Genomic DNA, 72089 nt, shown 5'->3' with positions numbered 1-72089 from the left:
AACAGTCTGTGCACAAGGAATCTTTCAAGAAGAAGCCTGAATATGCAAAGGTCTTGACAATTCTCCACCGACATGGATGGACCAAATTAGTCACCAGCGAACCAAAATATCAACTCGATGATGCTGTCCGAGAATTCTACAAGAACCTTCGTTTCAACAACTCCGAAGAGCTCATTTCAAAAGTCAGTGTCATCACCTCGACAGATTGTGTTGTAGAGACTCTCAACGTCTCTCAGATTGTCAGAAAATTGTTCGAACTCCCGAACAGTGGAACTTCCTTCTCCAGACTGACTGATGAGAAAGCGAACAAGATTCTCAAGTCTGCTCTAAAGGATGAATCGGAATCGACAGAAAGTCAAGTTACTCTTTCCCATCTTCATCCAAAGTATGCCATGCTGGGCAAGATAATCCAGAAATGCTGGATAGGTGCCACCGGAACTCCGGACAAAGCTTCTCAACCTCAGAAGAATGTTATGGCTGCTCTTCTGAAGAATGAGTCCTACAACTGGGAAGAAGCTTATCTGAAGCTTCTCTACAACGAAGCTCACAACACGAGGCCGGCGACAATGGTTCGACAAGGGAACAGGGTCTCCCAGATTATCATCGAAAGAACAAATGAGCACAGATTTGTGCGATGGTTAAAGATGATTAACTTCACAGACAGTCTTCGTCTCTTCAAACTGGCAAGAAGAGAACCCAAACCTTCTCTGAAGACGAAGGTAATTGATATCTCATCTCCACAATCATCTGACTCTGATGCCCCTGATTCACCTCCATCAAATCCTCCTGCTCGCATGAATGTGCCCCGCCGATTCCGTTCCATCCTCCCTCAAAAACCCTCCAAAAGACCAAATGAGATGCCTTGGAAATCTTCTCCAAAATCCAAAGGCAAAGCTGTCATGGAAACTTTCCCAGAAACAGCTCCCACTGTTTTTGTAAAAGGTACTCGGGAAGTAGTTGAACTTCACTCTGAAGCTCAACGAAATGCTACAAGTCACCTCTGTCGTTTACTTGGTGATTTCGATACGTCATTAGAAGTCTACCGGAACCTTCATAGACTTCTCACGTATACCTTCCTGAAGACGGCACCCTGCCCACAAATCAACAGTCTTCACAGCTCTGAAGCCGAAGTCTCATTCGAGATGGATGAGGCATCCCTGATCAGTCTCTTTCAAATTGAAAAAGTTTGGGATGTAATTCATGGCTTTGACAGTTTCGCCATGAATTACCTATATTCTTCCAAACAGTTCAGACATCTCATCTCACTCAACAACGATGCTGGAACTTCGAAGGCATCTGAAGAGCCCTTCATCTTCGAACAAGTAACTTATGTACTCAGCTCTCCAGTTTGCGACACTGCTCCACCAGCGGAATATGTTGCTGATCCTGCTGCCTCTGAGCAACCGATGACTGATCCAATCAGTCAGTTGAACTTGCCATCAACAATCTCTGCTGAAGTTGACCAGGCTAGTGTCACTGAAATTGATGCACCATTGCCAGAAGCAGAACAGAAATCAGCTGACAATGCTGATCTCCCAGCCTCTGAAGGACGAGTCGAGGACATCACCAAGTCTCCTTAGCCTTCATCATCACCCCTCTTGAATACTGATGAGCCTACTCCTCCTGAAAGCGTCACCATCAGTCAAGAGCAGTCGATTTCTCAGCCTCCTGCTGAAGAAAGAGCGGAATGCTCTGCTCCACCGAGCACAGCAGAGGCATCGACCTCAAAATCTCCATTTGACGATCAACAAACAAAGACCTCCTCTGCCGATCAGGAAATACCAATAGAACAAGTTGAGCTTCCTCGCCCAACGGGACCAGTTCTATTTGATTCAGATGCAGAAATTGACGAGCTTCTTACCATCTGGAAACACAATCGGCCGCACAAGAATCTATTATGGATTTCTGACGATGTAGAAGATCCGACTGCTGTACTGCTTGAGCATATCTCCAATCAACAGCTTGAAATCGACTCACTCCATCATGAACTCGAACGTCAGAATATTTATGGAGAAAAGTTTGTGAAGAAACACAAAGAAGTCCAGGAACAGGCAACGGCAGACATGATTTATCATGCCGAGTTGATCCATAAGCTTCAACAACAGTTGGGGGCAGAAGAAGTTGCTCTTCTCAAATTCAAGACGGAAATGCTTGATCTTGACAAAGGTATTCCCAAAATCAAGAAGGATCACAATAACTTGTGCAATCTTTTTCTTGAATAAGAGATTCAAACGAAGATGCAACTTCTTGAGCTCTCAGAGAAGATCAGGGAAATGCATCTTGAATTCCTGAAGACGTTCATGCCTGAAACTGCAGTCAGACACCTCGTTGCAGAAACAGTGAAACCTATCCTGGAACGACTTGCGAAAGTGGAACTGCAAATCCAACAACCTCAAGAGTCCCCTGACTCTTCCCTCCTTCAGAAGATGTTTAGCGATCTTCAAGAGCTGAAAAGCCGACTTTCTCCCGATGATGCCAAAAAGGGGGAAGAGGATATAATGAAGCGCATCCGAAGGGAAGAGAAAATGATCCCTTCATACTTTAACAGGGCTGAAGAGATTATTTCAAAGGTTGCTCCTACCATTTCCTCAGTCGAACTCAACAGGAAGAGAGGCAGAGAAAGCTCCTCAAATGAGCCAGAGCTGAAGAAGACAAAACTCGATTTCGTATCAACTCTAAAGGAAGGTCAAAAGCTCGAACACTACTTCAGTAAAGGACTGATAGTATCATATTTGGAAAAGTTTGAACGACCAGACAAATGGATACCGTCTGAGTTGAACGACTGGTGGGAAAAAACTAAGGAATGCTACACCAAATGGATGGTTTTTGCAAACATCCAAGGTGACAGGGATTACAGGAATGATGCCTGCAAGTATTTCCTGTTGCAGCTGCAAGAACGAGATTTGGTCTTACAAATGCAAGATGCTCAAAGAAAATTCAGAAAAAGCATTCCTGACCCTCAGAAGAAAATTGTGACTCCACCAAGGATTAAGAATGGAGTCAACAGAGACAGAATCAAGACAGAATTCAGAGACATATGCAAGATTTGGAATTTGCATCCAGACTCCAGTGAAGCCAGAAAGATCTGGGAAGCAGTCTTCAAGCTATACAATCAGAAACCGTGAGTCTCTTGGTTGTCTTCTGTATTGTTCTTTTCCGATTCCAAATTGTAATTTAGACTGATGGCTTATCAGTCTTTTATTAATGAAAAGAACTTCTTTTTTATCTCAACCTGAAGACAATGACTCTTTGTCCAGGCTCTGATTATGTTTTTCTGTCTTCTCCTTGTTCTGTTTTAGAACTTTTTTCGTTCTTAACTCTAAGTACAAGTTTTTAGGTTCTATTGTTAAGGGGGAACTGTTTTCACCCCAGGTTTAGAACTTGTACTATGAGTTCAGTCTTTTTGTTGTCTAGAATTGCTATGTGGTTTTGGCATCATCAAAAAGGGAAAAATTGTTGGGAACCTTGTGGAATATCCTAACCCTTGTTTTGATGATACCAAAATTCATAGGACTTAATTGTAATAGACTAGAATTGCTTTGAACTCAAGTGTTAGAGTTCGGTTCTAGTTTAGCTTGCGGTATCGAAGACTGAAGACTGAAGACTGAAGAACGAAGGACTGAAGACTGCAGATACCAACTGAAGTATCAGTTGAAGAATCAGTTGAAGACTGATTACTTAATGCGCGCAATGGACTGATATTAAAGTCAAGTATCGGTTGAACATTTCTCCTAGGACTGATCTTCCAACGTTCAGAGGAAGCCACGTACTCACAAAGTACAGCCGCATTAAATGCAGAGATCTCAGGATATCCTTATCTCTGCAGAGGTCATTCCTATCTGGTGGTTACTTTTCAGAGACGTCACATCTCCTGTCCATCAAGAGAGTCGTTTCCACCCAGACAAGGAACCTCGAAGATTGAAGCCTCAGCCCAAATTCGAATTGCTCTCCAACGGAAGAAATCTTGATGACGTTCTACGCCAACGGATCTATCCAAGAGTTCTCCTACAAATAGCGCTCAAGGATCACTTCAACCTTCACCGATTCAACGACATAAGCTGAAGCTTTGCCAAAATTGCTACTCAGCCTAAAGCTTAATCTCCCCAAAGCTTGAATCGAAGAAGAGAATTCCAAAGCCTAAAATCAGTCACTGCTGATTACACATATTCTCTTAGACCTTAGGCAAACCTCTGTTAACTCAGAAGCCAAAGGTCAAACTTGCTTCAAAGAACTTATTCTTTGTAGTGAAGTTGGCACTCGTTCAAACCTCCTTCCCAAAAGAGTGTTTGAGTGATTTAGAGTTCAGGAAGGTACTCTGACTCTGAGTGAGAAGTCTTAGCACGGGTTGTGCTGAGCAGAGAAATCTGACGCGAGTGAAGCGTGGGTCCTGAAGAAGGGTTTTCTTCAGTGGTACGGTTGTGTGCACCCGGCAAGCACACGGTTTGGTTTGCAGTGCACCTGTTAAGCACTTGCGGAGTGGATTGTTGGTCTGATCAACCAACCGTGGATGTAAGAAAGGGTTTTTCCGAACCACGTAAAAGTCTCTGTATTGTTTACAGCTTTCAGTTTTACATTCTTACTTGTGTTATTTCAATTGATAAACTGAACACTGATTAACTGCAAAGAGTAACCTAACAACCAACAATGTGCTCCACCAAGGCTATTGCGAAACTAAGTTTAATTTCTGCTGCGTATGATATCAGTCTGATTGATCTATCTTTTGATAGTCAGGAAGAGTGTTATCATCTCTGTCTTAGCAAACACGACTGAAGCCCTTACGTGCATCAGTTAAGTTCCAACAACTTAACTGATAACTCTTTACTGAAGAGCTTTCAGTATCAGTCGTCAATCCTGTTTGGTCAAAACTATTTTCAATAAAACAGGAGTCTGTGTTTGCATGCAAAGTTTCGTTTTGATCTCTGACTGAGATCCCTCTGATTGAGGATTTGAAAAATAGCCCATAGGTGTATTCCCTCCCCCATACACCTATTCGAGACCCTCTGGACCTAACACACCCACTTTCTCAGAATACGTGGAAATGGATTCATCTTCTAACATCCACAAGTTCTCGAACTTGGTGGTGAGATGTCTTAGCTTTGTTCTCTTGATGCTCTCCGAGCCTTCACATTGCTCCTGTAGAATAGTCCAAGCCTTACGAGCTTCAGTACAGTTAGATATCAACCGAAATGACGCCATGTCAACGGTTGTAAAAATAGCATGAATAGCTCTTGAATTAAAGTTGGAAACAGCACGTTCGTCAACTACACGAGGATGAATCCACCCTACAATAACATAAAGCCATGCTCGTTCATCGAGCAACTTCAAATACATTTTCATCTTGGTTTTCCACAATGAATAGTTCTTCCCACTGCTATCCAAGGTTCGAGGACGACCAACAAAATTCACATCCATAGTAGTAAATCTGCATAAGGAACGAAATACTTAGTATATCAAGTACCCACTCTGATACCAATTGAAAGAAATTTAGTGCCTAAATTTACTACAAAAACCATGTTTTGTACAAAACATACGAATTTCGTAAAAAACAAACTTATAAACATAAGTTGAAATTTCATGTGTCATCACGAGTGTTACTAACATGATAAATAATAAACAACGGAAAATGAAACGACACTAGAAATACTTTATGCAGATTTATCAATAATGATAAATCTGCAGTTGTCATAATGATGGTAAATTACTATGGTGAATCAAAACAAATTACAACATAGTAGAACAAACATATTCTATCTTCTAGATTCTACAATCTAGTCTGGAGAATATGAACTAACAACTAATCTAAGCCTAGACTAGTTGAACCAAGAAACAGAACGGAGAACAACCTTTACAAACGTAAATCTGCCTAAGGAAATCTCTAACAAACATATTCTCCCTTCTAGATCCTATAATCTAGTCTCGGAGAATATACAATAAGAACTAATCTAAGCCTAGACTAGTTTAACAACATAAGATCATTCTAGGAACAATCTAAATAAGACTACCTACACTTGTGTTGTTCGAATCACACAGATTATACAATCTGTCCGAACTAACAGCAACTCTGTCAGACGACGAAGCAGCTAACACAGGCAGGCAAAATGATGAACTTTGGAGGAGCTCTTGAATTTGCAGCAAGGGTTCTGGATCTTAAAATGCATAACTTCCTAAATGAGGTCTTCTCAGGTATTTATAGACGTTCCACAGATCGTGGACTTCATGGATGATCAGTTGCAAGAGTTGAGGTAACTTCATTCGGTAGTTATCTCCATGATCTCCATAACCGACGCTGCCCACTCCTTTTAAAACTGCTCATCCCCTTTATTGTATACTTGTAAAACCATATAAAAAAGAAATACAAATAATAAGAAGATAAACTGATTAATAAACCGCAAGGATGAAAAATCCGAGTGGTAAAAAATGAGTAACGGTCTTCATGTTTGTTAGTTAGCCAACTAACAATTTCAAGTTTGTTAGTTAGACAACTAACAAACAACATAATCTTGTTGGTAACACACCAATGAACGCTTGTTCACATCATGTTGGTAACACAACAACCAACACGTTTAAAATGAAACCTGAACACTCACCATCCTTATCCTAATCCAATGCTACATCTAATCCTTGTTGAATAAGAATCGTGTGCATCTTGATTTTCCACAAAGTGAAGTCGTTCTTCTCATTGAACTTTTCCGCCTCAAACTTCGCCATTAGCATCTTTTGGATCAATGCTTTTATCTTCAGAATCATTGGCTCACTTCGCGATCTACAACCATCGTGAATCCATTCCCAAATTGGTTCCCACAAATGGCGGGATCTACAATCATCGTGAATTCGTTCCCAAATTGGTTCCCACAAATGGCGCCAAATGTTAATTCAAGAACATGAATCAATCAAGAAGTTTAGAACGGATTGAGCTGAATCTTTGTTGCGATCGTAAACAAGAAAACCAAATGAAAACAACAAACTAACAGAAAGAGTTTACGTTGTTTAGATCATATGGATCCTACATCCACGGGCAAAATGATTAACTCCTTTATTACTCACAAAGAATGAATGTACAGAGTCAAGAATGAGCAATCTCAACCTTGAAAGATCTATGATCTTGCTGAATCCATTTACCTTATTGCTTTTTTTTTCTCACATTTACAACATCCCCCAAAGTAAAGAAAAGTGAAAATGAGAATAACAGTTGCTTCACCTTATATACTCCATGCATGAAGGTGTAAACGCATGCATAACTAAAGCATAAGTTGCTTTAACTAACTTTAGTATAAGTTCCACAATCTTATTGTTATTTGCAGTTAGATCCCTCACATGATAGATGCATAAGTGAAGTCGCACTCTCCACAGCTCATTTGCTCATTCTTCCATAAACGAGCCAGACCTTTGATAATAGTCCAACGAGCTTGAAGAACACCAAAAGCTCGTTCACCGTGCAGCTTCTTGCATCACTTTGAATATTTTCTTCTTCTTCTTCTTCTTCTTCTTCTCGTCACTTGGAAATGGGAAGCTTTTGATGAAGACTGGCCAATCTGGGTCGATTTCAATTGTTAAATAGTAGCCCGTAGTATGATGGGATCAAAGTCCACTACTGCTTAATGTCCCGAAAGAACTTCGTCAAACAATGTCGATTGATACAACATGTTGATATCGTTGTTTGAGCCTGCAACTCCGAAGAAGGCATGCCATATCCAAAGATATTGGGATGCCACGACCTCAAGAATAATAATCGGCTTGCCGTGATCCCCTCGGGTGTATGTTCCATGCCATGTTACTGGACAATTCTTCTAAGTCCAACGCATGCAGTCTAAGCTTCCTAACATTCCCGGGAACCCATGCTTCGCCTCGTGCATTGCAAGTAGTCTTTCACAGTCGGTGATGGTTGGTCTCCTCAAATATACAGTGCCAAAAATACGGACTACATCTTCACATAATTTCTTCAAGCACTTCAACGTCGTTGTTTCTGCCATACAAAGATATCATCGTAGGAATCTGTAGCACCACCATTTGCGAGTTGTCGAATAGCAGTCGTGCATTTTTGGATCGCCCACAAGCATCTCTGTATTGTTGTAAGTATTGATCGACCTCCAACGCATTCACAATGCGCAAAAATGAAGACCGACTTATACGAAAATAACGCTAGAAAAATGGATCATCGTAAATAGGATCAGGGGCAAAGTAATCTTGATAAAGTTGTTCACGACCAGTTTTAGCATCGCGATAAACGTATTTTCTCTTCTTTCTCGTTGGAAGGGATCAAAATTAATAGTACTTGTCACTTGCATGAAATTGGTGGCAAGATGCATGAAAAATAATCCGGGATTCATATTCAAATTAGGAAATAAAAGATGATCCTAATTCAGAATTTCTTCTTTAGATGAAGAATTCGAAGAAGAATTAGAGGAAGAATTGTTGGAAGGAGACATTTTTGTAGAGTGTGGAATAATGGAGAAGAGAAAAATGAAGAATGGAGTAATTGGTGAAAGAGTCGTGTAGGTATTTATACAAAAAATAATAATAAAAAAAATGTTGAAAGTGCTGTTGTGCAACGTCAACTTCAGAAGGTGGGTTACCATGAGAGCACATCTTAAAATAAGAAATAAGAGCAATTTTTAATGTATGAATTTTATGTAAAATACGTATGAATTCATTGTATAAAGGTATGAATTGTGAAAAATAAATTTTTGCTACCTTTGGGATTCGAACTCAGGACCAACATGATTACGAATCAACCGTAGATCTTGATGATCTAAGAGCTGAAAATTATTCTTATTTTATATCTTAAGAAATGCTCTTATTAGAGCCCTCCCCTATATATATATATATATATATATATATATATATATATATATATATATATATATATATATATATATATATATGTGTGTGTGTGTGTGTGTGTGTGTGTAAGAAGTGTATTTATTTTAGGGGAGGACTAAAATAAAAACACTTCTTAAAATATAAAATATAAACAATTTTCAGTCCTTAGATCATCAAGATCTACGGTTGATTCGTAACCCTGTTGGATGAATTCATACGTGTTCTACAATAAATTCGTAGATTGAAAAACGTTTTTATTTTTATTTTAAGAAGTGTTTTCACGGTAGCATTTCCAAATATATATATATATATATATATATATATATAGGGAGAGGTTCAGGAAAGAACCATAAATAAAAGAAGACCGGAGAACCATTTTCAGCCATTCGATCATCAAGATCTACGGTGGATGCATCATCTTGTTGGATGAATGCAGATCCTGGGTTCGAATCCTGAAGGGAGCATTTTTTTTTATTTTTTTGAGTGCATTAATTTTAATAGCAGATGCATTAATTTTTACAGTGAATGCATTAGATTTGATGGTTCTCCCGTTCTCACAAATAATGTAGTTCTCTCTAGAACCACACCCTATATATATATATATATATATATATATATATATATATATATATATATATATATAGGATTGGGATCTATAAAGAAGTAACTATATTTCGTTCTGAATAAGTCAATAAATTTACCGAATAAATCACGCGACCGCATGAATAGTTATTTTACTGAATAAACACGTACATTTTTCGTTCATGCGCTCGCGTGATTTATTCAGTAAATGTATTGAGTTATTCAGCCTTCGTTGTTTCCTTCTACATTTAGCATTCTTTATTGATCTCTTCCCTATATATATATATATATATAGGGAGAGGTTCAAGAAAGAACCATAAATAAAAAAAGAACGGAGAACCATTTTCAGCTATTCGATTATCAAGATCTACGGTGGATGTATCATCTTGTTGGATGAATGCAGATCCTGAGTTCGAATCCTGAAGGGAGCAATTTTTTTTATTTTTTTGAGTGCATTAATTTTAACAGCGAATGCATTAATTTTTATAGTGAATGCATTAGATTTGATGGTTCTCACGTTCTCACAAATAATGTAGTTCTCTCTAGAACCACACCCTACATGTATATAATAGGGAGTTCTATTGAGAAGTACAAATGTATTGAGAAGTGAGAAGCAATCTAAATAGGTGTGAACAAGTTAGTACATTTTGATGAATATGTCAATTAATTTTTATGAACGCGCGTTTTGTCTGGAGTTCAATCCCTGGCGGTAGCGTGTTTTTTAACAAATTAAATAGATTCATATGTTCATCAGTTATATTGGTATGTTCGATGAATTTAATTATATGTTCATTAATCTCATTTCTAGCTTCTCAATAGAACCTAACCTATATATATATATAGGGGTGGGCTACCATGAGAGCACATCTTAAAATAAGAAATAAGAGCAATTTTTAATGTATGAATTTTATGTAGTACATGTATGAATTCGCTGTACAAATGTATGAATTGCGAAAATAAATCCATCCAACAGGATTACGAATCAACCGTAGATCTTAATTTAGCCCTCCCCTATATATATATATATATATATATATATATATATATATATATATATATATATATATAGGGAATGGTTATCGTGAAAACACTTTTTAAAATAAAAATAAAAATATTTTTCAATGTACGAATTTTATGTAGAACACGTATGAATTCATCCAACAGGGTTACGAATTGTGAAAAATAAATTTTTGTTACCTTTGGGATTCGAACTCAGGACCACGAATTCATCCAACATGGTTACGAATCAACCGCAGATCTTGATGATCTAAGGGCTGGAAATTGTTTATATTTTATATTTTAAGAAATGTTTTTATTTTAGCCCTCCCCTATATATATATATATATATATATATATATATATATATATATATATATATATATATATATATATATATATATAGGGGAAGACTAAAATAAGAACGTTTCTTAAAATATAAATTAGGAACCATTTTCAGCCCTTAGATCATCAAGATCTACGGTTGATTCATCACCTTGTTGGATAAATTCATAGTCCTGAGTTCGAATCCCAAAGGTAGCAAAAAATTATTTTTCGCAACTCGTACCTTTATACAGTTTATTCATGCGTGTTATACATAAAATTCATGCATTTTTACTGGTTCGTAATTCTTAAAATAAGGGTGGTTTATTGAATAACCGCTCCATATATATATATATATATATATATATATATAGGAAGAGGTTCTAATAAAAACCTCTGTTAAAATGAGAACTAGGAACCTAATCTTGACCTTTTAAATATTAGATCTAATGGTTATGATTTAGTCAACAAAAGAAACTGTGCATCTATTATATTTTACTGTGCACTTAAAAAATATGCAATTTATGCAATTGAAACCAACAATGCAAAATACTCAAGCAAATCGAAATTGTGCATCTATGCAATTGAAACTGTGCATCTATGCAATCGAAATTGTGCATCTGTAGTTTAATCTCAGCCCTCTATTTTATTTAAATCAATGGCTTTAAATTGGTTCCTAGTTTTCATCTTAAGAGGGGTTTTTATATTAACCCTACCCTATATATATATATATATATATATATATATGAATGGGATCATATAGATCCCAATGCTTATAATAGATTCCTAGATCCAAATCTTGACCACACATTTATGACATGTGGCGCATCAAGATGGTGACACGTGGCAAGGAGCTTCCAAGCATTCCAAGGCAAAATCTGGAGGTGGGGTTGTGGGGGGGGTAGGGGGTGGGTGGGGTGGGGTTCTGGGGTGGGGTGGGGTTCTGGGGTGTGGGGGTGGGGTGAAATCTTATACATTTTTATATGAAACTTTATGCATTTTTATATGAAAGTTCATGCATTCTCGTATGAAACTTTATGCATCTAAAATATACCTATTTTGAGAAAATCTAACTTTTTTTTTTAATTTCGAAAATTAGATTCCAATTTTACCCCTCTCCAGATTTTGTCTTGAAATGTCTTGCCACGTGTCACCATCTTGATGCGCCACATGTCATAAATATGTGGTCTAGATTTGGATCTACGGATCTATTATAAGCATAGGGATCCACCGGAACTCAACCATATATATATATATATATATATATATATATATATATATATATATATATATATAGGGTCAAGTTAAACAGAGAATTATTATATATTTCATTTTGAACAAGTCTATACATTTTACGAACAGATCAACATAACTAACGAACAGACATATTTAGTAAAAAAAAAAACTCGCCACCAGCAGGATTCGAACCCGGGGCAAATTGCTGTTCATGCGGTACATTGATTTGTTCGTAAAAATTGTAGATCTGTTCGTTTTTATTTCATGAATTCTCTATTCTCTAAATATTTAGCATTCTCTGTTTAACTTTTCTATATATATATATATATATAGGGGCGCGCTCCATTGAGACCCCCTATTTTTCGTGTAACATGAGGACAATGAATAAGACATACTCCCTCCGTCCATGAAAAAGAGTCCCATTTGGGACTCGGCACAGGTTTTAAGAAAGTTGTTAAAGTAGGTGTAAGTGGAGAGAGAAATAAATTTATAGGGGTAGTGTTAATATGACTTTTAAAGCCCCTAATTCTCAATTAACTTTTGATGACAATTCATAATTTAAATTTAATAAAATTATTGAATTAATTATTGAACACCTAATTTTTAAAATTAATTCAATATACACTTCTAACATAATTTTAATTAAGAATTCAATTCAAAATTCCATTTTCATTACTGATTCAGCTTAATGATCGAATTCAATGTAATTTAAGATGGTAAATTAACTTGAATTCAGCAACAAATTCAAACAAATCAAACAAATTCGATTCTAGCAATAAATTCAAACAAATTCGACTCCAGCAGTAAATGGATTTCACCAACAAATTTAAGAAATTTCAAAAACAAATTTCAGCAACAAATTTAGGAAATTCTAGCAACAAATTCAACAAATCGATTCCAACAACAAATTTAAGAAATTCCAGAAACAAATTCAGAAAATTCCAGCAACAATTTCGAACAAATTCAACAAATCAATTCCAGCAATAAATTTAAGAAATTACAGACCAAATCGAGTAGCGCTAGCTTCGCTTTGAAGCTACTCGCGCAGGTAGAGCAGAGGAGGCGGCGCCTTAGGGTTTCGGCGGCGGCTGTTCGGCCGGGAACGGAGAAGTGGCTGGCCTTTGCAGCGGTGGCCTTCCGGTCGTGGCGCTCAGGGAAGCGGTGAGAGAGAGAGAGATGAAGCTAGGGGATTTAGGGTAGATTCTGGATTTTGGGGATTTAGGGCTGAGTGGTGAGAGAGAGAGAGATGAAGCCAGGGGAGCGGCGCTCAGGCGCGGCTTCGCCGGAGAGGGAACCGCGGCGACCGCAGCCCTCTCTGCTGTCACCTTCGCCGACAGTAGATGAAGGCGGCGCGGCGTCTGGGTTCAAGGGTGCGTGAGAGTTTGAGAAGAGAGAGAGGGCGTGAACCCCTTTGCATCCCCTGTCTCTCTTTCCCGATGAAGAAGAAGAAAGGAGGCGACGCGGCGAGATTTGCAGAAAGTAGGGTTTTGCCAATTTAGAGAAGGATTTAATTAGGTGATGATTCATTTGACCGAATTTAATAATGGGAAGGATTTAATTAAAAAAATAGATTAAGATTTAATTGTGGTGGGTCCATAAGGGCAAATAAAATAAATAGAGATGTCAAAAGAGGGTAAAATGGTACAAAAAGTGAAATAGGATTCTTTTTCATGGACAAAAAAAAGAGGGCAAATATGACTCTTTTTCGTGGACGGAGGGAGTATAATACTAATGAACAAACGTATATCTAATGAACAAGATGTATATACTGATGAAAAATAAAATTTAAAAAATTCGTAATGAATAAGATATATATAATAATGAACAAGCCGTATATACCGATGAACAATGCAGTATATACTGATGAATAACAAAATTTAAAATATTCTGCTCCCTCCAGGATTCGAACCCTGTGAAAAAAAAATCACCCTCCAAATACAATATCAGCCATAGGATTGATAAAATAAACGCACCAGATCGTGCCCTAGATCTCACTAAAATTGTATTTGGAGCGACCCTCCAAATACAATTTTAATTTCGACCATATTTTGCAATTTTGCAGAATTTTAATTTTTTTTTTTTTAATTGTGATTGACACGCAGCCTCTCTCCTCACTACGCGCCCGATGCGCGCCACCCGAACTCGACATTGCTGAGGGGCTTGCGCGAGCTGGGTGCGCGCTCGCTCATCGAGCCCCGTTGTGAATGCTTTTAAAGGGAGTATTTTTGTTAATTGATTGTTTCTTATAAGATCATAAAAATAAATTGAGATTCATGAACTTATCTGTTGGGAAGTGTAACTGTTCGAACTTATTTTGACAAATATTTCTCAAGAATTTATAATTTTCTAAACATAATAAGTAATTTTATTAAACTTATAAATTCCTAAACAAATTATAAATTATTTTAGGAGCTTATAAGCTCAGATAAACACACGCTAAGTAGCTGGACGCGTTTCTTGAAAGAGGACATAATGAAGTGTAGAATATAACCATGGGCCCTGAAGGATGAGCTTCAAAAATAATCTGCTTGAATATATAGAACTTTACAACATTTCATCAATAATTTTGACAGAGCAAGAGTTTGAAGATACAAATACTTAGTAATTTCAACAAATACTGTATCTTCTAATGATCTGTTCGAGAATATAGCTTAAGGATAAAGCGAGTATTTACCAATTACAAAGACAATCGAACACGGCATGCTTTATACACTTGACAAAATTTGTTAGTATTCATCCTCCAACATATACACAGCAACTGAATCAGATAGTGCTTGCAGCGCTTTGTACTATCCATGTGCCGGACGTATTTACACCGACTCCACACGTGCCCAGGAACGCCCATTGCTGGTGGCAACTCGGAGAGATATTGTGGGAGGTGGGGGATGAGCGGAGGAAGACATATGACATGAATCTAAATCCATCACTTACCCACCAATTCAAGACGAAGATTTCCATAGCAGGAACCATTTGGGAATATACTAGTAAATATTCATGAATCGCTCCAACTATCTTCATCTTCATCACTACCAGCCAAGGCCTGTAGCATTGGATCGCTTCTATTAATAATATAAACATCATAAAACTAGGACATTAAGGTGTCTAGGGAGAAAAGAAAGAGACCTGGCGAATTGCATTTGCTTTCTCCAGAATTGCTGCAACTTTAAGATTGGTGTTAGGACCCTGAATGCTAGGTCTTGTTGTCGCTGTAGGTTTCAAGTTGAAGGACTGACCAATAAAGGTTGAAGTGAGTGTTCAGTGAATCAGCAGTAAATAGTTGTATATTTTGCACAGCGAAATCAGATCTGTTCAATCGTACCTTGGCCCTTATTTGATCCAGGAGAGCATCTCTTTCGTCTTGCTTTTGTTTTTGAGGTCTGACTTCTTCAGTAACTTTCCGCAGCTGCAAATAAAGTTGCATTGTGAATAATTTGACTGGAGAAAACTAATTGTGATTTCCATTTAAGGAAACTAAGGATACTTACTCTACTCTTATCAAGAGCAGCAACAGAACCAATAACGGGATTGCATGTTCGAGGAAGTTTAATTGTTCGATGCCCATTAGCAACTCCGTCTTCCACAGCTGGTGAAGGAACTACACTCTCCTGAACAGGTAATACAAGATGAAGCTGCTGCTTCTGCTGCGTTGTCTCTACTTCTGGTGGTGGATGAACTGCCTGATCCATGGAATCAGCCTCTAAAGTAGGAGAACAGTGCTCTGTATGCTCTTCTTTTAGTGCGGACTGTGGAACTATTTGAACAGGCAATTTCACCATTTGACTCCCCTCAGCAACTTCAACTTCTTCAGCTGGTGATGGGATCTCTTTCTCCTTTGTAGGATTCAAAAGCTGCTGCTGCGGCTGTGCCTGGTCCTGCTCGTATTCTATTTCTTGTGGGAGGCCAGTCATCTTGTGCATAGCATTAGCCTCTAAGCTAGGACAACCATGCTCAAGATTCTCTTCTTTAATTGTGATCTGCTCACTTTGACTAGGAGATTCTTTCGTCTGCTGAGGCACAGAACCAGCATATCCAGTGGAGGTCTCAAGAGGAAAGTTTGGTTCTGGAAATACTTTCTTGATGTCCATTTTGTCCTCCTCTGTAGTTGACGAGGCATGCTGAAGCTTGCCTATCCTCCACTGAAGTGGAGGGAGAGGTGGCAAAGAAGGTGATTGGTGCAGGTTCATCTGATTAACTTCAGGGGGGAACATGAACCCCGATGGATCCTTGGGATATGCAGAGGCATCAGTGCCATAGTCTCTTAGACCTGGCAGCACCGACATTGAAGGTGGACAGTTAGGAGGTGGAAATGATGAGGCAAAATTGTCAAATCCTTTGTCATTATCATGATCCAACATCTGCAGTTGGCTTGCAGGAAATACAGATAACTCTGAACTTAATATTTCACTAGAATCAGGCAAAGCATTATCTATAGGGGCAGAATGTAATTCAATATTTTCTGGCAAGATTGATTCTTCAGCCATAGAACCGATGTGTAATGAGTCAACATCAGAGACTAGATTCTCTAGGCCACTTTGATGTAAAGATTCCTCTTCTGTATCTAGGCCACTTTGCTCCAGAGGAGTCAGAATTTGTGAAGCATTAACCATATCCACCCTGTGTTTGACTTCAGAATCAAGATATGAACGAAAATCATTATGCGATAATTCCGGTTTGGGATGATCATCATGCTTCGTTCCGCAGACTGCAGCAAAATCCAGTGCGGCAGCTTCTCTTTCATCCACTTCCTCCACTAAACCTGATTCGCTATGACTTCCTGAAAGATCACTCCTTTCTTCCTCCTGCACCTGTGATTCCCTATTAAATCCAGAGAGAGAGGTTGCGTCATCTTCAATTACACCGAGACCCAGATCCTGAGAGCAAGGAACATGCTCTTCAACCAATATATCAAGGCCTGCAGGTGAACTGACATTCTCCAAGATAGTATTATCAGAAATTGCAGGTATAGAACAAGCCATCCTAGCATTCTCTGATTGATCTGTACTTGGGTATAACTCATCTAATGACTCAGGAATCTCACTTGGTAATTTCAAACTTGCGGAGCTAGAAACTTCAGTAAGTTGTACCCCAGCAATGCCACTGTCGGGGTTGACACCATCCCTTTCTGTAGTGTAAGATATCCCTGAAGAATCTTCAAGATTCTCTGGCATACAAAATGAGCTTTCCGGAGTAGTAAGATCACTGGGGTTAACATCATCTGTTATCCCTATCTGCAACCCCATAACTTCGGAGGTTTTTAGGTTTCCAAGTTCAGAAGTTCCATTTATTGTTGTCGGTCCTTCTGGAGTAAAATATTTGTCACAAGTAACAAGACCTCCCTTCAGCAAAACTGGAGGATGTCCTATACCCGACAAAATCAAAGTCCCTGTGCTGATCTGATTAGAGCAATGGTCTTCAGAGTCGAAAGATTCAGAAACAACATTTGGATCTTCATTATAAAAATTGCTACTTTGATCTCTTTCATCTCCTTCAGAAACTTCTGACGCAACATTGTCTCCATCATGAGCTATATCAATATAACCGTTTGCAAAGTTATCAGTCGACTTTGTGACCTGTGCGACCTTATTGTCCAATTTACCTGGAATTGGGTTCTCCTTTGATATGATCTCTTCAGTATCCATTCTGTTCTGATAAATAATATTATCCATGTTCACGGTGGAAGGTTTGTTCGCAAACTGATCCTTCTGATCATAGTCATCTTCATGCACCACATAAGCAGATATAGCATCCAAACTACCAGAGGTATGATGGCTAATATCAGCACGGGGTGACACACAGGTTATCTCACCACCAAATAGATGTTCTCCAGAAGAGGATCTCTGAGAATCATCTTCCAGTGACTTTGAATGAGAAGCACTGGGAGAACATTGAGAATCTAAAATCAGGTCTCTCTTATTTACATCGTCATCCGAGTTTGAGACTATTTCATCTGACTTAGCTCCTCTTAAACTTCCATCTACGGCAACTGCTCTTGAATCATAATGGGGTAGAGGAGGACCTGAATTAGTACTGCAAAAACTAGAAGTAGGCTGCTCAACGTCAGGCCTGTTCTCAAGGTCTACGTCGTTGCCATGTAATGTATTATTAGAAACCACAGGTTTTGAAACATCATCTGCAGAAAAATGTTGAGGATTTCTCTCAATGGATGATGCATTAACTATGACAAATTCAGGGATATCAGCAGATAATTTTTCTGATCGTGGGTTTTCAGCTGAGGTTCTTGGAGAGTCTGAAGATAAGGAGCTTGATATTTCTTTTTTGTATGAACTGTTCCCCTCATCGGATATTGAGAAGTCTCCAGTGGATTGAGAATCTAATGACAGAGAGTGGCAATGTTCTTCATTTTTAACTGACGCCAGTGGTTGATTTTTATTATATAAGGTAAATTTATTCTTCACCCTCAACTCGGAGTCTGTATCCATCTCAGATTCCATGGTTGAAGGTGCATCCACGTAATTGTCTATCTCACTGGCAACCCCATCCGATTGGTAACCTATTAAGCTGCCTTCCAATTTGCTTTCTCCATCTACAGCTATATCCTTTCTACTGTTCTCCTCATCAGAAGTGGACGGGATGTCATCTGTTAGAATATTCAGAAGTGACGATACCCCATAAGTTTTAATATCTGTCGAAGCATCATTTCTTTGATTCGAGGATGGATTCGGCATGATTTCCTCTCTATCTGCAAATGGAGGATTACTTTTGCTTCCTTCACTTTCTATAGCAGAACCCACTGATCTGAGTTTGAGTACAGATTCATTTTGATCATCTATAGACATCTGCAAGGGTGAACTCACAGTGATCTCATGAAGCAAATTATGCTCAGGGGAAGGATTCTTCAATAATTCTTCCATGTAGCTCTTCCCAGACTTTGAGTTAAACGGAAATGCATTTGGCCTCCTTTTCAATCTGGCACGGTATGCAGGTTTGGTAACACCATTTTCAACACATTCCTCCAGTAAAAGCTGATGGAGTCTGTAAAAATTTAGGAAACACATCAGGCACTTATCATTCATATAAATAATCATTGAAAACAAAAAGTATATGATAGAAGAAAGATCCGCTCACTTCGCATGGGATGATGCTTGCAAAGTTTCAGGTGTTCCTCCATATCTCGCACGTGGTCCTTTCTTCTGTTAAATATGCAGAAAATCATTAATCAATGTCTCAATCAGTATGGGCAGCAGAGGCCCTATTATAAAGTGTGCGATGATGTTGGAGTCCTCACACTCAAGATACAGAAAAGACCAAGGAGATATATCATATTTAATTTTACTATTTGAGGCAACAAAATCATTAATATGTGTTCATTCCCATAGAAAAAAGAAAAGAAAAAAAAAAAGAAAAGTCTGAATTAAAAGCTCATAATATACTGGTAAAATATCAACTGAAAATACTTTATAAGGTCATATCTTCGGAGTTGAAATGAAACACATAAAAACATCACATGCAACGTCATATGTATTAGGAGAAAATAGAATTTCATGTTATTCAGCACTATCTCTTAGTAGGACACTACAAATAGTAAAAATGAGGCACCTTTGCTTTCCTGATCTTCTTTTCCCTTTGGACATTTGCATTAGCTGGTGCAGAGGTCTCTACTTTAAAGAATGAAGGATCAGTGTAGCGTTTTAGAGATGCTCCAGCACCAGCAACATCAAACCTAAATCAATAACATTATTGAAGATATTATTTCAAAGGAGATGTTATTCAGTAGACTTAAAATTTAACAATTCGTACTTGTCTAAAAGAAATAGTCGAGGAGGACCCCTGCATTCTTCATAGGAGTCCATAACAAAACGAGGCAAATCTCCTTGTGTGACCAGATTCTGGTCCAATTGTAGGTTAGCATGCCAGTCAACACCTGGAACATAATATATATGTCAAAATAAAAACAATTTATCATAGAAAACAGAAGATGCTAGAGAGAGAGGGAGAGAGGGAGATTGACAGATTTCACAGAGAAAGAAACGGCTGAAAACAATGAAGAAGTCCAGTCCATAGTGTTTAACTCTATAAGAAATTACTTTGAGAAACAATATTAGTATAGCTTAAGAAGCACCCGTAACAAAATAAAGGATCTTGAGTAATTATTCAAATAAACAACAGAAGTGAGGATGATGCTAAGATACAATATAAAGAAAAGCAAGTTCTAACCAGCATTATAAAAGACCGAGGAAAGATCAGTTTGGGAGAGAAGTGCCTTTTCAACGGAAGGAACTTCAGCCTCCAGCTGTTGGACTCGTATCTTTAAACTGTGTCCTCTCACAGCGGTAGCCATCACTTCTTCATGTAAATCATGAAAAATCTCTGCTGCAAACCTTCAACAACCACAACAATTATGAGAGGTTTTTCCTGCTAACTTACAGATGTTTCTAGATAATGATTCAGTAGTACATAGCTGACAAGCTCGCTGTGCTTGCACCCCTCCCAACATGGTGCGACATCAACTCAAGCAAGAAAACGAAAAGAAGTAGAACATTCAGAAGATCGATTGTTCAACGGATGAAAACTAACATTTTTATTAAAAGAACAGAAAGGAAAGAAGGCCCTCTAGTTGAAATTCTCCAATGTTTAATGGCCTAAGACTTTCCTTAACTTGAATAATAAACTTGTAGGCACATAAGCCCTTCATCACATGAAAAATAAGAAGCTTTCTTACTTCACCTTATGGTGCTCAGAACAAAACCTAATTCTACGAAAATCATAAGATATTTGATCATTTCCGATCCACATGCCCCTCACTTCTGGGATTGATGTGTGCTGTCATGCAAGCACAATATACGATATTACCTTCTACAGCTGTAAGAAGGCTCCAATTTGGGTTCTCAAATACTAAATACTAACAGAAACCAAATCCAAACTTGAAACATGTACCGCAGACCAAGACTGTAGCTTTTACATGGATGTCAGATGCAGAGACTTTTAATCAACATAAATCAAATATCAATTGATTCCACAGTGTTATTCAAACCAACGATAAACAATGCCATGAGCCACAAAATTCGCATCATTCAACTTAATAAAGATGTCGGGTTGCTGAGCTGCTAACAGAGCTGCTAAGAGTTCAAAAAACCCACAGAACCCCTAAATCCCAAACTTTAACAGAAAACCGAAATCCAAGTGAAAGATTGAACAGTATATTAACAACCAATCCCAACAGTAAAAACCGCAGAAGCTAAACAGTAATCACATTCTGCATAAAGAAACACCGAAATTCAAACAGAAGAAACAAATCAAGAAACGTAAAGCAACAGCTCCGAGCTCACCATTACCTCCACACAACACCTAATTCCATTCATTTCCACCCAAAACACTAAAAAACAGCAAACAAAACCGAAAACGATAAAAACACGATCTCGAATCGAAGATTGAAGACTCACTCGGCGAGGTCTCCGAGCTGGCGAAGGACGCCGACCATGCCAGCCATGGCGACGCCTTCAAGCAAGGCCTCGGGATCATCCTTGTCGGCGGCTCGATACAGCTCCGGATCGGCCAAGCTGTACTCGTCCCGTATCTCGTAGCGATTCATCGGCATTTCTGCAGTTTCGACGCCGAAAAATCAAATCCAACGGAATTTCGATTCATCAATTTGGCAACTGTGAAAGAGAGTGGTGGGCGGAGCGGACTTGTGTTTTGACTAATAGCAGACAAGAAACTATTCTTTTTTATTTTGGAATTTTCCACTTTTCCTTTATACTTTTTTTTTTCTTTTACTATTTTTTGTTTTGTAATTAAGTGTTTATTTTATTCGATTCAGGTAATAATGCGTGCAGTAAATGGTGGGCACGAGCATGAGTAGCCTCATTCCCGAGTCCTTTTTGCTTGTGTTTATCAAAAAGTTTTGAGAAAGTTGGCTAAAAAGTTGTCACATAATTTAAATGAAAAATATTCAAATTTATATTTTTGTTTTAACTAAATAAATAGATTTTACTCCGATTTGGGCATTGAAACTTAATTGAATCGGAATAGTAATTTTTTATTTAGTTTTTTGGATTATTGCATGTAATAATACAAATTTTACACATTATTTTAATTAACTACGTCGACTTATTTTAGATTAAATTAAAATTAATGTGATTGTCAGAAAATACATCTGAACTAGTTGTATATTTGAAAAAGTTGTAATGATATTATTAAAGATAACCAGATGGCTAGTCCGCGATATGTTTAGTTTTGCATAATTTCAATTAATATTATTAAGCCGCATAAATTGTTAAGGTCATCTATTTTTAATGTCAATATTTAAAACTTATATTGTTAACTAGAAATAAATAAATGTGGTGTTATTATATTAAATTCGCCCTTTTATTTTCCAACTAAATTTGATCAATTCAATTTATTGGTCTCTTCATATTTCTCCACCTCCCAACACCTCTCTAAATTCTCCCTATTTTTCCTGTTCATTTTGTCTTAATTAATGTAGGAAGCAAATGAACTAACCTAACACATTTATGAAGTTAATCTTAAACAAGAAACATATAATTACTAACCTTCATTAAAATACCAAACATCACCGTTAGTACTCCTAATCATATTAGGCAGAGTTGACTAGTTGGATCGATCTACTATAATTAAGTTCATTTTGTGTTGTTATTAGAAGCTTTTGGCATCATGTGCAGCTCATTTATTCTTTTGTTGCTTAGTTAAAATAGTGATTAAGCACATGTAGGTTATTTCTCCTAGGTCCTTAGTTTGAGTTGTTCAAGATTAATGACAGTTATGATATTAATGATGGAATTTTAAGCATCCAACTATATATAGTTGATATATAGTGCAGAATGAGACTTGTCGATCACATGCACCGTAGTGCCATAATTAATCACTTTATAAACACTTTTTCCTTTATTTGTTATTATGAATAGAAATCCATGATCCGATTTACGTGCAGTCCACTTGACGTGAGTCTACTTTTGATATAGTAATATTGAAGAATGAAATTTAATATTTAGCTTTCCATCTAAAAAATATAAAATTTAACTATCTTTTTACGTTTTATTATTGTTATGCCCTTAATTAGGATGGATCTGATTCGGATTTACGCACGAGTTGGGCTTCAAATTTGAGTTGAGGCGCGCGGGTTATGATGGTACAGTTGGTATAAATGTGTAAATTTGTGCTAATTGTGTTATTCATGAAGTACACTTCTCACAATTATGCTAATTTGTGCCAAATGTGAGTGAAAGATTGAATGATGGTACAGTTGGTACAAATGAATAAATTCGTGTCAATTGTATCATTCATTGGGTACACTTGATACAATTATGCTCATTTGTGCCAAGAAAAAAGGGGAGAGAGATAGAGGGAATCACGTGTACGGGTTGGACTGGGTGTAGAGTAGAATCTGCGTGGTCAAAGGTATTTTGGACCGAAATTGTAAAAAATGGTCATAATTTGTGTTTTTCAGATGAGTGGCCGAAAATTGAGTTTCATTGCTCAATATGGCTAAATGAGTGCATATTCTCATTTTGAAACTACGTTTTTATGTACTAACTAACATTTGCACCCCGTGCAATGCACGAGAGCATTTTTATATTTCTATATTTATATAAAATTGAAACAAATTCAATTATCATATTTTTAAATATAATAAAAAAATAATAATTTTAACTAAATATATTTGAGTTGAATATGAAAAAAATAAAAAAATATAAAAGAATTCACAATAATAAAAATTGATATTATGAAAAGAATAATAAAGATATTCCCTATATCCAACTTTTAGTATATATCTTTCCTTTTTTGACCGTCCCACATTTTGGCATCCATTTTTATTTTTAGTAAAATTAGGTGGAACCCTTGCTTCACTTTACCCTTATTCCACTCACAACACACTCAATCATTTTATTAAAACTCGTGCCACTATCAAATGGATACTAAAAGTTGAGACGGAGGGAGTATACGTTAAAAAAGGAAAATAAAATAAAAATAAAAAAAAATTGAAAAATATATTTATTTAAAAAAGATGAGAGAGGAGAGAGATTTTTTTAAAATTTTAATCTTTAAATAAATATAACTTTTACATTTTAAATTAAATGTTTACATAAAATATAGTACTATCAAATTAAAGCTCTTATCATAATCTTTAATTTGATATACATATTAAATATTTTATAATTAGTCGAATTTTATAATTTAAAACAAAAAACAAAAAAAGAGAGAGAGAGAGAGAGAGAGAGAGAGAGAGAGAGAGAATACAAAGAACAAAGAAAAAGAAAATATAATTTACAAATAAATTTTCAATTATATTATAACTACAAATTGCCATTCCATTTTAAAATTGATTTGAAATTGATTTCTTATTGAAACTTACCTTTTTAATATACTAGTATACCCACCCGTGCGATGCACGGATCATTATAATTTATAATTAAATGACATGTTTTAAGTAAATAAATACAAATACTGGAGGGTAGAGTGGTTCATGTTTAAGATCAAAGGTTCAAGTCAACCGTGACCCGATCATTAAAAAATGAATTCATAGTCCTGAGTTTGAATTCCAAATAGAGCGAAAATTTTATTTTTCGCAATACAGACATTTACATAAATAATTCGTATGTGTTCTATATTGAATTCATACATTTTAGCTGGTTTATATGTTAAGAAGTGTTTATATATATATTAGGGGTTATGTTATAGTGAAAATGATTATATTCGTGAACAACAATATTTTAATATGTATTCTGGCTATCGGTTTTGTGCACAAATGAACGTATGGGCATAGATAGACAATTTACTTTTCATTTCCAAGTGTTTCGTGCCCAAAAACACAGTGATAGTGAGATACTGGTCACCAATAACGTCATAATAAAATTTTCCTCCGCACTGTTGCTCCATCATCTACATTTTCCAAGAAAAAGATAGGTGGTTTCACTGAATGAGTAAAATGTATCGACGCAATCACTGAAGCATTTTTCATTAGGAAGTGGTTGACTTATGTCTAACAATGTTAATCCTTCTTCCAATTTTCTCTTACCCATCTGTCTTTATTCGTGGCCTAAAACCCTCAGCAGTTCACCTCCCAAACGTCTCATAAATATTACATTTCCTGCACCATTTTTACAATCTTCCGAATGAATTATTTGTCACTTGATTCGTGAGTCCACACTACATCGTTCAGATTCTGCAAAAATAATGAATCGACTTTATCAATTGAAAATATTACTCTTTTCAATTGCTAATTCTCTAAAAGAAAACTTAGAATGAAACGAACAAAACACATTCACACAAAAAAAAAATCAAAAAACACAATCAAACGCATAAAATGGGGGAAAATGAGAAGGGCCCTTTTGAAATCACCTTGTATCATTGTCTATATGAGCATCCAAATCAGCGGAGGCATGTCGAGAGAAGTCTCCCAAATTGTTCAAAGCCCATGCTTTTCACTTTTAGACAAAATCATATCTAAAAGAACAAATAAAAAAGCAACATCTTAATCTGAAAACTCACATACATATATGTTGTCTGTTATCTTATGATCACACAGACATATATGTTGTCTGTTATCTGAAAACTCAAATAAAAAAGCAACATCTTAATCTCCGTCAGAGGACGACTCGCTCAAAGTTCTAAGATCTCTGTTTTTTGCAATTAGGTTGCTCCAGCATGTAGAAAGCGTGAATTTCAATGGGAGAGAGAGAATAGAATAAAGTGTAGTGGGATGATAAAATTGAGAACATGGTGTATGTGGCATAAAAGTAGGGAACCGCTGGATTTGCCCGGAAAGATAAACTGTAGAAAACTGTGTTTTTATACATTAATGGGTGAATGTGGGTTAGTGAGTGATGATATAGTCACTGCCGTTAAGTATAAGGAATATTATGTTAGAAAAATAATGCTAAATTGGATGCCGTTAAACTGGTCTTTTATATAATATATAGATTATAGATTTGTAGATTGTGCTGATCGAGTCCATCAACTATACTTTTTTCCCATTTTTGCTTCTTCTATTTTCTGACTCTTTATTTATTCAAGCACTTGCATAATTCTTATGTCTTCCAATCTAGTTGAACAAGAAAATGGACTTTAAATAGGCAGAATACAATTAGTTTATAACTAATTTATGTTTGTAATTTTTTTTGTTCATCTTCGTTTTTGTAGAAAATGGAATAACAGTCCATTAACTTAAATTCACTCTCAAGCACCAAAGGATGGTGCAAGCTGTTCTTGAATGATTGTTGAAATTTTAGATAATTGTTATGATTTTTATTTTAATGTTTAATTAGTTTAGAATTTATTTTAGAAAAGAAAATAATATGGATTTGGGTCTGGACCCGAGACTCTGTGGATCTTATAGATCTGGGTCTAGATCCTATTTTTTTGGATCCAATAAATTTGGATCGGATCTGAATCTAAGTAAAAAAACATGGATCTGGATCTGGACCAAGCAAGATCCGGCCCATTGCCATTCCTAATTGTGAGAGAGAGAAAGTGAGAGGTGCTTTTGTATTCTCTTGTGTTAGTTTGACGTTTTCTCAAATTGGGCCAGTTGTGTTTGTGCCTTAATTTATCTAATGGGCCGATTTTTTCAAACTGTTGGGCTCTATTTTTCCAGAATGGGCTGACTTTAATGAATTAATGCGCTCATTTTATATATTTATGTTTGGGCCTTATTAAATCATAGCAGGCTCTTTTTTCTTGGGCTCTAATTATATCTTTAATTGGCCTGCAAGTATTTTCACTAGTTTTATTAATTTCCTATAAGATTAAATTCTTAATAAAATTATTGAATTTTTTTAAGTTTTAAATTTATTAGTATTAATTATTATTATTTTTATAATCCGGGCAATGTGTATCAATAGTTCGCAATTCCCATTTTACTTAGAAACTAGTATGTCCTCTCATGCGATACACGGGCCATGATATGTTTATTTATTTTTAAAATTTTAAATTATGTCAAAATACCAAAATGTCATTATTTATGAGTTAAATTAATTGGTAAAAAAAATTATGTTAATTTAAATATTAGTATTTAATTTAAAATAGTGGGTGATAACAATGTCATCAATTTAATGAGTTTAATTAATATTAACTCAATGAGTATTGTATACTTATTGAATACGTATAATAATAATTCAATTTATAGATTGTAAAGCAGTAATTTAAGTCAATCTCATTGATTAAATAAATATTAAGCAAATAACACTAAGCTATCAATATAAAAAAAATTAATAACCGTCATTTAATATAAAAAATTTGGGCTCTTAAAAATCCAAATTATATTAAATTAAAAGTTCATATTTGAATAGTCCAAACTTAATTACGAAATCAGGAAAATACGAATAATATAAAAAAGAAAATGTAACAATAAATATGTGTATATAAATAAATAAATAATTTGTACACATAATTAAATAAATTTATATAATATTTTAAATTCTAATTTTAAGACATATAACTAACTTTTTATTTCCAAATTCATATATTAAAACTAATACAAATTTTATTCTTCTTAATTGCATTAAAAACTATTGTAATCTAAAAATATTTAAACTTAAAATAATTATAATTAAAACAATAGTGTAAACTTTTTAGAAAGGAAAAAAAAATACATCTACTTCTTTTTCACCAATAAATGGAAACAAAATGAAAAAAAAGTACGATGTTCAACATTAGAGATGATGAGAGCAAACCAAAAATTAATTTTGACATTTTAAAGATCATAACTTATCATTTCAAATTTATTTTTAACAATTTTTACATTAAATTAAAAATATTTTCATAATCTTTCATTTGTCATTCATATTGAGTATTTTTTTTTCATGAATATAAATTAATGATTTTCGAAAAGAATAAAGATAGAAAAAAAAAGGAATATAGAAAATTTGGAGGGAAAAATTATGAGGAGAGAGAAAAATTGGAGGTAAAAACACTCTCTTTTACATTATATATAGATTAGAATAGCACCTAGAGACCTATTAAAGAATAGATTTCTTGTAAAGCAAAGCAAGCACTAAACCTCCACTTTCGAGGTGTACTTTATTTTACAATATGTATATAAACTCTGATATTTCATGAAAGTATTTATTTATCCAATATAAAATGTTTTTATGTGCGTTCTGTATTGTTTAATGGTCGCATAAGCATCGAACGAGATTCTCATTTGGCCTAACACGTTACATAAGGATTATGTACATCTATATGCAGCAACCCGAAGGATTTGTGAAGAAAGGAGAAGAGCATCTCGTGTGGAAGCTTAAGAAGTCCATTGATGGACTTAAGCAAGCTTCCAGGTCATGGAACTTACGTTTTGACGAAGTGATTAAATCCTATGGATTCAGTCGTTGTGAGAACGAAAGTTGCGTGTACCCGTTTAGATATCAATGGTGAAGTGGTTTTCCTTGCACTTTATGTAGATGATATCCTCTTAATTGGCAACAATAAGGAGCTATTGTCAGACATAAAGAAATGGTTATCCGAACAGTTTAAAATGAAAGACTTAGGAGATGCAGCATACATCCTGGGGATCAAGGTTGTTCGTGATCGCCAGAAAAGGATATTAAGCTTGTCTCAAGCGTCTTACATTGATATTGTGATTGCTCGTTTCAGTATGCGAACCACCAAGAAATGATTGCTATCTTTCAAACATGGTGTTTCTCTGTCTAAGGACATGTGTCCTAAGATGCCTAGTGAGGTTGAGGAAATGAAGGCAGTACCCCTATGCTTCCGCTGTAGGTAGCCTCATGTATGCAATGCTTTGTCCGAGACCTGATATTTGTTATGCAGTTGGCATGGACACTGGACTACAGTAAAGCTATACTTAAGTACCTGAAAAGGACTCGAGATTATAGGCTAGTTTACCAGTCAGACTGTCTAACTCCTTTGGGTTATTTAGATTCAGATTTCCAGGCTTACCGGGATGAGAAGAGATCTACCTCGGGATATGTGTTTACCTTGGGAGGTGGAGCTGTATCATGGCGGAGTACAAAGCAGCGATACATTGCGAACTCTACCATGAAAGCTGAATATGTAGCTATTTCGGAAGCTGCTAAAGAGGCTGTGTGGTTCCGGAATTACCTCTTGGATCTAAGCGTGGTACCTAATTTGCCTATGAGTATCATAATTTATTGTGATAACTCAGGTGCAATTGCAAATTCTACAAGGCCACAAAACATATAGAAAGAAAGTACCAAATAATACGAGAAATCGTACAATAAGGAGATGTGTTGGTAGAGAAGATTAGTACTTTGGAGAATCTTGCTGATCCTTTCACCAAGAGCTTACCGCAAAAGACCTACGAGAAACATACTCGAGGGAAGGTGATAGTTTTGTAATAGCTAGCAAATAGTTTCATTGTATACTAAAAGTTTACTTTAGTATAAGTGGGAGATTGTTGAATTTGTATACTGAAAGCAAGAACTTTTTATACTTGTATACAATGTTCCTAAGTTCACTTTTTATCTTCTATCTGAATTGTTCATGATTGCATATGAATGTCTCATTATTTCTGTATAAGTAAATTATATGGTGTGTTGTAGATCACATAAGATGAAATTGAGATTTGATATAAAAAGAAAAAGAAAAAGTAGCATCCCTTGAAAGCACAAAGAGCAGACTAAGGGTCCGAAACTCAAAAGAGGATCGAAAAACGAAAAAAAAGAAACTAAAGCATCAAATCAGTACCTAAAATCTGGATAATCATCCATTTCCGACCAACTACCATGAGCAATATTATCCATTACACGCATACAAGGCCTATTGCTAAGATCAACTACAAAATCCCTCGGCTTGTAGCCCAGTTCACTTGCATTCCTTAGTCGACTTTTAATGCAACCTTCCGGAACTTCCTGCACCGGCTTCTTTTTTGAACCTTTTGGGCGGCCAGGCCCTCACTTCTCTGAGAGCATTTCCATCCCCTGACTAACCTGTTCTTCTAACCGTGTAAGGCGACTAGCAATATCCTCCGACTGCATATTTGGAGAAGTAACAACCTCTTCCCCATGTTGACTGCTCCCTGAGTCATCCTTTCCTATGAAAGCTGTAGCTCCCTTACTAGCCGACGCCAAAAAATCCTGTCGCTTAGTGGTGCAATGAGCCTCCTGAAAATTATCAGCCCTACAAGTCTCCGCATTCAGACGCTCCGCACCAACCTCCGCAGTTACATTTAGAGACATATCGGGAGACTCAACAACAAAGTTTTCGTCCACCCCATCATTATCTGTTTCGGCCACCTTCTCATCATCTTCATTATGAAGTACGCCATAACGGTTTTCCAATCCAAACGGCGGAAGATCACTATCCTTGACATTGGTGTCATTAACCTTTTCCTTAGGCTACCACGTAGGCTTGGGATCCTCCTTAGCAGCTCCTTTTTGATTCACTTGATCAGTCGCTTCCTCGTTCTTCTGCTTTCCTTTTGCTTTCGCAGTTCTCCGGCATTTGTCCGTGGAATGACCAGTGATTTTACAACGAGAACAGAACAACGGCATAGATTCGAAACCAAATTCAATGTAGAAAGAATTATTACCATCATCAATATACATTGAATTGAGAAGGGGCAGCGCCATATTGATTTCCACAAGGACCCTGGCGAAGTGCCCCACTTGGCCATTAGCAGAAACGTTGTCAATACGCAACGGATGTCCTAGGGCTCGACCAATATTAGCAATGATAACTGGAGTTCATAATTCCACCGGGAGATAATACACCCTTACCCACACTTGCACAAGAGATGATGTTTCCTTATAAGGGTCAAAGTATCTGCACCAATCGCGAAGACGTACGTGACCCGTTGAAAGCTGGAGAACCGCGTTTCTTTTTGCCTTCTTTTTTGCTTCCAGCGTCTTGAATTTGATAGTAAAGAAACCCTTAGCCATAGGAATGAATTGGCAATCCGAGCACTGCCAGAGACGCTGCAACTCTAACGTAATATCCTCGAACGTACGCGGCTTGTCGCCTTTGCGATGGATCATCCTTCCAATCAAAGCAAACTGGAATTCATCAAGACGATGTTGATACTCGGATTTCGGGATCGATAAAGTAACGACCTCCCCCTCACGTTTTGAATGAAGAGTACGAAGGCCATAAGCAGGAAAATCCGGCTTATTGACCACGGTAGGCCGAACTTTCGCGGCATAAGAGTCGCCGGACGACGGGACTACCTGTTCCGAGTCGTTTAAGCCTCCAGAAGGTTTTTCTGTGTCGGCATGAGGCATCAACTGCAGATTCTTAGAAGCGTCGACTTGTGACAGCAAACCAGCGGCGACGGCGCTAGTAACAGCAGTAGTGGCGGTGCTGGTATTTGCAGCAGCAGCAAGGGGCAGCGGCTGAAGAGAGTGCCTCTTAGAGGCGTCTAGAGGGCGGGTTCGTGGAGGATCGAAGTTTGTGGAGATAGGAGGGAGGTTGAGAGCCCCCTTGTCGTGAAGTCCGACCGACGAACGGAGATCCATCGTCCAGCAGGGAAGAGGCGGCGGAGGGTTACATGAGGTTAGGGTTTACGTGCTGCATCTTTTTTGATCCTGACCTAACTTAGTTGTAGATCACATAAGACCATATAATTGGAATAACATTATGAGATATAAAATTGATCACAGTCGAGACGACTCTAGGACGAGTCATTGGTTTAGGCTGCAGTATAGATAGAAGTAGTTTGTTTTGGCTACTTGTTTATACTGGTGCATGTAAACATATTGATAGGATCACAGTGAAATGTATTCTTCTGTCTAACCTAAGTGAATAATCAAGATCTCGTTGACTTAATAGGACCTAAATCCTAATAAGATTTCAGGTATACATATTAAATTGTATATCACTTTGATTTACAGTGAATGAAAGTTATATATTAACTTGAGTACTATGTATCTTGGGTGATAGCAATTTATATATGATATATGGTAATTTGTATTAGATAACCGTATCCGGTATAGAATGATAACATCCCCTTAAGGAGCTTAAAAAGTTTTATTACGCTAAACCCTGCAGATTGATTAAGTTCAGGCACAATAATAAAGGTCTAGACATGAACCCCTCAACCAGACTATAACCTAGTAGTTTAATTTCAATCAATGTCAACTTAACCTTTTGACAAATGAAATTAATAGTTGGACTTTAATTATACCATATTATATTTAAGAAAGAACTCCGTCGGGGAGTTGTACTTAATATGATATCTAAGCAATAACCACAATCTAACCTTGAAAATTTAATTCTTAAAATTTACATGCTCACTCAGACCATGTCGCTTTCAATTTAATTTCTTAGTTACCCTATTTAATCTCATTCTCTAAAGTACTTGTGAAAAATTATACGTGTAAGCCATGTTAGGGTGGTCATTAACTGCATAACTTTCTCTACTTAAATGGATTAAATATTTTATTTAGAAGTCTTAACTTGACAAACTTGTGAAAAAGAGTGTGAAGTATGCTACGTTAGGGTGGTCGTCTACTCACATTGTCAAACACTTTGTCTTGAGACTACTTGTGGAGGTCTAAATAATTTTAAGAATCATAAAAATTATTATCTAAGCATAGCCACAATCTAACCTTGAATATTAAATTGTCAAAATTTACGTACTCACTAGGACCATGCCGCTTTCAAGTTAATTTATTAGTTATCTTATTTAATTTCATCCTCTAAACACTACAAGAAAATTGGTCGGACACCGACGGAATTACCGACGGAATGTATTCCGTCGCTATTTACCGACGGAAATAGCGACGGAACACCGATGGAAACTACTCTTCCGGTCTAACATCGATTTTAACGACGGAATCAACGACGAACCTTGGCGGGTTTATTTCGCGGTAATTTACCGACGGAAATAACGACGGATTACCGACTGAAAAATGCAAAATTAATTTTTTGAGGTTTTTACCGACGGAAACAGTTCCGTCGTTAACACCGACGGGCGTAATACCGTCGTTGATTCTATCCCAAATTTTAATAAAATAAAAAAAATTGACTTTTTAACGACGGAATTTAATTCCGTCGTTGAACCCTAATTATGTAAAACAGCGTGTTATTCCCTCCCTTCCCAAAATCAGATTCTACTGAACTCCCGCTCCTTAAACTCTCTAAAATCAACTCCAGCGCCTCTTCCGAAAATCCGACGTGCTGCACCACCGTTGGAGTTCGCCGGAATGCTGCCGCCTTCGATTGGTTCCCGCTGAAGCTCCGAACGGTTTTCTCCCTCCGATTTTCGTCGACAGGAGTCCCACCAGAATTTCACAAAAGCAGCGCCTCCCTTCGATTTTGCTCCAACCGCTCCCTTCGATTCCCAATCTCCGAAAATTGGGTCGTCTCTTGGTCCTCAGCCTCCCTTCGATTTTGCTCCAACCGGCGCCTCCCTGTTGTCGATCTATCAATTTCCTCAGCCTTCGCTGCCGCCGCCGTGAGAGGTGAACCACCGCCAAGCCTTGCAGCCGTGAAGAGCCGCCGAATCCCGCCAGAGACCTGACGCCGTCGCCGAATTCCGCCAGAGACTCGCCGCAAAGGAGTGGTTCGGTCCAGTCCAGGAGGTACTTTAACTTGATTAATCCCTTGCCTTAAAAATTGATTGGTTTTATAGATTAGTTACGATTTATGCATTATTCATTAATTTGATTAGTTTTTTATATTAGTTAGGATTTATGCATCATTCGTGCTTTGGTTGGATGTATAGATTGAATTATATGTTGCTTACTTTGATCAATTTCCAGCTGCTGTACATGCATTTTCTTTCCTTTCCTTTTCTTATTTTTGTTTTTTCTTTCTTCATTTCATTTCGTAGATTTTGGCCTTTGATTATGGATGGTCATGATTCATTTTTATACTATAAGATAATGTTTTTTTTATTCATGGTAATGCTTTTTTGAGTGACAGTCATATGTATGATCCTTTCCCTTTATTCATGTCATTCTGCTGCTATGTGTTTGATGGTTTTGACTTTAGTGTTTATGGGGACAATCTTATCATCTCGTAGCAAGAATTGAGTGTTAAATAAATTGGTAGCACAAAAAGTGGATGACTTATGTGGTGGATAAAAAAACTTTACTTTTGAAATTATTCACTCATTTGGTCAATTTTTTAAAGTTGGGGGGGTTTGGCATCCATCGAAGTTTTACTGTTGAAGATGGAAAATGAAAAATGGAACATATATATAGGTCACATTACTTTAAAATCATAATTGATATATAAGTTTTTCAATTTTAATTCCATGAGATGACTAACTATAATGTATGTCATCATTGTTAGTGTACTCTTGATTTGTGAGGAAAAGAGGAAGAAGTCGTGCCGCGGTCAATAAGAAAAAGGATTGAGAAAAATCAAGTAAGTTTTCGTTTCATTATCTTTTGTTTTGTTACCATGGCTCAAATGGTAGCCATGGCCAAAATTATAAAAGTTTAGATGAGCATGTATCTAGGTATTATTATTATTATTATTATTATCATTATTATTATTATTAGATGAGCATGTATCTAGGTAGTAAATGGAGATTAGGTTGGGGGATGGCTGTGTTCCATCCCATTTTGTTGCTGAGGTGATGGCTTGGAGCCGAGTTTGTGTTGATGTGTTTATGTTAAGTATGTGTTTCACTTTGTTTTTATTGGTTGAAACATGTTGTGCTTAGTGAGAAAGGAAAATATCTAATATAAAACCTTAACATTGAGAGATAGATTTAAAAAATACTGACACACATTAATCTTTAGGCATTTTCTCGATATGAGTGAAAATCGTGAGTGGATGTATCGACGTTTTCTACCTGATGGAGCTTTGAATCCCGATTTTCAAAGAGGCCTTCAAGGTTTCATTGATTACGCTAGCAGTAGACGAGATTTAATGGATGGTGAAAAAGTTAGGTGTCCGTGTAGGAGATGCGATAATATACGTTTCCATACTAAAAGCAATGTTCAATATCACATTGCGAAGAATGGATTTGTGCAGGATTACCATATTTGGAGGTGTGTAAGATAAAAGCGAGATCTAAAGTTGAAGTACCAACTGAAGCATCTACTGTAGAGGTCGACCAACCCTTTCAAGATGAATTTATGAGCTCAATACACACAATTATAGATGATGCACCCAACGTAGTTCATCCTAGTGGCGAGTTGATAGATATGGATGATGAAGAGGAAGAAGAGGAAGATTCACCGATTAGTGAAGAAGAAGAAGAAGAAGATAATGATGATGGTTATAGAGATGATGATGACTATTAGAGTTAGTTTTTTTGCCTTTTTATAAGATAATTTATTTGTGTGATCAAATTATTTTTGTTTACAATTGTTAATAGTAATTTTTCTTTGGTTTTTTAAGATGGTGGGAGGAGTATCTAGTGCGAGAGTAGGAGGTTCACGTGGGAGAGGAGGAGGTTCGAGTGGTAGAGGTGCTCCATCATCCTCAACGCACCCTACATCATCCACAGGATCAGATGGTGGGATTGCTGCATCTGTACGGGATATACAGCTGACTCATTCACCTTCATCTTCGGCATCGGTTCCTACTGCGGCATCAGAGACTACGTCCAATGGACGTACTACACTTGTCATTGAACATGGGTATAATTTTTATAGTTATACAATCTTATGAATTATTAAATTAGTTCTATTACTAATGAATTTGAATGTTAATTGTAGGCAATTACATCCCTTGGGGATGGTTCCAGGTGCAGTCACTAAGATTTTCAAGCAAGTTCAAAATCCAGAAGGCTTCAATTGGAAACTCACTTGGAAACTCACTCCACCTGCTATTAAGACGGCGTACTTTGAGGAATTCAAGGTACGAATATAATTTAATTCATGTTGTTTAATATAATACATATACATATTAGTTAGTGTTTATAAACTTATTTGTTTTGTTGTTTGAATAGAAACATTTCACATGGGATGCGGCAATAGAGGCGGATGTTTACAAGCTTTGGATTGAGATTGCTGCGCGGAGGTATAAGGATTTCGTCTTCGACATCAAGAAAAAGAAGAACAAGAGGCCTTCTTTTATTCACGAGGATCACTGGCCTAATTGGCTTAAGTACTGGGACTCTGATGAATTCAAAGCCAAATCAGAGATAGCAAAAAAGTGTAGGATGTCTGAGCCTTTAGGTCCTGGAACTGGTCAAGTGAAGCACAAGGGAGGTTCGAGGTCTATTCTTCAGTATGCTGAAGAAGTGGTACGTTGAAAATGTATTCATATTATTTTTTTCATTGAAATTCATATTAATAATATTTATATTTGTTATATTTTTTAATAGGCTAAAAGGAAAGGAGTGGAGCCGACTGAATGTTTCTACGATGCTTATCAGATCCTTCATAAGAACAAGGATGGTACTTATACAGACGAGAAGTCTAGACAGATTGGAGTACGTAGTAAAATATTAAGTACTTGTTTACGTATTATTTTTATTGCTCTAATTCTTAAGTATAACTCTTTTTTTTATATATATTATATTGTAGGAAAGAATGGATGAATTAGTTGCTTCCCAGAGTCAGCCTGTGGATGATGATTCTGATCCGCCAGAGATCGATATGAACAAGGTGTACGTGCAGGCTGTTGGTGGACTCGACAAAAAGAAGAGAATGTTTGGAGTTGGTGGACTTGCAGCCAGCTATAGGAGTAGTGAGCAGTCGAGTGGTACATCTCAGTTTCAGGGCCCTACTGTCGATCCACAACGACTTGTGGATGTAGAGTTGTAGTTGCAGGATGCCTTAGCGGCGATAGAACGTCAGAAAGAGGAGATGAGGCTGAAAGATGAGCAGACCGAGGCTCGATTTGAGGCTCAGCAGCGTATGTTCGAGCAGATATTGGCTAGGCTTCCACCTGGACCGACTCCACCCTCTGGACCATCATCTTGACTAGTGTTTTTGTATTTGAATACTTGAATGTTTCTATTCTGTTTTTGAACAGTTGGATATTTTATGTTATGTTATGAAGATTTGAATGCTAGTTTTAATTTTAATATTTTACATATTTGGTGATTTGAAGATTGATATATTGATAATAACAGGACGTCGATAACTAGGAATGGTAAATTATAATTTTTTTTAATTATTAGCGACGGAATCGTGGTCCGTAGCTAAAAATAGTGTGGCCGAATAGCGACGGAATTTTAATCCGTCGTTAACGTTGGGGAGCTATTTATCGACGGAAATTTCGTCCGTCGCTATTTAGCGACGGAAAATTCCGTCGCTGATTTCTGACGACGCCTTCGTCGCCTTTTTACCGCCGACGGCCGCGCCGTCGTTGTTTCCGTCGGTAAATTAGCGACGTACACAATTTCCATCGGTAAAAAACTTAGCGACCACAAATACGGCGACCCGCGGTCGCCGTCGATGATCCGTCGTTGATCACTTTTAACGACGGAAATTTTGGATTTAGCGACGGAAAATTCCGTCGCTGATCGTCCAGTTTCTTGTAGTGAAAGTACTTGTGAAAAATTATACGAGTAACTTACCGTATAACTCTCACTACTTAAATGGATTAAATATTTTATATAGAAGTCTCAACTTGACAAACTTGTGAAACAAATGTGAAGTAAGCCACATTAGGGTGATAGTTTACTCACATTGTCAAATATTTTGTCTTAGACAATTTGTAGAAATCTAAATAATTCAAAAAAAATTATATATAAACATTTTTTAGTTTTTTTTTTCAAAAGGTTTGATCATGCAAAAATCACATAATCCTAAACATGTTTTTCTAGAACTCAGCGTGTAAACACATGCTTGCAGGAATTCTAAAACATGCTTAATAAATGAGATTTAAAGCCTAGTTAGTTTGTCTATGCCCAATTAATAAACAAATATCAATAAAATAGATAATGCTATAAGTGTGATATCCAACGATTAAACATACATAACATGCAATTGCAAAATAACATTCACGACATGTTAAGAATAATAAAAAAATACAATAAAATTGCTCTTGCCCATTCGTGAAATTTCATTCTAATATATAACATAAAAAAATAGATAAGAAAAAAAAAACTACCCAAAAAGGCATTGGGTTGCCAAAACACTATTTAAATGGCCCAAAAAATGCCCAAAAGGTATCAATTCACGGCCCTGGCCCAAAAGCGCCAGGCTCAAGAACTTTCTGACCCATATCTGCCCCAACCAGCACGTTTGACCCGGTCTACCGACCAAAACTTGCGTCGTTTGCCGTGCCGCCGCCTTCCACTTGATTTCTTTCGCGTTCCGCTCAGACCATTGGGCTGGCAAGGTTTGCCGGTGCAAACCCAACCCCCAGCTACTGAAACCCACGACAGAGAACGTCCGCAGTCGCGCCTCCACACCGGACGACCTTGTGCACAACTGTGCTTCCCGAACAGAGACCTTGCTAGCCGGAATCCAGTGTCAGGTTCTTTGTGGTTGCCCGAAAAAATTGAACCTACCTACATTCATTTTTCGTGCTCGCCTCATTTCTCGTCTCGTTTCACCAAAAATAGATTATATCCGAACAACAAATACAGAGTTTGAAATTCTAATCTAACCACAAATTTTCTCATGGCAGAAAAACGATTACAATGTCAAAAACGACGTATCCCACGAATCAACAAGCTACGAAAACTAATTTAGGCTCTTAAACCAATTGTAGGAATATTAAACTTAATTAACATTCGATTTGCCCGATGATCGTCTCTTGGATTAGTAACTGAATAGAGTGTGACAACAACTCGCTAATAAAATGAACTGGTTTTTCATGCTTAGAAGTTCTTTTTTTTAAAAAAAAAACCTATGTCATAAATGATTGGATAAACTACCCACTAATTAGTACATTAGTACTTATATCCCAAATATTTTCAAATGTTTGCAGATTGATTGTTTGGTGCTAACGGGGCACAGCTGAGGTTTAGGGTTCAACTTCGCTCCAAATTTTGACTTCCGTTGTAGCACTAGCTCTTATCTTATGTTTCATATATAAAACCTAAGACTTCTATGTTATATTTCTGAATGACACTTTTTTGTCGAACTTAGACTCTTACCTTTCAATTATTATATTGATGAATATTAAATATCAGAAGCATCAAATCAAATTTGTGATTCTAAGGTTGAACTATGCATCATTTGATGTCTTTTTTTCTTTATTTAGAGGGGCGTTGCTCGACTTGTTATCATATTATTCGGATTCTGAAGGATTTTCTCTCATTTATTTTTGTGAATTGATCCTCCTGGATTATAGTTATTCATTCGAAAATCGGGGCGTGACATATACAAATTAAAATTATAGGAAGAAAAGAAAAAAAAAGTTACAAAATGAAACAACGTATGCGATACATTAAATCTCAAATACTACTATTAATTAATTGGCTACTTTGAAGTTTAGCTACCAAAAAGAAGAGGGCAATGATTGTTCCAATATAATACTTTCATATGTAACCAGTTAACAAGAGTGGAAGGTCAAATATATGTTTGTGTGCTCGAAATATATAGTTAAAAAAAGGTTCGATTTTCCCCATATATGATATATGTACGATATTTGACTACTTTAGTTTATTAGCTGGCGAAGGTTCTCATGGGAATTTTTAAACTATTAATATATTCCTTCACTTACTCTACTCCCACGAAACTAACATAGTTATGCTCATCACAACTGCATATATTTTTCTTCAATAAATCTATGCAGCCATATTGTGGGCACCCACACATTAATATAATAAGGATAATCTTGATTTATTTAATTTATTTTTTAAATAAAAATAAAATTTAGTTAATTTATTATATTCTCTACATTATACTTATTTTTTAAAATCTTTTTTGCATTTTTTATTTTTTAATAAAAATTAAAAATTTATCAAAAAATTGCAAAAAAAATATTATAATGTAGAGAATATGATAAAATAACTAAATCTTATTTTTATTTTAAAAAATAAGTTAAATAAATTAAATTATTTTCTACTTAAGTAAATTATGGGTAGCCACAATGTGGCTATTTAGCATTACTCATTTTTCTTCCACCTAATAATATGCAACTAATTAGGAATTTAGGAGTGTGTTTTGAGTTAAATAATGTTTTTACTCACCAAATTAGTGCGATGAATTTGATTTACAATATCGACAAAATCCTTACATAAACTTCTATTCTCTATAGCCTACAAGGAGTGTTTATATGTTCGAGACTAGTAATTAATGACAAATTTATAATTAATATCTATAACTTTACAGGAATATTAATTGTATTTCGACCCAATCCGAGCTGAGCTGAGACGAATATTTATCATGGTACTCGAGCTTTATTTATCAATTTACAAACTTATTCAAGTTAATTAATCGATTAGATTTATGTTTACAATATTAATAATTCTTTTTGAAAAATAAATTATTTTATTTATAATAGCATAGGATATTTATTATTTTCTTATAACAAATAAAGTTAACCGGAAATTAATACTCCATCTGTTCACGATATCGTTTCCACATTATGGACGGCGCGTGTTTTAAGAAAATAATGAACTATACTGCTATAAATGAAAGCGAAAATAATATCATGATAATTAATAGTGAGTATTGGTGCGAGTTTAGTTTAGGTCCTATTCTAAATGTGTGGCGAAAAATAAAATGTTATTTGAACTATACTGCTATAAATGAAAGTGAAAATAATATCGTGGACGAATCAAAATAAGTAATAAAAGTGAAAACAAGATGGACGGAGGGAGTACAATTATTACTTATTATAGTATGGAGTTATTTGGAGGGAAATCACTTTGCAAATGGAAAGTGTTATGGCAAAAATGCTCAGTTTCTTTGTTAATTGATTATTTGAATTTGTGTGTCTATCTGTAAATTTAGGTCGGGAGGATTCGATATCTAAAGTAGATCTTGATGGAATTAAATTTAGTACGAATTAAGATTGAGCAACCACATTAGATATAGCTGTAGGTGATATCTCCCAGAAAATCCAGACTGTCGAGATTTTGTGGAGGATTCTTGGTCTTTATCTAAATACAAACAGATCCATCAAGATCCTTCCATCTTTGCCAGTGATAACTTAAATCGAGGCAGGCATGATGATGACCTCATAGTTTAATTTCTGTGAAAAAGCTAGCTAGCTACTTGATTAATTAATTATCTATAATTAGAGCTGACCACAAGAATCAAGTACATTAGTTGGGCGAAATTAACACGGTATTCATTCTTTAATCTCTGCTTCACTGTTTGCATCTTTATTAGCAACCAGTGTTTAAGCAAAACCGATTCATAATAATCATGCTGTCGATGACTTCACGTGTATTACGTTGGACTATTATACACTTGACGAATGACGAGTTATGAGATTTTAAAATTATTACTCCCTCCTATCATTTTTATTTGTCATCCTAAGCTCAAGCACATTTTTTAATAAAAAAATATTATGCCTAACATAACCTTATTAAACATCACTTATTTTAGTGGAGTATTAATTAACCCAATATTTATTTGGCGGAAAAAGAGGCGATCCATCACAAAAACTAGAAGAAATAGAAAAAAGTCATTTTACTTGTGATTAATGCAGGATATTAAATAAGGTTAAGATTGAGATAAAATTTCAAAACGTCAATTAAAACATAAATAATTGAGAATGCTAGAATGACAAACAAAAAGGATAGGAGGGAGTAATTAATTACCACAAAATCTCATGTACATCCGGGTGTACGGTACACCCGGGTCGTACCCGACCCGAATCCTGACCTGAATCTTATTCAATTGGACTATCTTACCCGAATGTCAAGTGTTAGTGTCATTTACATGTAATGTTAGTGTCATTTCAATATAGTGTTATAGTGTCATTTTACACGCAGTGTTAGTGTCATTTCAATATAATGTTAGTGTAATTTGTAAAGCAAAATAGTGTTAATATTATTTTCGAAATAGTATCATTTGTAAAATAAAATCATGTTAATGTCATTCCAAGATAGTGTTAGTGTTAATATCATTTCATGTTATTGTTAGTGTCATTTCAAAAAAAAAAGTTCAGAATTGTCCAACTGAATTAGGATCCGAGTAAAGTATAATTCGAGTGTACAATACACCCGAATGTACATGAGACCACCTTATTAATTAATAGCTTCTTGATTACATGTTAGAGCCAGGTAAGGGAAATGAGAAACAAGTATTCCACAATGGAACAATGCTTGATTTGGTGAACCATGCAAAACTGATAAAATTCACGAAATGTTTTAATTATTTGGCTATTAGGCCCATAATATAGATATAACGTGGAGTTGAACTCAAATGATCTAATTAATTAATGGGCTTTTAGTAAATAATATCACGAATTATTTTGAATTTGTAATTTTAACGTGACTTTTGAAGTGTGGCAAATTAAATTACCATCTTTTCAATTTTTGTAATTTCGTCCTCCCAATTTTTTTTCAGTTGTCGGATTATTGAGTTGGAGTTTACGTGGATTAGTTCGTCACATAATATTCATGTTACGACGTTGTTTTCTATAAAATTGCTGAATATTGAAAATTATGGAGTAAAACACATGACACAATCTATAATTTGGAGAAATTTGTAATTGAAATTGTACGAAGCGACGTCGTTTTGGCCTCACAAAAATGACATCATCTTTACTAATCCACGTAAGCTCCAATTCAACACTCCAACGATCAAAAAATATCGGGGGGACGAAATTGCAAAAACTGTAAAGGTGGTGATTTAATTTGCCGCACTTCAAAAGCCATGTTAAAATTGCAAATTCAAAATAATTCTTGATTTTATTTGCCAAAATCCCTTAATTAATCGTATTCTTAGATCATATGAGATTGAGTTTCCCATAATTTTATGTGTGTCACTATGTTCCACTCTTATATTTAATATTTTAATAATATTTTTGTAATACTATGAATTATACTTAGTTTTTATTTAAAAAATAAAATTTTAAAAAAATTATATACCATAACTTTTAATTCATCAACTTACTATTAGTTAATAATCACAAAATTAAATTAAAGCATACAAATTTATAATTAGAGAAAAATATATAAATAAATAAATTAAATTAAAAATAAAACACAAACTGAAATATCAAATATAATACATTAAATCTCAATGCATTCTTAGACTCATGTCCAAAGTGACCAAGTACTCAAATCGGCCCTGAAAATGAGAATATATAAATAAATAATAAGCGTCAAGAATGATTAGAAAAAACAAGTACCACGCATTTAAAAAATAAGTGAATACTCAAATTACTAATAAAGAGGCGTATGATTCAAGTGAGAAGAGTTAATTGATGAAATAATTCAACTTAATCAATATTTAGTTTACATAATTTGGCACACATAACAAATAATTTGATCCGTACTTTAATTACATTCAGTTTGGTGATTATTTATCATTTTTCTATCAATTTTATTAATTTCACCCATATACAATCACATCCAATTGAATGATTATTTACCACTGTTTCAGTTTTCACTCCTATCAATATTTTTACCAATTTCACCAATCTCATATTCGTGATTAGGTGATTATTTATCACTCTTTACTCCTATTAATCTTATTTGTTTCACCTATTTCATCCATCAAACAAATGCCTTCTATTATTGCCGAAAAGGCCTACGAGGATGGTGAGAACGTGCACGTTGTATTGGACACTTATAGAGACAATTATCTCAAAGAGCACTCTAGAGACCTACTTCATATGTGCGCATCGTCACAAAGATCTAGGGCGTTTTAGAGGCACATTTTGCACACGTGCATCGACGCGAGGAGCATGCTGATAACAAAATACTTCCTCCGTTCAAGTATTAGCTAGTGTCTTTCTATTCATTTTAGGTTGTCCAATCAAAATCGCCACATTTCATAAATAATAATAATAATTAATTACTTAAAAAGTGTGAGTCCCGTCACTTTTAGTTAATTTACATAGTCTTTATAATTTTTCTACACATAAGTTTCGAGACACTAAGAGCATCCACAGCGGTGGGTGCGATGGCCGGATCGAACCCGGCCTATCGCACCCACTGCCATTGCCGCTCCCGGGTGCGATGGGGGGGAGGCGTGCGTTCGCACTCGAGGAATGTGGGAGCGAAGGAGGGGGCGTGTAAACACGCGCCCCTTTCCGAAATTAAAAAAAAAAATTTTAATTTTAACGGTCATTTGACCGTTGCCTTCAACGGTCTTCGGCCGAATTTTTTTGTTTTTTTTTTGTTTTTTTTTTTTCCTTTTTCACCTATATATATCCCCTTCAATCACAAACACAATTCATCCACCAATTCTCTTCAACTCCTAAAAAATGTCTTCATCCACCAATTCTTCCAACAATAATTCTTCCTCAAATTCTTCATCCGAAGAAGAAGTTCATGTTGATCCCGCACAACTTCCTCCTCTTCCCGATCCTACTCAAGCCCCCGATTTATTTTTTATGAGATGTGCTGTGAATTTTATGCAAGTGGCAAGTTCATATCGGTTCGATCCACCTCCACAACGCCCGACGAAAAAGCGGGCAGTGGTTCGTCGTGACCGTGAAGGTGGAGCCGAGCGCCTCCATCGCGATTATTTCGCCGTCGAGCCTGTTTATGGGCCACAATTCTTTCGCCGTCGATTTCGCATGAGCCGGGAGTTGTTTCTACGCATTGTCAATGCGCTAGAAGTCGATCCTTACTTCCAACAACGTCCGGATGCTGTTGGCCGGGTGGGCTTCTCCCCGATCCAGAAGTGCACTGCCGCTATTCGACAATTGGCATACGGCAATTCTGCTGATTGTTGTGATGAATATCTCCGTATAGGAGAAACGACGGCGTTGGAATGCTTGAAGAAATTCTGCAAGGCCGTCGTTCGTATCTTTGGCGGCACGTATTTGAGGCGGCCAACAACTGCCGATGTGCAACGCATCACTGCAATGCATGAAGCCCGCCATGGGTTCCCGGGAATGTTGGGGAGCCTAGACTGCATGCATTGGGGATGGAAGAGCTTCCAGTTTCCGAACGATGAGAAGAAGCGGAGGTTCAAGGTGATGCAAGAAGCTGCAAGGAAGGATGTGGAACGAGCTTTCGGTGTTCTTCAGGCTCGGTGGGGTATAATTAAGGGACCGTCACGTTTGTGGAAGTCGGAGCAAATGAGTTCGATCATGTTTGCATGCATCATATTGCACAACATGATCATTGAGGAAGAAGGTGGAAATGCAAGTAATTTTGACGGTGACGACGGCGAGGGACCAAGTTCTACTCCTCAAACACAATTCAATTCCGGAGCACCACCGGAGTTCGCCGCCTATTTGGCACGGAATGCAAGCTTGAAGGATGCACGATTGCATGCTCGCCTCCGCGACGATTTGGTTGAGCATATATGGGCACGCTTTGGTCCGGTTGACCCGTAGTTCGACGGCTTTAAATTATTTGAAAATTGGATGTTTTAAATATTTGTTGTTTTTTTTAATTTTATTTGTAATGTTTGGATTTTTAATTGAATGAATTTTATGTTGTTAAAATTGAAGTTGTTTAATTTAAATTGAAAAAAGAATAAAAGTAAAGAGAAAATGAAATTAAAATCTATTGCACCCGGGTGGGTGCAATACCATTGTGGGTGTGAGTGCAATAGAAGTGAGATCCATTCTATTGCACCCACTATGGGTGCAAGCATTGTGGATGCTCTAATAATGACTGAAGAAGAATAAATTAAAAAATAAATTGACTAAATTAATGAAGCGGATATAAATTGGTCAATGTTTGAGTAGATCTTGGAAACTGATCAACGCGAGCAGCGATCCCTGTCAAGCTGGAGAGAGCGTAGGTTTTAGTCACATGAACAGATGTGATTACAGCTGGATTAATTTCTACATCTCGTCCTCAATTTCTTCCTATATTTTATATATGCAATCCAAAAATATAAATAAAATTCAAGATTGATATCTAGTGCAGTTGAATATGTGTTTTTCTAGATTATTATCGTACATAAACATTGTTGAAATAAGACTACGACTTGTCAAATAAATGAAGATGTTGTCATATTATTAATTATTACTCCCTCCGTCCCTGAAATAAGTTCATCTTTTTCCATTTTGGGACGTCCCCAAATAAGTTCCTCTTTCATTCTTTCTATTTTTTGACAACTACCCCACCACTAATAATACTTTATTTATTCTTACTTTTCACTTTTTCACCACTTTCAATACTAATTATAACACTCTTTCACCTTTTCACCACTCCCAATATTAATTACTCCCTCCGTCTCACTAAAGTTGGCCACATTTCCATTTTGGGCGTCCCACTAAAGTTGACCACTTTCCTAAAATGGAAATATTTATCACATTCTCTCTCCTATTTTATCACATTCTCTCTCCTACTTTATCACTTTATTAGCTTCTCTCTCATACTTTTTCACATCCTCTCTCCTACTTTATCACTTTATTACCTTCTCTCACTCTCACTTTATCACCTTCTATTTGTTACTTTATTACTTTTATACTTTATTAACTACACACTTAAAATACTAATCTACAATTCCTTAATTCCCGTGCCGAAACGAATGTAGCCAACTTTAGTGGGACGGAGGGAGTATAACATATTTTTTTCCACTATCAATACACTTTACCATTTTTCTTAAAACCCGTGCCGTCCCCAAAGAGGAACTTATTTTGGGCACGGAGGGAGTATATACTAGCAACGTAGCAACTTGTTCCTCAAAAAAACAAAAAAACAGTAAGCAACTTAATTCCCCCCAAAACGTCTTCCTATAAATTCCGCATTCTTATTTTTCAATAGCACCATCAATCCCATTCCCTCTCAATCTCTCATTATAAACTCTCTCTCTCTCTCTAAGCTCACTATCCCTAAGCATGGCAGTCCAAGCGATTCCCGAACTTCTGTTTTCGGGAACCCAATTTCCCGGAATGGAATGTATTACAATCCCCGCCATTGGAAGGTACGTTATTAGTTAGTTGTTATCAAATTACATTCAAATTTTAGCTCAAACTAATGCAGCTAGCAACACTTACTCAATTTCTCTGTCATAGCTATTTTTCATTTTCATAAACGGTTGTGAATTCCGTGCGCAGATTGGAAGGAAAAGTTGCGGTGATAACCGGCGGCGCCGGGGGCATCGGAGAGGCGACCGTTCGCCTCTTCGCGGCCCACGGCGCCATGGTGATAATCGCGGACGTGGACGACAGCCTCGGGAACTCGGTGGCGGAGTCGCTGCCAGCTCAGGCGACGTACGTCCATTGCGACGTGAGCTCGGAGAAGGAAATCGAAACCCTAATAAACTGGACGGTTTCCAAATACGGAAGGATCGACATCCTCTTCAACAACGCCGGCATCCTCGGCGACCAATCCAGGCACAAGAGCATCCTCGATTTCGACGCCGGCGAGTTCGACCGGATCATGACCGTCAACGTGAGGGGGGCCGCGCTCGGGATGAAGCACGCCGCCCGCGCCATGATCCGTGGCGGGGGCGGGGGCTGCGTGATCTCGACAGCGAGCGTGGCCGGGGTGATGGGCGGGATGGGCCCGCACTCGTACACGGCGTCGAAGCACGCGATCGTGGGGCTGACGAAGAACGCGGCGTGCGAGCTGGGGCGGTACGGGATCCGGGTGAACTGCATCTCGCCGTTCGGGGTGGCGACGAGGATGCTGGTGGAGGCGTGGCGGGAGGGGGGAGTAGGCGTGGGCGCCGTGACGGAGGAGGAAGTGGAGAAGATGGAGGAGTTTGTGCGGTGTTTGGCCAACTTGAAAGGGGAGACGCTGAGGGCCAAGGATGTGGCGGAGGCGGCGCTGTTTCTGGCTAGTGATGAATCCAGGTATATTAGTGGCCACAATCTGGTGGTAGACGGCGGGGTTACCACGTCCAAGAATTGTGTTGCTTTGTGACCGCCGATTAATATACTCCCTCCGTCCCCAAAATAAGTTCCTCTTTGGGGACGACACGAGTTTTAAGGAAAATGGTAAAGTGTATTGATAGTGGAGAAAAATATGTTATAATTAGTATTGGGAGTGGTGAAAAGGTGAAAAAGTGGTATAATTAGTATTGAGAGTGGTGAAAAAGTGAAAAGTAAGAATAAATAAAGTATTATTAGTGGTGGGGTAGTTGTTCAAAAATAGAAAGAAAGAAAGAGGAACTTATTTGGGGGACGTCCCAAAATGGAAAAAGAGGAACTTATTTCAGGGACGGAGGGAGTATTTTCTTTCTTCTTTTCTGTTACTAGCTTCTTTATTTTTTTTTTTTTTTTGTGTGGGTGGTTCAATTAATTTGTATGAAAATGCTAAATGTATTTATGTAGAATGAGTAAGATGGAGTATGAATTTAGCTCGCCATAGAACGTAGTTGATAGTTATATATATATATATAAGGACTTAATCTGTTTATCGTCTTTGGGAAAAGCAACAAACGCATTTGTGTAATATGGTAAGAACATTATGTGTTAGTTTTATGTTTATTACATAGTAAAATTATGTGTTACTATATAACAACTTTATGTGTAATATAAAAAATAAAATATTATAATCGGGCGATGTGGTATGAAAGTTGCGAATCCCTCCACAATGTGGATTGTGACTCTAAGGGCATTCATTATGGGCAAAAATTTTGGGTTAGTAATCTAGTTGGCACGGATAGCACCATAGTGGAGCCCAAGAAATGGGGTAGCAAATTTGGTGCTACCCAGGTAGTAGGCTGAATGGTGGGCTCCATGCCAGGATGAGTGACGCGCGAGTGCAAGAAAAGCATGCTCAGCGCGCACAGCTGGAGCGCGTGCAGTGCACTGTGCGCCTCAGATTGAATGCAGCTTCCAATTGCAGCCATTTCTCTTTCCTTTTTTCACTTTTCGTCCATTTCCTTCTCTTTCCTCCCATCTTTTGTTTTATTTCATTCTTTTTCTTTTTTTATTTGTTTTTCTTCTCACAAATTCCTTCACTAAAATCATTTTTTTGGTTTATTTCTTTTTCTTTTTCTTAACTTTTCCTTCTTCATAATTTGATCTAGTATAGCCTTGCCTTTTGTTTTGGCGATGTTCTAATTTATTAATTGTAAATTGAATACATGCATGGTATTTAAATTAAGATGTGTGTATTTTTATATGTATTTTTAATTTTAGTTGTGTGCGATAAGAATTTACTTTTCAATAATATGCATGTTTTAATTTCAAATTTTTAGAATAATTATATTAATTTTAAATTTATATTTTATCATTTAAATAAATTACTTTATTTATATAATTATATTATTTTTATTAAAATAAAATATTATACAAAAATTAAAATACATAAGTAATATATATATATAATGGTAAAAGTAGTAATAATGATAGTAGGGTCCATGAATAATTAAAAATGAGGTAATGCTATAGTGAAGAAAATATGAGGTAGTTAAAAGAGGAGGTAGTTGCTGATGTGGCACAAAGATGGCACCACTATGGGATAGCACCATAGTGGATAGTCTAATGCCTATTTGCAAATTTCAGTTTTGTTCCGACAACAAATGAACAACAAATCATGATTCGTTTTTACATAACTCTCCCAATTTTTGTATAAATGAGATCCGCAGTCAATTTTTCGTCGACAAAAAGTTGGTAGAAAGAAAAAGGGAATTAGAAAAAGAAAAGGAGGCTACAAAAATGCAACCTCTTGGTGTGTTGCTCCAAAATAGCCATTAGTGACTTGGGTCAAACTACGCAAAATAAAAAAAAAAAATTATAATGTCACCCAACTCGATGTATTGCTTTTATTATAATATATATATATATATATATATATATATATATATATATATGGATGAGTTATACTAAAAATGCTATCTTTCGTGAGAAATGAGAATGATTGAATAAGCCTGTATATATATAGTGTTGAATAAGCTGCTTGTAATGACTGCATAACATTTTTACCTGGGTTCGAATTCTGAAGGGAGCGATAATTCTATCTAATTAATTGAATTTGGTTATGCAGTCATTACAAGCAGCTTATTCAACACTATATACTGGCTTATTAAATCATTCTCATATTTCTCACGAAAGATAGCATTCTTAGTATAACTTCCTCCTATATATATATATGAGCGCGCTCTAGTGAGACCCCGTATTTTTCGTGTAACATGAGGACAATGAATAAAACATATAATACTAATGAACAAAACGTATATCTAACGAATAAAATGTATATATTGATGAAAAATAAAATTAAAAAAATTGGTAATGAATAAGACATATATACTGATGAACAATGCAGTATATACTGATGAATAACAAAATTTAAAATATTCTGCTCCCTCCAGGATTCGAATCATTCGAAAAAAATCTCCCTCCAGATACAATATCAGCCATAGGATTGATAAAATGAACGCACCAGATCGTGCCTCATGTTACACGAAAATTAGGGGGTCTGATTGGAGCGGCCCCATATATATATAGGGTGTGGTTCTAGAGAGAATTACATTATTTGTGAGAACGTGAGAACCATTAAATCTAATGCATCCACTGTTAAAATTAATGCACTAAAAAAATAAAAAAATTGCTCGTTTTAGGATTTGAACTCAAGTGATGCATTAATACAACAAGATGATGCATTCACCGTAGATCTTGATGATCGAATGGCTGAAAATGGTTCTCCGTTCTTATTTTATTTAGTGGTTCTTATTTGAACCTCTCCACACACACACACACACACACACACATATATATATATATATATATATATATACATACATACATACATACTAAAGAAAAGCATACATTATATGCATCACAAAATTATGGAAGTATATATGGTTGATGGAGGATTTAAATTAATATTTTGAGAAAAAAGCTGTTTTTTCCCGGTGTTCAGAAATAATCACCAGGTATCGATCTACATACAACCTCAAATATCTGCTGCTCTATCTTCTCTTGGTCATTAATTTTTTTTTTTTGAAAGGTAAAGGATTTCAAATGAGTACAAGGGGTACTTAATCCAAAAAGAAATATAGAGCAAAAGAAGATACAACACCAGAAAATAGGACAACATCAGGAGAGTTTGGCCGGAAAACATCTAGTGGGATCGACAAACCACTCATTGGATATGTAGCAGAAATTATTGGGCTTTGTTGCCTTGATCCATCTCCATGTGCAAAAAATAATATCTTCCACCGTTTTAGCAGTATCAGAAATTCCTTTCAAAAAGACTCTCTCGTTTATAACTTTCCAAATCTTCGAACAAACACATCGCTAAATAATATTAAATAACCTCTTTCCCAGTTTGTTTCCACCCATCTCAACAAACTCATAGAAATGTTCCAAAATCGAAGAAGTGGAAACTAAGAAAATCTTCAACCAGCTGAAATAGAGTTCCAAACCATACTAGAAAAAGAGCAAAGAAGCAGAATATGGGCAGTAGACTCCACTTGAGCAGAACACAATGGGCAAAAATTGTTATTGTTCTCGAGATTAATTCTTCTTTTCATTAGATTTTCTCTCGTAGGGATTCTATCTTGGAAGGCTTTCCAAATAAAGGAGGATACTTTGCACGGTATGTATTTCAGTCAAATTAATGCCTTGAAAGCTGTTGGATTGCTGTCCAAAAACATCACAACTTTATGGAGAAGGAAATACATCTTTCTTGTTGAGAAACTTCCAAAGCTTGAGCAATTAAATATGGAGTCAACCTTGGAGGTAGGGGTTTGCAAAAATCGAGCCGACCGAAAAAATCGATCGAAAATGGACCGAACCGATCGGTTTTCGGTCAATTTTTTAATACTGATCGGTCGGTACGGTCGAAAATTTATAAAGATTTTGATTTTTTCGGTCGGTTCGAATTTTCCGAATTTGGCCGGTCGAAAACCGAACCAACTGAATATATAATTATATATGTATATTTTTAATAATTTCCAATTTCCCCTCCAAACCCACCCCCATCAATTCTCGTCTGCGCCTTCCAATCCCACCCCCAACAAAAACTCAATTCCCCATAATCCAGCATGTCCCCTTCCCCTTCCCCATAAAAAATTCACGTCGACTTCCTCTCCCCAAAAATTTAGACTCCACGATTTTAAGGGTTTTAGCGCGAAGGAACCCTCAGCCCACTTCGCTCCCCTGCGTTTCCGCGCCTTTCTCCTCGTTTGTCGCCTCCGTCCGTGGCACCCTCCAGTCTAACAGTAATCATCGCCCTTCAATATTCGCTTGCTTCGGCCGCCCTCTTGCTTTCCTCCCCTTCAAGTCGGTCTGTTCGGTTCGGTCGACCGAAAATTGAAATTTTGATGGTTCAGTTTCGGTCAGTTTAAAATTTAAGCTTCGGTCAATCGGTTATTTTTTTATGCAACGACCGGTTGGTCCGTTCGTGGATTTTTGGTCGGTCGATCGGCCGAACCAACCGGTGCACACCCCTACTTGGAGGGGTGGAGAGAAACCCGCAACAAATCCACAAACTCAACAAATTCAATAGAGTTAAAAGCTCTAATCCAGACAAATTTCCAGACCCAATCCCCCTCCCTAAATACACCCATCTCCCCTATCTTAACATTTTTTTGTGAAGATAAATTATATAGATTCTTGAACTTATCTTTGAAAGACGCCCCCCCCCCCCTGATTCAAGGATCGTCCCAAAACAAGAAAGACAGCCCATTTCCAAGAGTTAAAAGATAAATTATCCCCCCAAAAAAAATCATTCAACACCATTAAAAATGTTTTTCAAATCTTTTCACCACAAAGACTCCAAATTAACATCACTCGATCCCCTATTATTGATATTAAAAGCCCCATACCTAGACCTAAGGATTCCCGCGCAGAGAGCATTTTGATTCATAGCAAGTATCCAAAGCCATTTACAAAGAAGAGCCAGATTAAAACATCTTAGATCCCTAACTCCCAGACCACCCTCAGCTTTGCTGCTACAGACTCTATCCCAGCTAACGCAAGAAATTTTATTACTATTTTCCTTTCCCCCCTCCCCCAATAAGAATTCACGTTGCATTTTAATCAAGGTTCTGATAACACTCTCTGGGACTTTGAAGAAAGAAAGATAGTAAAGCGGTAAAGTTGACAAGACCGAGTTGAAGAGAATGATTCTTCCCCCAAAAGATAGAATTCTTTTTTCCCACCCTGATAGCCTCTTGTGAAATCTCTCAATCACAAGATTCCAAGTTTCTTTTTTCCTATGGTTTACACTAATGGGAAGGCCCAAATAGTAGAAAGGAAGAGTTTCTACTTTGCAGTCAATGATATCAACAAGGAAAAAGAGAGACTGATTATCCAGGTGGATGCCATGCAGGGAGCTTTTTAAAAAGTTAACCCAAAGTCCTGAGGTAATTTCAAAAAGTCTAAGAATACCTTTGATTAACTTAGCATTGGTGGGTGATGCTTTACCAATGAGAACATTATCATCCGCAAATTGAAGGTGACTCACCACCACATTATCTCGACCAATAGTAGCTCTTTCGAACAGGTTTAGAGCTAAAGCTTTCTTTGTCAAACTGTTGAAACCTTCCGCTGCAATGAGAAAATGGAAAGGAGATAGAGGATCTCATACCTTCCATCATCTCATCAAGATATTCCCATAAGACCGAGTTATACGTTTTTTTGAAATCAACTTTGAAGATAAGATTGTTGGAGCCAGTTCTTTTGAAGAAATCCACAGATTCATCGAGCACCAAGATGCTATCAAGAATCTGTTTGTTAGCCACGAACGCACTTTGGTTGTCAGATACCACTTTGCTAATAACCTTAGCCAATTTTTTTTGCCAATCTTTGCGAGAATTTTATAAGAGCATCCAATCAGGGAAATTGGGCGAAAATCCTTCACTTGAATGAAAACATTTTTTTGGGGGATGAGGGTGACAAAACACGGGTTTCCTCTTTGACAATTTTCCCATGATGATGAAATTCAATGAGAAATTGCATGATATCATCCATTAGACAATGTCACATTTTTTTAATGAAGCAGAAGGTGAATCCATCTGGGCCCGAACTTTTATTTCCCCCACAGTCCCAAACTACTTCTTTAACTTCAAGTTCAGTAAAAAGAACAGTGAGAAGGTCATTATCTAATCGATCGATCGTCTTCTGAACAAGAAAACTGACGACGAATCTCTTTTAAAAATTCCTTGAGAATTGAGATTTAAAATGATTCAGAACTTCAGATTTGACCAAAGAAACATCATCAGACCATGTGCCATTGATCATCATAATTGTTATTTGATGAAGCATGAAATCATCACCTAAATTATAAAGCAATAAACGAGACGTGGATTTACGTGGTTCGGTCGTCAAGACCTACGTCCATGGAGGTTGCCCAGATTTTCACTATACTTCGAGATAATTACATTTTACAAGTGTCGAGTGAATGAATCAGATCCCCTATTTTTTCAATAGACGTGTTATTTATAGTTTGTAAGTAAACCCTAATTCTAAAAGCCCACTCATTTAGTCAATTGGGCCCAAAACTCAGTACAATGATCTTAATCCCCAAGCTGAACCATCATACGTGGCTGCGTGGAAAGGCATCTTGGCTGCGCGGCAAGGTATCTTGTTGTCTGCGGAGGTATGCCTTCTGCCTGTGTGGGTAGGTCTCTTGGCTGCACAGGTAGGCTTCCTGCCTGCGCGGGTGGGTCTCTTGTATCTTTACGCTCAGGTGAAACGGGTATCTCCGGCTCTAGCAAGGCCAGCTCTGCGCTCTGGCGAGGCCAGCTCTGGTAGCTCTGGGCTCTGGTCTTCGCGGCGCTGACTCTGGTCTCAGCGACGCTGCTCTGGTCTGCTCTGACTTCCCAAGCTGCGCTGCTCTGGTCTGCTTTGACTTCCCGAGCTGCGCTGCTATGGTCTGCGCTGACTTCCTGAGCTGCGCTGCTCTGGTCTGCGCTGACTTCCCGAGCTTCGCTGCTCTGGTCTTTGCTGGTGGTGTTGCACTCTGGCAAGGCAGCAGCTCTGCACTTTGGTCAAGGTTGATTGACTCTTCATATTCATTTGTTAGCAAGTCTTTTTAGTTAGACATGCGCTCGTTAGTTCCTGTGATAATAATAATAACAATAATCAGGTAAAGTAGACTTAAATTACTAAGCACAACGCTGATGAGTATTCCAGTCCTCATCACTATTGATTTTTGTTCTTGAGTTGACACATCTATGGAAGAAGGTAGAGTTTGCATCTCCTTCTCTGATCCATTGGATCATTGCTTTCTGAAATTAATAATTTTCTTTGATCTTTTTCCAATGCTAGAAGTTGGATTTAGATTCCCTGAGGGTGCCTCTAACAATGATCCTAGTTTCTCGTTTCCAAATTGCCACATCATTGCCACGTTAGCTTTATAAACCCACCTACTTTTTTTATCTAACATCTCCTCCAACAATAAACTAGTTTCTTACTAATTGAGGGTCCCACCATAATACATACTCCCTTTATATATCTATATATGTTTCCTAATTAATTTTATTTGTATTATTGTTAATATAATATTTATATATTTTGATTTTGTTTTTAATTTAAAATTTTATATTTTAATTATCTAAAATAATAAATTAAATCGACTTTATAATTTTAAATAATAATTTAAAATACATTACTAAAATTAAAATTACATTGCTAAAATTAAAATTATATTGCAAAAATTAAAATTACATTAATTCAAAGTACATAAACATAATAATTCAAATTAATATAATTTAATTGTAGGCATCCGTTGTATTGAATTGTGCCCAAATATGTTGTGTCAAATCATGTTGAAGTTGGAGATGAGTTTGTTTATTTGTAAAATCGTATTGATTTTGGAGATAATTTTCAAATGCTTCCCAATTATTAGTACCTATTGGTATTGGTTTCTTAGGAGTTGCATATTCGTCAGACCGGTTGACCGCTTATTCACCTTCATCCTCAATGACATGTTATGCAAAATAATACATGTGAGCATTATATTGCGAAGGTCTTCCTTAAAATAAGACTACGCGGGATTTCGAACTACTGCCCAACGAGCTTGTAGCACTCCAAACGCTCGTTCGACATCTTTTCTTGCAACCTCTTGTCTTTGCGCAAATTTTCGTCTGATCGGATCGCTTGGTGTTGGGTAACTCTTGATGAATGAAGCCCAAGTTGGATAAATTCCATCGGTCATATAGTATCATTTGTTATACATCCGACCATTCACCGTGAATTGAACTGGTGGGGCATTTCCTTGAATGAATTGATTAAATAATGGAGATCCATGAAGAACATTGACATCATTGCTTGTTCCGGCGGCACCAAAGAAAGCATGCCATATCCACAAATCTGTCGATGCCACCGCTTCAAGAACTATTGTAGGAACTCCGTGATCGCCTCATGTATAGTACCCTTTGTAAGCGATGGGACAATTCCTCCACTCCCAATGCATGCAATTGAGGCTTCCCAACATTCCGGGGAAGCCATGTCTTTCTTCATGCATTTGTAGCAAGCGTTGAGTATCTGCTGCATTTGTAGCAAGCGTTGAGTATCCGCTCGCCCGATTGCTCCAGAAATTATTGTAGATACCTGCCCATTTATTAATATCTGGATTGATTTTTTACCTGCGAGTAACTTCACGCAACAGTGCCCTCTGGCTTCCACTCATTGTAGTAGGCAACAATTTTGTCCCAAAATTGCTTTCTTTTTTGTTAATTACTAATAATGGAGTCGGTGCTAAAGTTGTACCAAGCTTTTACAAGAAGGATATCTTCATCAGAAGTCCAAATCGTCTTTGTCTCCTTTACCTTTGCAGTGGATTTAACAACTTCCTCGACACCATCATCGTCATCATCAACAAGGGTAATTTGTGAAGAATGTTGAGGAACCTGGGAGTTGTTGAGATTGATTTCGTAGAGGCACGAAATAACTAGAAGGAATGTTGGATGGAAACTGTGGAGGAAAATTTGTTCCAGTAGGAGAGTTGAATGAAAATTATTGAGGATAAATCGGACCACCAGGAGAGTTGAATGGAAATTGTTGAGGAAAACTCGAACCGCCGGGAGAGTTGAATGGAAATTGTTGAGAAAAATTCAAAGACATTTGATAATTGTATGGAAATTATTGTTGAGGGTAAGACATGTGATGATATTGTGAATTTGGAAAATAAGAACTTTGAAAATTTTGGGAGCTTGAATTACTGGAATCGGAATTTTGAGAGTTTGAATTCTCCATTTTACTTGTAGTGAAAACAAAGACAATAAGAAAATATTAAGAAGATAGAAATATTGGGAAGATGTTTAAGGAATGAAAAATGAAATGAAGTACATATACAAAATTTTAAGAATTTTACCATTATTATTAAATTAGCCGTTATAAAATTAGCCATTATATATATATATATATAGCCGTTGGCTTTTACAATGCAAAATAAAACACATACATTGCAAAATAAATAAAACACATATAATGCAAAAAAAAAAAAGCCGGCCAAAAAGAATGAAACGAAACAAAAAAGAAAAAGAAAATCAAATGGCACACTTTCCAATTAAAAAAAGTAGGCTACAAAAGTAAAAAAAAATGAAAAAACATCCAAAATGCATGCCAACCGAGATTTTTGGGACCCGCACGTCAGATGAAACTAGGTGCAAGCTTGCACCTGGTTTCTCGATTTTTTCCGAAGAAACTAGTTTCTAATTTCCACAATGATAGTTCTTCATTTAATAAACTAGAAAAAGCGACCGTTGGAGGCACCCTAAGTAAGCTCAGTTCACATTCCTCGAGATCTCTTTCCTCTTGAAGTGCATCAAGCCCTCTCCAAATATTCTAACACTCTTCAATTTTTTAATCCAAGTCATTGTATCTTTCCTTGCTCCAGGCTTTGATATCATATTTTAATCTTTTGAGTTTTTCTTTTAATCTAAACCCATTCTAGTCCTGAATTGAGTAGCTACCCCATTTTTCCTCAACAAAGGTAAGAAGATCCGGGTTACTAAGCTAAGCATTGAAGAACTTAAAGGGCTTCGGGCCCCAATTCTGTAACTTATAGTGGAGAAAAATCGGGCAATGATCAGAAATCGATTTTGGGAGACCCAAAAGTTTGTAATTGCCCTATTCCATCATCCAAGCATCAGAGATAAGGGCTCTATCGATTCTCCTGTAACATTTCCCATCAAGTTTGGACTAAGTTAATTTTCTACTGGAGAGAGGGATGTCAAAAAGACCAGATCCGCTGATGAATTCTTCAAACTGCCGAGAGTTTGAAGAAAGGTGGTAGACTGATCTTCCCTTTCTTTCGTTAGTATTCCTAACTTCGTTGAAATCTTCAATAAGGGTCCAGCAATCAGAAGAACCATTTCTAACTTTATGGAGAAAATTATTCAAGAGTTGTAGTTTCCCATCAATCGAGCACAAGCTGTAAATATTCACAATATTGCAAATTTTTCCCGATCCAATCTATTCACCGTTAACCCCACAGCCCCATCTACAGTCCAATAATCAAGAATCCTGAATTTGTCAGTTCTCCAAGATATCCAAATTCCCCCCAAGGGGCCAATTGCATCAATAGCTCTAGATCCAAAATACTTCCTCTGTCCCAATAATGAAGACAAACTTCATTTGGGCACGAGAATTAAGGTAAGTTAGATTAGGGGATAAAGTATTGTGGTCCACTTCATTAGTGTATTTGATTAATTTATGTTTAGTGAATTTGTGCATTTTATTTTAAGTTTGAGCTGAAATTAAAAATACTCCCTCTGTCCACGAAAAAGTGCCCTACTTACCCCATTTTTTTTGTCCACGAAAAGGTGCCCTGTTTACCTTTTTGTACATTCATACCCTTTACTTTTCAATTTATTTACAACTTATGTCATTAATAAATCCACACTTTTATTTAATCTATGCAAATTAACTCACTAATTAAAACTACGAAACCAACTCTCCCATGCCTAATCAATCCTATTTCCCCCAAAATTAAATTACTCTTTTTCCGAACTCAAACAAGTGGAAGAAATACACACAAACCCTCCAAATTGTATCTCTAATTGTATCTACAGCCCGATTTAATGGCTTTTGGGCAATGTGTGTTTGTTGATTAGCTCAATGGAATAATAAATATGTTCTGAAAATTAACTTCACTTCACGTGTGAATTCCACAGTACAAGAAATTGAGTTTTTACCCACACATAATATAATGTGTGGTAGTTTAGCCACACATAATTTTAAAATGTGTAGGTAATTTTAAATTTGTTGCGCCAACGTGGCAAACTAATAAAAGTTATTAACCACACATAATTCTAAATTATCTATGTGTGGGTAATGAGTTTTTATCATTATTTATTCTTGACATGTAAGAAACGTGGGAAAATATTTTTAGCTACATTTATATTTTGACTTTAATTAATTATTTATGTAAATCTTAATTGATGTTTTACCCACACATATTTTGAAAAATGTGTAGGTGAAACAATTTGAAACTTTCAATTAGTTATTGACATTTAAAATGTGTAGCAGAAAATTTATTTGTAACATTTATTATATGGCGGTAATTCTTTTTTAAGTTTTATTTTATTTAATAAAGTTTATTTTTATATTTGGTGTGCACCTCTATTAATTTTTATATTTATATTTTGACAAATTAAAGTAAATTTAATTTTATTTTTATATATTAGTGCCAACTAATCAATTGATTTCTCAACAATTATACAATAAAATAAAAATTAAATAGTCTTTAACATTAAAATAGGCATTAAAAAAACAAGAATGAATATGTTAAAAAAAACATAAGAATTAAAATAGGCATAAAAATTAAATACTAGTCTTTAACATTAAAATCGAACTCAATAAAGAATATGATTGTTTAAACTCTCAACAACTAAAAGACAAGAAAATATTAACAAACTAATCAATGTCATTAGAACTACCCCTATTGTAATTTTTACCCCACTCAAAACAACTTTATCAGCTTTCTTAATACCCGTGCCGGCACTCAAATGGGGCACTTTTTCGTGGAGGAAGGGAGTATATAATTTCATAAATTTCAAAAATTTTAATTAATTTAAATTAATTATTTTTTTTCTCCAGAATTTACTGTTTTTCATTTTTTTTTCAATTCCACTGTTAAAAATTGAAACTCAAATTGAAATCAAATGTGAAATTGAAACTCAAATTGAAATCAAAATTGAAACACTTATCAGCTCGAAAATCTGAAATTGAAATACAAATCTGAAATCAAAATCTGCATAAATCTCCCGGTGGGGGCGTGGCTCCAGTGGTTGCTCACTCCACAAATCTAAAATCAAAATCTGCACAAATCTGAAATCAAATTAAAATCAAAATTAACTCATGCCCAGAAAACCCAGAAAATCGAACCAAAAAAAGGACCAAAAAATGAAACTCAGAATCGAACCAAAAAGAGAACCAAAATCTATTGCGGTGTAGTCCTTGCAGGAGACGACCTCCGGCGCGGAGTAGGCTAGTGTGCCGAAGGCGGTGCGAACGAGGCCATCGATATATTTTGTGCTCGAAGAGGGCAAAGAATCAGAGAGAAAGAGGGGTGTTCGGCGGGGCTAGGGCTCGACCCTCTACCCTCGTCAGTGCGTGTGCGAGTGGTCGGATGCTTTTCAGAGGGGCTATGGGTGCTCGGCGGTGGCCGTGGCTCGCCGTCGACGACTTGGCCGAGAAGGGGGAGGAGAGAAGGAGAGAGGTGAAGAGAGTGAGAGACTCAAATTAGGGTTTACCCCTTTTATAGTGAGATTAAGATGTGTTAATTACCTCCAATTAATTTGCCTAGTTTTTTCCTTTTTTAGAATTGTGTCTTTATTATTGGGACAACCCAATAATAAAAGTGTGTCTTCATTATTGGAACGTAGGGAATATATGTTTTCCCAAATACATTGAAAACGAATTCTATTGTGATCTTGAATTTTAGTTTTTTGAAGGCAGACCACATCTGTCGTAGCCCGACATCTAGCTAGTGATAGCGTAGATCGGGTATCGATACGACTAAATAAAAGAACAAAGTAAAGATAGATAAATCAAATTGAATATCAAGCGGAAGCTCACAACAATACTTGCAAAGGCAATTAACAATAACATCATCTCAAAGACATAAGTATTACCGGGTTCATAAGTTCAAAAGTATTAGGATTCTCGACAAAGTTTACAAAGTGGACATAGTTAAATATTCACAAAGGTTCATAATTTACAGAGTCTCGCAGCAAAACGTGAACAGACTATATGTATGAAGACGTATATCCGGGATTATACTTCTTGACTAAGTCCAAAAATAAAAACTCCAACATCAAAATGCTACCGTATGAAATATAAATACGGTAAAAGGATAACATCGTCCGAAACAAGCCTCCACCAGCACCAAACCAATCTCCCTCCTCGCTTATCCTGCACGTTTAGAAATACATGCATGGCTGAGTACAGAATACTCAGTGGACATAAGCCGAAAAACAATGAAAGCTTGCTCTTAGAGCTATAAATTGAACTTGCCACAATATAAGCATCACATAGGGATTTTAGTATAAACGAACCTGTGCAAGCAATTTCGCAAACCATAACATCACAATAAAGCAACTGCGTAGTTTAAACATTCATCATACATGTACCATATCCACTATTCAACATCAAAGGTACTGAGAAGTAGGCCTCCCTGTCAAATACCGTGACCGGCCTACCCAATCGACGGCTCACAATCACCTTTGTGCACAAAATCCCGCTTGTGGTAGGACCGAATTCGTCTCAACAGTAGAGGGTAACATACAAGTTTATCATTAAAACTTGGCAAGTCAATTAGTTTCAACATAACATTAACATAAATCATTACCATACTCATAAACATCATTTGATTTTAGAAAGCTTGTATAATAGGGGTATTAAAATAATGCTCACCTGAAGTCTTTAACTTACTTTCCTCGATACTTGACGTAATTGATTTTCGTCCTCTGCTCGTTTCTTCAGATATCATAGACGACATAGATGACCCATGAGATAAGATAAAATAAGTCAGAAACTTCCTTACTAAGAATACTACTCTTATCTTAGTATATCCTAACGCTTCTCATCACTTCACTCCAACTATAACATTCTCATAACAACTAGACTTCCTAAGTAAACACAAATCCTACTCTTGACTTATCACTCATATAGAACTAGACTACATCAACACACAAACACATAGATAAGCACACACAAAACATCATCAATTAATCCTAAATTAGCTCATAGAATAATTAATCAAGTTCAAAAGCACCTTAGCAAACACATTTAAAAACTTTTCGTAAAAACGGAAAAATATTTTTAGTTGGGAAAAAATTCCAAAAATTCAATTTAGAAAGCTAAGAGCATATTATAAAACATTCTTGAATTGATTAACTAAAAATAATTCACATGAGAAAGTAATTCCAATTTATGTCATTTTTAACAAACTAAACTCGAGATTTCTATGTCAGAAAATTCTCAAAAATTCAACTTAAGCTAACATAATACACAAGAACACAAATATATGATCGTATGACTCAAGAAAAATCAAATTTAACTTCCCCTTCTTCAGCATGTATTCGGTCAACACACAAGTTTTTAGGGGACGATTCATTTCGTCTCATATCGCATATATAGGCTCAATTTATCATTAACAAGCCACATATAAACATCCTTAACTCATAACTCATCTTATATGAAAGATCTCTTACATACGTGCAAACTAAACTCGGTGAATTTTCACAAATTAACATCATTAACCAATTTAATCACGCTATCCTCCTTTATATATAGTCCAATTAGCATATAAATATCATTAATCCAAACATTGACTCCATTAATCAAGAATACCCAAATCTTAGTAAACTAAACTCAAGCAAATTCACACATAATCAACAATTAATCAAATTGATCATTAATAATTGTTTCTATCATACTTAATATCAATTAACCTTAGCCAATTTAGATATTTAGCACATAAATCAAAAGGTCCTAATTTTTAACAAACTACACTTTTTGAAAATCTTTAAACATGTATAACTCACAAATCAAACCTTAGATCTATCAAATTGACACACGTAATAGCATAAATAAGCAAGCAATTAGTAAATTAAAGCACCATGAAACATCATATAACACTCTCAAAAGCATGTATCATCCATCAACTCATCAATCAAGACTCAAAATCAAAACTTCCCAAAATTACACAAACTAAACTATTTCAAATCTTATCTCTTTTTAAATCTATTCTCTACACATGGAAATAAGATCCCAATAGCATGAATATCACTTCAATTTGAGAAAAGAAAAAGAAATTTTTTTGAAGGGTAGAACCCTAATTTTCGATTTTTTTTTAAAAAGAGGGATGTTTTTCTCATTTGATCTAACCATATATATACATATACAACACAAATAAGTCTAGATCTAAAATGATTCATCACTTACTCAAGGATTTGGAAATAATAAAAATCTTTCTTTGACTTCAACCTTGAGAAACTCTTCCAATCTTGGCTTGATTCAAAGGAAATGGATGTTTAGAGCTTGATTTAGGATAGATCTAAGTATGAGAATGATTCTTGGAGCTTGGTAATGACCATCAATGGTGGTAGAGAGAGAAAAGAAAGTGAGAAGGAGAGAGGGAGAGGGAGATCAAAATGAGGGGGAGAGAAGAGAGAGAGAGAGAGAGAGATGTTTTGGTTAAAACTTAAACTTGCTCACTAAGCTACTAATCTAAGCTTCTCCAACACTTCACACTTGCAACTTGCCCACTTGCACAAATATCTCTAATTTAGATTAAAGAATAAAATATAATGCTACACTAATTAATGAGATAAAGCTTGTAGGAAAAGCTATGTTAGGGAAAATCACTTACTAATTAAAAACCATAAATCAAAATCATCTAATGGTGTGATCAAAATAATTAATCATAATTAAAACACTCATAATTCTCATCACATCTAACTCATAAAATCAATTTTGAGAAATTCCGTTAGAAAAATTAATATATAAAAGTAAGATCACAATTCACCCCCTTTAAAAAAAATCACCGTTATGTTGCTACGTCCAAGAAAAATTATAAATCAATCAATCTCAAATATATCACCACGTAGGTCACATAAAAGATAATCAATTATTCTCACTCAAACATGACCTCTCAATCAGTCAAAATCTAACGACAATTTAATCGTCTCGTGAATTCGACTCGTCTCTATAATGATTCTCAGTCACATACATCGTCTCTATTTCTTATTCGGTTATCACCGTAAAACTTAATAAAATAAACTATCACGAAAATAAATCTATTTTCTAGACCGAAAAGAGAAACTATAATTCCATTCTCAATTCAATCAGCATCTCTTTCTAAACGCATTCTATCAGTATGAGTCACTCAAAAATTCCATCGTTGAACCTCTAAAATACTCCTACCTTAGTCTGCTGTGAAACTTCATCTCATCAGTTATAAGCTAATGCTAAAATCTTAGTACTCTTAATAACATCTCAATAATATAATATAAGTAATAATGAAAATGCGGGGTGCTACAACATCCGAGCAAAACTTGACAATCAACTCTCTGACTTCCTACTTCTTTAATCTCCCCCTGATATTATAACAATAACTTTCATTAAAAAACAACATTTTCAGGTGCTTCTTCCTTATTTCTGTCATATTGTTCAATATGCTCCAGTCTTCTTCTGACCTCTTCTTCGTTTTCTTTAGTGATCACTCCTCTAATTAATTTTTCCCTGATTCCACAATTTCATGAGGGCTCATAACAAAATTAGTGTTTTCGATTTCTGATTTAGTTACTCCATTTTCCCCAGCAGAAAAAATTTTCCTCAATTATCGTTTTATCCAGAATAGGTGTTTCAAGCAGATTTCTTTCTTTCCTTTTTCTTTCTCCCTTTCGATTTCTCTCTTCAGAATTCATCATCCCCATCACAAAAGAAGACCACAATTTCACTCTTCCTTTTTTTGTTTTTTTCCTTTTTCCTTTTTAACTTATCCATTCTTTTTTTCCTAGCTGTTTTGGCAGAATCTCTTTTTTATTCTTCAATGCAAGGTAAAAGAATAGAATTAGAAGGACTAATAGGAGAATGAGGACTTACGAGGTTTGGTTCCACAAGAATCTGAGGGTTGATCGACGAAGAGATACCAGTTTTAGCTTGATCTTGGCAGGAAGATTCCTTTCCAGTATTCATTCGAGTCTTACTCAAGCTCAGCGATTCTTTAAACTGTGGGGCTTCAATGGGATTACCAAAGCTCATCGAGAGTTTAGAGCATCCGCATCGCCTACACGATAGCGGCCTACTCGTGTAACGCTCGCATCGTGTAAGGCGATGCAGCCCTCCCTTACACGAGGGCTACATCCTCCATTAAAAAAATCAAATTTTGAATTTGACTGCCTCGATTTCCGTGATTTTCGACCGTTTTTTTTTCTTTTTTTTTTCTCTTCTTTATCTTTTCTTTTTCTTCTTCTTCTTCTTCTTCTTCCTCACTTTCTTCCTTCACCTTCTTCATCTCCTCACTTCTTCCTTTCTTCCTCTCTCTACACCCTCCATGGATCCACATAACCCAAATTACTATGACCTAAATTGGTGCCCCGATCTATCCGACGACTATCATCCTGATTTATCGGGATGTAACTTGGGGGATGCTCCTCTATCCGACGAGGAGATGCCTTCGGCAGCCTATAGTGCGCTAAACCGAAGAAAGGCAGTCGGAGGAAGGAAATCGCCCATAAGATCCGGCATGACAGGCAGGCGTCGGTGGCGGAGGAGGAGGAGGACGACGACGGAGGAAAGACTGTCCGTCACACCTACACCCTGGAGGAGACGGACCTCATCGTCCAAATTTGGACGGAGGAGACAAACGACGCCATCCATGGGACAAATAAGAAGGGGCACAAATATTGGAAGAGAATTGTCGCCCGTGTCAACCCCCTCATCGGCGCCAACCTCAAGCACTGCCAAATTCAAGGGCATTGGACGCGAGTGGCCCAAGATGTGCGGCTCTGGGAGAGTATTTGGGTGGAGATGCGCACCCGGTGGCCATCCGGCCATTCTGATGATATGCTCCGGGACAAGGCCCAAATCCTCTTTAAAAGGCCTCCTTCAACTATTGGAACGAGTGGAAAATTCTCCGGCACAACCACAAGTTCAAGTCGATGTACCTCGAGGGAGACGTGCATTCCTCCAAAAGGACAAAGTCTACAGAGGAGGGCGCATTCACCACCTCGGTGTCGGGCGAGAAGATCTCGTCTGCCCGGCCAATTGGGAACAAGGCGGCAAAGGCAGCGGCGAGGGCAGCGAAAGCGAAGGGGAAGGGGAAGGCGGCAAGCTCCGAGCAATCATCGGAGTACAAAGAGGCATTGGAGCGGTCCGACCAGAACTTTAAAAAAATCACCGCCGAGTATGCCAAAAAGAACGAGCTCAAGGAGAGGGAGCTCGATATGCAACTCCTCAATCTGGATGCATCGCATATGAGCGATGCACAAAGGATGGCCCACGAGCACATGGTCCAAGAAATGCTCAAGCGTCGTGGGCTTATCTAGACTAGGATTTTAATTTATGTAATTTTAATTTATTTTTTATGTAATTTTTAGGTTTTTTATTTTAATGAAATTTTAATTATTAGTAAAATGTGTTGTTTAAATTTGAGCAATTAAATTGAAGTGAAAAACATAAAATCAAAACTAAAAAAATCATGTAGGCTATCATGTAATTCCAATGCAGCCTCTTTACACGATGTGATCCCCTCCTCATCAAGTAAGCTATCATGTAACACCAATGTGGATGCTCTGAAATTGCTTTAGAGGGATTCTAACGTTTTCCACCTCACCAATGTGGGTTTCAACATTTGATTTTTTCAGAATGGGCAAAAAGGTTTGGGCTCCCCAAAGGTCTTGGAAGAATATGGGCCTTTGAGGTAGAAGATTCCCAAGGCCAATTAACAGAATTATTATCTCCAACTTGTTGCAATCATTAAGCTCGGCAGGGAGCTCAATTTTTTTCCGAAAAAAGAAAAATTTTCTGGTCTGCGCTGTCTTTCCCATTTTCTGTTTCCATGAAGTGGATCGAATTCCCAAATGCATGAAGTGTTGGAGCCGAATTGAATTTCTCGAGCACGCTATCCTTGGTCTCTTCATCTTCTTCCCTACCGAGCATCGAATCTTGACTCAGACTGATGTTGTGACTCCAGTCGAATATCGCACTCATGCAAGTTGGCGATTTCCTCTTTAATTAGAAGTTAGAACAGTAAAACAATCCTTCCCATAACAAAAAATAAGATGACGATTAATGAACTTAAAGCTTGAAGAACGAATTCTGAACCTCGCAACATCAAGTCTAGCCCGATTATCAGTTCCATTATCTGTCCATCTCCAGCAATCGCCTATTCGAAAAAGCGAGAATTCCACAGATGTAAAGAGATACCAAAGATTTGAACCCAAAGCAGTGTAGACTCAGTAGCATCACTATCTTTCCAATGGTGCCAATCCATAATTTACTCACCTAACCATTCATTCTCCTTGGTAAAGAAAGCCTGTAGCGATGCATGTTCATCGTCCACCACTCTGCATTGAGCGGGCTGATTCTAATACCATCGTAGGCTCGGGCCTTCCAAATTTTATTTCAATCGGGCTGAATTATTTTACTTCTCTGGGCCGATTCTATCATTCCGAGCCCAGCAGACTTTATTTTATTGTGGGCTTGACTTAATCTTTACTTAAGCCCAGTTATATTCTTTGAATTGAGTCTTTATTTTAAGGGTGAGTTTATTCATAGCCCCCAATTCTCTCTGTATAACCACCTACTTTAAAATAATAATATAAATATTATTGAATGTACTATTATATCCTTCCTTGTAGAGTCAAATTCATGAACCGTTTGTATGAACTTAAAGTTTATAGTGTGTAGCCCCATCCTACAATTTTAGTCACTACATCGCCACCAGCTTTGGCAGCGGCACTGACCACACCTCTCAATCCCTCTTTCTACCGTCACCACAATTCCTTGTAGAATTGATCAGCTATTTGCGGTGATTAATTCTCCAATAATCAAAATATCAATTCAAAGAAGTTCTGTCGTTGTTTTGTGAATTTCAAAGTATTAATTTTCCGATAAAGTAAATCAAGAAATTGCTTTACGTGAAAACTCATATGAAAGATTCTTCCATGAGTTGGAAATTTTCAAAGGGAATTTCAGCATCAATTTTTTCTTCATTTAAATTATACACCTAAAAGCCTTTTGAATTACGACAACAATTTTGTGATTTTCATTTTCAAATTATGTATTTTCATTCAATACATCAATTTGTTTATGCACAAATTGTAGATTTTTTTCGATCAAATGCTCGTCAATTGTTCGAGACAACTATCATTTTTTGTTCCTCCATCATGTACTTAAATTGATAATTCTGGATATGTTCTTGCTTAAATATGAAGCTTTTGATTATTATTATTATCGGGGCAAAGAAATGACAGAGGTCGCATATGAAAGGTTTGATTATTGGTGTGACAAGCTGATAATGATATTGAGAGAACAAAAAGATAAAAGAAGCAGGGGCTACAAAAGATAGATTCGAGCAATTGTAGGAGAAGGTGGATTTTAGGGGTGAGCAAAAAATCCGAAACCAAATAACCGAATCGATCCAAACCGAAATTTTAAAATATGGTTCGGTTTTTCGGTTCGGTTCGGATTTTTTAAAACCGAACAAAATAAAAAAAACGAATTATATTTATAATATATATATATATATATGCAATATTTCAATTATAATTTTATAATATCTAACTTCTAATATTTTTTTAATTTTATAGTTTTTTTTTGGAATTTTCAGTTTTTTTGATTTTTTTTTCTTGAAAATTTCGGTTTTCTTCGGATTAATTCGGTTTTTCGGTTCGGTTCGGTTCGGTTTTAATTATAAAAATTTCGGTTAATTCGGTTCGGTTCGGTTCGTTTTTTTTTTAAAACCGAACTAAAATATGGTTTGGTTTGGTTTTAGCAAAAACCGAACCATATAACCGAATGCTCACCCCTAGTGGATTTAGGCTACAAGGGTATAAAAGTACTTTTAATAATATTTTCATTATTATTTTAAATTGGAGGCTATATAGAGAAAAATGGGGGCTATGTTTAAATTTACCCTTATTTTAATTCGATTGTGCCTCTCCCTTTTAATTATCAATTGGGCCGAATTTAGTTAATTTTAAGCCCAGAGTAATTCATTCTATTTTTGGGCTAATTTTAAGTTTCGAGCTGTAATTTTACCTGGTTGGGCCTTGTTTAATTTATTTAATTTAACCCAGTTATTTACTTATTTATTCAATTGGGCCAAAATTTATTTAATTACTTAAGCCAAGGAATTATTCGATTTGGGGTTTTTCAGTTTAATTATTCGGTCCCACCTTTACTTAATTAATTATTAGGCTGTCTTATGTTGAGCTTTTTAATTATTTGGACATGTAATATTATTCATGTTCTTATTATTAAGCCCAATTAATCCTTACGAGTTTATGTATCGAATAAGCCTAGTCAGTTCCCTTCTATCGACTACATAGAGCGGGATTATTTAATGGGCGGATTAGATCACCCTGTGAGAAGAACGGGTTATTATAGTTAATTACTTGACTTCTTGAGACAAACCTAGATGGTTTACTTACGTGATCCGAGATCAATGATTAGTAGTAGAACTTCCCTGATTATTATCTCAGAATAATAATTCATGCATCAAAGATTCACACATAGTTAATCACGCATTCTCATCATTTGAGGATTCTGCTCGAGAAAATATCTCATTTATATTCTCGTGATAAAGGTCAAGGGCGAGATTAATAATCTGTCAAGGAGCTATTGTACCACAGAGAATTCCTATCAGGTGGGCATTACTTTCATATATGTATATCAAATGAGTTTAAATGTTACATTTGAACAGTTATCTCGTTACAAAATCTTTGAACTGAAATTATTTCAACTGTTGTCTTGCCATAAATGTTTAAATTTTAGTATGATATCTATCTGATGTGGCTTTGCCAGTTATGTAACCGAATTCGGATCCTGAGCAGTTGATAGCTATCCTGCCAGGGCTAGTGTACACCAGTGACCGTGAGTCATCTAGCGGGTTGGCCAGTCAAGTGACCGTGAGAGGTGGCCAGCTCTCCGGCACGCAGTTCTAGATATGATAGATTATGAGAGAACTTAGACTGATCAGTCGAACTTTAAGAATCACAAATGAATTTAGTAAGTTTGGGCCTATTTAAAGAAATTCCCTTGCTGTACTGTTATAATGGCATGACAATTTACTTTTCTCTATGAAGCATGTTTATATTTATACTTAGGCATACGTGCCCACTGAGTACCTTTGTACTCAGCCATGTATATATTTCTAAATGTGCAGGTTGAGCAGTGGACGGTGGTGATGAAGTGACGAGCAGAATCTCCCTTTTGTCTTAGTATATGTATTAATTAACTCTTGGGTACATGTCTCCATACATGTAATCAGAATCCCTATTCCGCTGCGTACTCAAAGGAATCTTTTGTTTTGACTAAGTCGGAGCTATCCGAAGTACTTACTAGTCATTTGAGTCATTGTGACTAAACAATCGTTATACTATAAATGTTGCCTTAGTTGTCAATGTTTAAGTTCGATCCTTCATTATACAATTACCCTTTTCTCTCCCCGCTTCTAATCTCCCTTCCTTCGTCATGGTTTCCCGGCTTAATTATCCTTAATTAAGTCCGGTCGTAACAGCATATGATCGATCTCATAGAGAGTTGGTATAATTGTGTCCTGTATCGCAAATTTAAATAATAAATATAATAATGAGCTAGACACGATTGCAAGATAGAGTAACCTAAAAAGTTGGGTATATAAAAAATTTCGGGTAACTATAATAAAGAACTGGTAGAAATAGGAAGTCAATAATTAATTTGAGCAAATATTAGTTGGACATAATAATCTAATAACTAGAGACGGCTGAATAACCTCTATTTGGTCGAACAGCATCCTATGTGCCTGTATTTAGTCAAAACTGACAATTAAATTAAAGACTAAATTATATGTAAGTACACAATAAAGTAAATTAAATTCATTCAAACATAATTAATACTAGTACGATCGATTGTGAATAGACTGCTAGTAACAAGTAAATATAATAAGGGAAATTATATGGAGCCATAATTATGGCGCCATAATACCTTTGAAATTGTATGGAAACTATCTATGGCTAAAATGTCCTTGAAATATTTTGATATATATTTTACAATTGCCAAGCGTGTAGATTAACTCCTCTAATTTCCAAACATAACAAAATCCTTGAAAAGAGAAATTAAAGAAGACTGAAAGCAGCATAATTACCTCCTTAATTAATTCTTCAAATTGATATGGGTGATATTGAAATAGGACGTCTAATGCCATACTAAAAAAAGGACGTCTAATGCCAAATTTAAAGTTTTTTTAATTTGTTATAATTTTTTAATATATATTCCTAATTATAAAAGAATCTTTTTACATTACAAAAACTTTAATGTATTGAAATGTTATAATCCATGAAAATGTTATTCATTATTATTACTATTATCTTTGTCTTTAATAAAAACAATGAGAAATTAGTAAATTGGAATTGAATTGGAGAAATTATAATTTGAACCCTATATATATATATATACATATATATATATATATATTAGTGTGAATTTGAGTGTTAATATGACTACAAAAATTCATTATTAATATTTATAAAATTAATTAATAGGATAGTAGGCAAATTTATATTACAAATTAGATATTTGAACTTTAGGTACCCATTTACGTACCTACTAACAATATGATTGAAAATTTTAAAGAAATTATGACGTTCTAAATTTGAGGATCGTTAGTGATATTTTTTGTTTCTCTCTTTATCTTTGGATTCCTATCTAATGACCAGGAGCGTAATCCTCGACGTGAAGAATAAAATAGAAAAGGTTTCTTGATTAATTTTTAAATTTTCTTAGTATTTTCTCTATTCACATGTTCCACTGAGATTTAATTTCAAAAATTGAAAAAAAAGGAAATAAAAATAATAAAATAAGATATTAACATATAAATAAAATATAAATATAAATAAAACCTTATCCTCGGTTCGTTTCATATTGACTCAATCCTCACACTTTAGGTACCCATTTACGTACCTACTAATAATATGATTGAAAATTTTAAAGAAATTATGGTGTTCTAAACTTGAGAGATCGTTGAAGAAAACTTAGAAAATATGAAATTACTTTGCTCTACAGTTGAGAGACCACCGAAGAAAACTTAGAAAAAAAAGATATGTTAAAGAAGTTTCTTTTAAGAAAGAAACAAAAAAAGTATAAATTCAGTGATTTGTTGTGGTTTAAACAATATATATAATGCAAATTTTATTTGACAAAAAACAAAGTGAAGATGAAATTAA

At 36.2% G+C, this 72089-nt stretch overlaps 4 protein-coding genes and 2 long non-coding RNA genes across 7 annotated transcripts; 4 read left to right on the top strand and 2 right to left on the bottom strand.

Annotated features, from left to right (window-relative positions):
- Positions 1 to 14465: 14465 nt before the first annotated feature.
- Positions 14466 to 21640, bottom strand: LOC131016428 (protein SCAR2-like). Of its 2 annotated transcripts, XM_057945120.1 has the most exons (9): positions 21360 to 21640; positions 20134 to 20297; positions 19717 to 19840; positions 19516 to 19639; positions 19045 to 19109; positions 15444 to 18951; positions 15278 to 15361; positions 15082 to 15186; positions 14466 to 14998 (listed from the first exon to the last, which is right to left on the bottom strand). In XM_057945120.1, exons 1-9 carry the CDS (start codon positions 21512 to 21514, stop codon positions 14951 to 14953), a joined length of 4377 nt encoding a protein of 1458 aa, XP_057801103.1. In that variant the 5' UTR covers positions 21515 to 21640; the 3' UTR covers positions 14466 to 14950. The 2 variants fall into 2 exon arrangements, with proteins under 2 accessions (XP_057801103.1, XP_057801104.1); XM_057945121.1 differs by lacking the exon at positions 21360 to 21640 and having other exon boundaries at positions 20180 to 20290.
- Positions 21641 to 24697: 3057 nt separating this feature from the next.
- Positions 24698 to 25472, bottom strand: LOC131016427 (uncharacterized). The gene is made up of 2 exons (XR_009098992.1): positions 25276 to 25472; positions 24698 to 25099 (listed from the first exon to the last, which is right to left on the bottom strand). It is a non-coding gene; the product is annotated as an uncharacterized LOC131016427 (long non-coding RNA).
- Positions 25473 to 33345: 7873 nt separating this feature from the next.
- On the top strand, positions 33346 to 34217 carry LOC131016426 (uncharacterized). The gene is made up of 2 exons (XR_009098991.1): positions 33346 to 33431; positions 34147 to 34217. It is a non-coding gene; the product is annotated as an uncharacterized LOC131016426 (long non-coding RNA).
- A 966-nt stretch (positions 34218 to 35183) lies between these two features.
- Positions 35184 to 36732, top strand: LOC131018696 (uncharacterized). The gene is made up of 5 exons (XM_057947410.1): positions 35184 to 35447; positions 35526 to 35667; positions 35759 to 36055; positions 36137 to 36244; positions 36339 to 36732. Exons 1-5 carry the CDS (start codon positions 35206 to 35208, stop codon positions 36576 to 36578), a joined length of 1029 nt encoding a protein of 342 aa, XP_057803393.1. The 5' UTR covers positions 35184 to 35205; the 3' UTR covers positions 36579 to 36732.
- Positions 36733 to 44418: 7686 nt separating this feature from the next.
- Positions 44419 to 45186, top strand: LOC131018695 (uncharacterized). Its single transcript, XM_057947409.1, has 2 exons — positions 44419 to 44884; positions 44984 to 45186. The coding sequence occupies exons 1-2, from the start codon at positions 44419 to 44421 to the stop codon at positions 45184 to 45186; spliced, it is 669 nt and encodes a 222-aa protein (XP_057803392.1).
- A 1367-nt stretch (positions 45187 to 46553) lies between these two features.
- LOC131016425 (short-chain dehydrogenase reductase 2a-like) lies at positions 46554 to 47710 on the top strand. Its single transcript, XM_057945119.1, has 2 exons — positions 46554 to 46730; positions 46864 to 47710. Exons 1-2 carry the CDS (start codon positions 46645 to 46647, stop codon positions 47672 to 47674), a joined length of 897 nt encoding a protein of 298 aa, XP_057801102.1. The 5' UTR covers positions 46554 to 46644; the 3' UTR covers positions 47675 to 47710.
- Positions 47711 to 72089: the final 24379 nt, after the last annotated feature.

Source organism: Salvia miltiorrhiza, chromosome 3 (assembly GCF_028751815.1).
Source record: "Salvia miltiorrhiza cultivar Shanhuang (shh) chromosome 3, IMPLAD_Smil_shh, whole genome shotgun sequence".
NCBI lineage: Eukaryota > Viridiplantae > Streptophyta > Magnoliopsida > Lamiales > Lamiaceae > Salvia > Salvia miltiorrhiza.
The sequence above is the reverse complement of the archived record's forward strand: the minus strand, read 5'-3'. Positions and strand labels throughout refer to the sequence as shown.

Coding starts and splice junctions, on each gene's coding strand:
- LOC131016425 (XM_057945119.1), top strand. CDS start 46,645: ATGGCAGTCCAAGCGATTCCCGAACTTCTGTTTTCGGGAACCCAATTT. Junction 46,731..46,863: donor ACAATCCCCGCCATTGGAAG/GTACGTTATTAG, acceptor TTCCGTGCGCAG/ATTGGAAGGAAAAGTTGCGG.
- LOC131018695 (XM_057947409.1), top strand. CDS start 44,419: ATGAGCCGGGAGTTGTTTCTACGCATTGTCAATGCGCTAGAAGTCGAT. Junction 44,885..44,983: donor TGTTCTTCAGGCTCGGTGGG/GTATAATTAAGG, acceptor TTGAGGAAGAAG/GTGGAAATGCAAGTAATTTT.
- LOC131016428 (XM_057945120.1), bottom strand. CDS start 21,514: ATGCCGATGAATCGCTACGAGATACGGGACGAGTACAGCTTGGCCGAT. Junction 19,640..19,716: donor CGACTATTTCTTTTAGACAA/GTACGAATTGTT, acceptor TTATTGATTTAG/GTTTGATGTTGCTGGTGCTG. Junction 18,952..19,044: donor CAAGCATCATCCCATGCGAA/GTGAGCGGATCT, acceptor AAATTTTTACAG/ACTCCATCAGCTTTTACTGG.
- LOC131018696 (XM_057947410.1), top strand. CDS start 35,206: ATGGTGGGAGGAGTATCTAGTGCGAGAGTAGGAGGTTCACGTGGGAGA. Junction 36,056..36,136: donor TTCAGTATGCTGAAGAAGTG/GTACGTTGAAAA, acceptor ATTTTTTAATAG/GCTAAAAGGAAAGGAGTGGA. Junction 36,245..36,338: donor AGAAGTCTAGACAGATTGGA/GTACGTAGTAAA, acceptor ATTATATTGTAG/GAAAGAATGGATGAATTAGT.